Genomic DNA, 67,850 nt, shown 5'->3' on the forward strand with positions numbered 1-67,850 from the left:
CAAAACATAGATCCGGGCCCGTTTACCAAAAATATTGACCGAAGTCAACAAAAATTAACTTTTAAGGCAAAAATTCTTATTTTCATTAGTTTTCAACATAAAAGCTTTCCGGAAACCTGCCCAAACTGCGCACACAAATTGAGGAGGGTAAAAATAAAATTTTTAAGGCTTAAGAGCGCAGATTCGAGTTCTAAAACATAAGATTACATTTTGTGTCATCACACCTAGGATGTCTCGGAGCCGTGACTAGTAGAATCATTCTTATTGGTGTGTTGTCGACCAAATCTATAATGGGGAGGCTACTTGGACATTTAGAAAATTCACACTTCTTTTATACTCCAGATCGCGCGATAGAACTCAAGATAGGAAGCTAATTTCCTCGTCATGTCTCATTTTTCATATGAGTACCTTACGGGTTCGAGGCAGCGAGAAGGAAATGAAAGAACCAGTTGCTAGGGAAATTGTCCATGTTCCTATTAATGTCACCACGCCACTAGATCATGTGGTGAGAGAACGTAAGAAACGAAAGAGGGTTGTTTGTAACAATAAGCCGGAATGTTTGATATGAAAGAATAGCCACTCGGGTTTATGTTAGATGATTCTTGAAACATGTTATGGTTGTGTAAATAGGGGGCACAAGAAGAATAAATGCCTTTAGGTTGGATACACCCATCCAGGCATGCCCGATATGCGGCCGAAAATAATTTGCGTCATGTTGTGAGTATGCTCAGAAGAGTGTTAGGGGTGGTAGATTTGGGGAATTCCAAAAGTCCATACAACGAGCTGTTGTAGAGATTGTTACTCCCACCATGAAGGCTTGGAGGAAGAGTAAGGGGAATGCTTATGATGTATGCAAAAATGGTAAATATCGGGTAAGTGGTGAGAATCAATTTAGCGGACCCCATCCTCGTTGTGTGAAGTGTATGAGATGTCATTTTGGTGTATGTCACTATGGTACTAATGTATGTTTTGGATGTGGAGTAGAGGGGCATTAATTAAGGTACTGCCCTGTCAATCTAAAGTCATCAAGTAAGTCACTCCTTAGTACACGTTGAATCACAAAACATTGCATGTATCTACTCTTTGAACGAGACACATTATTCGAGAATCCACTCTATCACAAATTCTCTTATTTACAACCTCTTGTGGAATTGAGCTCTATAATTATGTCCTTGAATTGAGTTATAACTCTAGGATTAATACTTCCCACTTGCTTTCCTAAATTCTCAACAAGGGACTATACCTGATGAATTTCGTACATAACCTTTTTATTCAAATGGATAATATCTGGTCATTTGTTCCTATGCATGTACCGCCATAATATTTACCTATGTGGTATCAAATCTAATGTAAAATAGCCTATTGTCGAGATCCTTCTTGAGTCACTCTTTTCCTCTCTGGTGTATGTGGCTCCTATGGTTTGAACAATCACTTTGTTCCTTTGTGAATATTATCACGAATCATTTTCACCGTCTAGTAACATGAGAGGATATTGATTTGAAAGACAAGTTGTCGTATCTCTAGTCCTCTCATATAGGATCAACTATTGGCAAAGGTTAAGTTGTGAGAATGATAATAATCTCACAAGTGTTCAACTTCTTTTTCATCCCCATGGGCTTGTGACATAGATTCCTTGTGTTAGTTAATGTTAAGAGCGTAATGCAATTTCATGCATTTTAAAACCCATATCACATTCAAGGTGCTAGAATATTTTCATTTCGAGTTAAACTGATTTTTCCTACACTCCAGGAGACGACTGGTGTCACGTACTTGGCTATTTCTCTTTGAGGCATAATATTGCCAAATAAGGCACATATGGAATGAAACAACGGTTGTTGTCCTTTTCATGAATAATAGCCTTCCAAGAATAACTGGTGCTAATGGCTTTATCCTTCCGATTATGCCTCCCATATGTCACATGTCAAAGAAGAAGAGTCATCACGTGATCAAATATATTGGATAGAAAATTTTATGGTCATATTCAAGCTAGCACATCTTAGACTAATTGTTGGAGGTCACCAAAGGTTTAGTTTGGGTGTTCGGCGTAGAGATTTAGAGTTGAAGAAAGTGAACGGGTTATTCTCAATATTGTTTTCCCATGAGGATGCTATGTGAATTGTTAATAAAGGTAGAGTATGTGTAGTCACATTAGGACTTATGAAATCTTAAAGGAAATAGGCCAAACTATGAGTATGATGCTTCCCTATTATTATTCTTCGTGTACCTGGTGTTTCATGTGTCTATGTCTAAGAAGGAGAAGTTAATGGATAATTGGATTATGAGGAGAAACTATTTGCTATCCTTGTTAGATAAGTCCGAAAGTTAAGATTGCCTCCGTCAAGTGTTATGGCTAAGTCTATGAGTCGAGGAGATCACCTCGTAGGTCGAAAGTGTTGAGAAAAGGAAATATTCTCACTTGTTTGTAGAGCCAAATGGTTGTGGTTCAAAAATGTACCTTCTATGCATTATGGTTTAAATGTGTACATTTCATGTCAAGATACCACTATTGTTAATGTAATGCCCTAATGTTGAGATCGGTTTTGTTGATATGTACTGTGATGCATCATTGAGTAATGGATATATTGTTAGTATTGATTTCTGGGATTCTCTCACAGGTGGATAGGCCCAGCTACAGGGGAAATTCTGTCAAAATTTTTACGAATTTGTAAAGATAGCCAATTTTAAGGGCCATAAGTAAGTTGAGATTTTGGAGGGAAGTATAAGACCCATGTAGGCATAAATGCCTATGTATAATGATTGGAGGTAAAAGGATGGTAACTATATTCTTAGAAGGGACTTTTAAAACATTCGATGACGAAAGTTCTTAAGTGGGGAAGAATGTAACACCCCAGAAAATTTTGAAGTATTTAAGAGCTATTAAGAAAATTGATGTGTGCTAATTATATTATTTTGTATGCAGACAAGGGGTATTATAATAATTATATCAATTTATCATGATAATATATGTATGAGGTACATTAAGAATGGTTTATGATCTAAGAAGAGCCCCAAGGCAAAGTCAAGTTGAAAAGTTTATGATGGGATAAAGTTTCATGTGAGTTTGCACAAGACCTAACTTCAAACTATCTTACATCTCTTGATATGAAGATTTATATGGTGTATTAGCTATCAAATGAAAGGTCTATGTGTCTAGTTTCCCACGCTTTAAACCGTTTGTCATTTGGACACTCCTACAAGAAGTTATGACCAAATTACCAAAGGCTGGATCTGCGATCAATTTCGCGATCGCAAAACGGTTTCGCGGACCGCATAAGCATCGCAAAGTGGAGCAGAGACGGACAAACTATTATGCTACAATTATGCTGTCGCATAATTGATTATGCTGCAATTATGCTGTCGCATAATTATTATGCTGCAATTATGCTGTCGCATAATTGATTATACTGCAAGTCTGCTGCCTACAAAACGATTATGCTATAGCATAATTGCACCACATAATTGACTTCGGGAGTCATTTTTGAAAATTTTCATATCGGATCCAATTTTGATATAAGGCCTTAGGGGGTCATTTTAGAAGGTAAAATATAATTTTGTAGAGAGAGGAGAGAGCTATCTTAGAGAGAGAAAGAGAAGACCTAGCTATTGTTTCATCAATTCTAGCCCTAAATTTTGGGATTTTGATTAAAAGCAGGTCATGAGAAGTATGATTCTTGGGTGTAAGAGTATTATGCATACATATATGTACCAATAAGGTTTGTGAGGAGATTGTTGAGCTTAAATAAGTAAAGATTGAGTTGTGGAATGAAGGAAATCTTGTAGAAGAACCTTGTAGTTAAATTTTCACACCTAGTGTTTGATAAAATGCTCAAATGAGCTGAGATCTTGAATATCTTCCTAATAATGGTTAAATTTTGTTATGTCTCAAAATAGATTAGGATTGCTAGAATTTCCGGAACGTTGTAATAATTTAAGGAAAGCTCAAAGTAAGGTATGTTGGCTAAACTACTTTCTTAGAATTGAATTCAATGATGTTCTCATAAGTTTCAAGTATGGTTGTCTCAAGTTCCTTATTGTATGTTCCGAGTTACTCCCAATAAATTCGATAGTCCCGAATAAACAAAGTGTCGAGAATTAAGTATTCAAAACGTGTTCCGAATGTTCGTAACACATTATGTTATCCTTTGGGAATGTGTTCAATAATGATACGTGTATTAAAATGCTATGTCTTTGAGTTGTGTTTCAAATGAAGGTTATGATTCCAAATTGTGTGAGAAAACTAAATATGCTTAAGACTCTTGATTGCTCATATGTGTACCTAAAGCCTTGATTGGAAATGTCTTACTGTTGATAACCTATAAAGATGTGAAAGAAGTATGAAATGCGATGATTGATATAAGTGAAAGTTATACTTGTGGCCAATGGAGCCAATGAAATGAAATGATGTGAGAAAGGTTATGAAATGAGCCTTGATTCAACTATTCTGAATTGACTTCGAAAACAGAATTTCCTAAAAGCCTATAAACTCAAGTCACGCTCATATGTGACTGTTTTAATAGACGTTATGATTTGTGAGTATTTTCAATGTGTTTTGCGTTCTTACATATTCGTGAGTGGAAATTGTGTATTGACCTTTGTGGGGAAAAATTGTGTCAAGAATAAATGGTGTATTATTTGCTGATAATTTTAACTTACGCGTCAATTGACAATCATTTTACTCCATTTCTCGGAAAGAAATCTATGGTGCTTAAATTGTTCACTTCTAATGAACATAAAGTTGTGATTTCTGAAATATTATATGTATGTTGATATTTATGATGATGATACATGAGACGGAAGAAATAAAAGTGTGGAATAACAAATATGGCCACCGTGCCTTGAATAAAAAATCTTGTGAATGGCCAAAAGAGCCAAGAAAATATTGTCGTTATGAATGACTGAAAATACTAGTGGAGATTATACAATGTGGAAGATGATGAAGTAAATACATTTGCACCTATGTTATTTTTGTGAATTATTTCCCTTATTTTGGATGAGATTGATGTGATAAAATTATTCCTCTTTATTGGGATAAGATTGATTGATATAAAAGGGTTGATGTCTCGAATAAGACAGCCTAGCCAATCGGGTCGTGATCAGACAGCATATCGCACACATGATGGTGATTGTGCTGGAAATTGTAATTGAAATTGAGATTTTTGTTGATGTCTTCAAATAAGACAGCCTAGCCGATCGGGTCATGATCGGACTCCGTGCTAAAATTACGGTGGTATTGGTATTGATAATAATTGTTGTTGATTCTCTAATGAGATAGCCTAGCCGATCGGTCGTGATCGAACTCCGTGCTAAACTTACGGTGGTATTTGTATTGATAATAATTGTGGTTGATTCTCTAATGAGATAGCCTAGCCGATCGGGTCGTGATCAGACTTTGTGCTAAAATTACGGTAGTATTGGTATTGATAGTAATTGTGGTTGATCCTCTAATGAGATAACCTAGTCGATCGGGTCGTTATCGGACTCCGTGCTAAAAGTATGGTGGCATTGGTATTGTGAGCATCGGTGTTGTGAACATTGGTATTGTGAACATCAGTATTGTGAACATTGGTATTGTGACCATCGGTATTGTGAACACTGGTATTGTGAACATTGATATTGTGAATAGTGGTATATCAGTGCTAAAGATCTCCCAACCAAAAATAATATTATCATCATAATTTGATTATCATTTCCCAGTGTTATCTTCATATTTTGGAAATTATTATGTTTTAACTTAGCATTTGAATATCATTGATTGTAACTTGTTGTTTCTATGGATTTCCCCTTCTTACATTGGTTTTCTTATTTTAAAAGAGGACAGTTAGCTTTACATACTAGTACTATTCCATATGTACTAACGTCCCTTTTGCCGGGGGCGTTGCATCTTCAGTGGATGCAGGTGATTCATCAGCGGTGCAACTTTGGTCCTCGTTAGCAGTTACTCCCTATTCAGCAGGTTTTGGTGAGCACTATTCTATTCTGGGCCCGATGTCACTTGATGTTACACTTTATGTCTTGAGGTATAATCGGGGCCTTATTGTCGGCACTTCCATACTGGTCTTATGTCATATTTAGAGGCTCCGTAGATTGGTTGTGGGTAGTGTATGATGTTGGGAATTGAACTAGAAATGTTGCTATTTGGCAAACATGTTTTGCATTATATCTATAAAGTTGTAATACTTTGGAAATTGTGAATGAAGTAGCTAATGGAATGAAATGAGAGTTGTTAATAAAATATTTTCAGTGTTTGATTTATGGAGTGCATCTCCTCTTTATTCATGGATGAGTTTGGGTAGAAGGAAATCTAAAAGGCTTGCTCGGCCGGGTTCACTCGGTTGAGCGTCGGTCGCGCTCCCTGAGTTTGGGGCGTGACACTACCCACCTGCCCTCCGCCTCTGGGCGGCCGGATAGCTGGTGTGGCAATTGGTGCTGTAATCATAGGCTGCAAACACCGCTGCACTGCATTGCCCCGAAGCCTGAGGCAGAACCTCCTCACATGACCAAGATCCCCGCACTCAAAACAACCTCTCGGTACGGTGGACTGTTGACCTGAAGCCTAACCCTGATGGCCTGAAGACCCACTGGAGGAACCTTGAATAGCTGGTGGACGGTAGGAGCTCTCTGGAATGGTGCTGAAATTGGTCCGCACTGTAGCATGCCGAGAAGGCGACGGTGCTGGATATGTGGGCCTGCTAGACTGACCCCTCACCAACTGACCCCTATGCCCCTAGCCGGAGCACCACTAAACCCCTTAAAATATCAAAATTGTTTATCCCTCGTCACCTGCTCTCAGCTGCGCTGACGAACACCCTCAATCCTCCGAGCTATCTCCACAACTAGCTTGTACGAAGTCTCCATCTCAATCTCTTGGGCCATAGTGGCCTGGATACCAGAGTGAAAACCTGCAACAAACCTCTGCACTCTCTCTGCATCGGTAGGAAGTATCGTAAGTGCATGGCGAGACAACTCAGAGAATCTCGCCTCATAGTCGGTCACTGACATCTGGCCCTGCTGGAGCTACTCGAACTAAAATCGCAACTCTTCCCTCTAAGAGGGTGGAATATATCAGTCCAGGAAGAGGCATGTGAACTGGTCCTAAGTCATGGGAGGAGAACCTGCTGGTCTGTCGAGAAGATAGGACTGCCACCATCTACGGGCCCTGCCCTCCAATTGAAGGGTAGTAAAGTCCACCCCGTGCGACTCCAATATTCTCATGTTGTGCAGTTTGTCCCTGCACCAATCAATAAAGTCATGGGGGTCCTCATGTCGCTCACCTCCAAAGATAGGAGGATGAAGCCTGGTCCATCTGTCCAATAGCTTCTGCGGCTCGCTGGCCGCAGCTGGTCTGGGCTCAGGTATAGTTGCTGTAACTGGCCTAGCACCGCCCACGAATAGTGTGTCTGGGGTCTGATATACGGTAGCTACCTGCCCTGGAGCCTGAGCGATAGGGGAATATGCTCCCCCTCCCGCCTGAGATATGGCTGGGTCTGCTGGAAATAAACCAGCATGAGTCATAGAATCCATAAACCGCAGCATACGACCCATGACCTCCTGGAATCTTGATGCGGACATGAAATCGACTGGGGCTGGCTCCGCTATAGGCACCTCACCTTGCTCCTCAATAATAGGATCCTCTACTGGATCCACTGGTGGCATAGCTGGAGCAACTGTAGGACGCCCTCGTCCTCTACCACGAGCTGGAGCCCTCCCTCGGCCTCTAGCAACAGGGGGAGAAGCTCCTCCATGGTCGGGTAAATTTGTCGCTCGCGTTCTCACAATCTGCGAGAGAATAAGAGAAAAATACTTAGCATAACATCAATTGCACGATAGGAGATGAAGAAAGAGTAGTTTCCTAACACCCTATAGCCTCTCGAAGATAAGTACGGATGTCTCTGCACCGATCTACAAGACTTTATTAGGACTGCTCATAACTTGTGAGACCTACGTGAACCTAGTGCTCTGATACCATGTTGTCACGACCCAATTCCTATTATAGGCCGTGATGGCGCCCAACGTCGCCGCTAGGCAAGCCAACGTTGAACTAACCATGTAATTGTTCTTTTTAATAAATTTCCAAGTAATTGAATTTCATTTATTAAGAAAATAAGGAATAGAAAATTTAATAAAGTAAAGCAAAAGCTAATGAGCGAGCAAATGCAGTAAAATAAATGCTCCAAAACCATAAAGTCTACTAACATGTGTTCCAAGACCTGGTGTCACAAGTGTATGAGCAACTAGTAGATTATACAAAACTCTAAACTACTGTCTGAAATAAGTAGACAGAAAATAAATGCAAAAGAGAGACTCTGGGTGCTGAAGAACGGACTCAGAAAGCAGCTCACCACTAGGTCTCGGGGTAACGGGGGTGTGCGCCGGGATGAATGCCAGATGCACCTGCCTCAAATCCTGCACGATTAGTGCAGAAGTGTAGTGTGAGTACATAAATAACATGTACCCAGTAAGTATCAAGTCTAACCTCGAAGAAGTAGTGATGAGGGGTCGATATCGACACTTACTATGGGCTAACAATGAAATACATGAATGCTATATAAGCATAAAAAATGTGAATAATAATACTAACACAATAGCAACAGTGATTAAATGATTCTTAACTGATATTACATTCCAAAAGCCTTCCACTAACATATACTAATTCCAAGTAAAGCTCAGGCAATTAACTAATTATAACCTCTCAATTCATGAAAATAATATCAAGTGTGTTCGGGCTCCAAGCATTAACACGTACGATTTATGCCGAGGTCATACGGTCCGATCCAGAATAATATGTACACTGCCGAGGGTCAAGCGATACGAACCATAGATGCATCTATTATACTGCCGAGGCGTTCGGCCCGCTCCACAAGAAGAGAGTATACTTTATGAACATTCGATTTAAAAGCTATTATAAGGCTAATACACAAAGAAGCACAATTTCTATTAACAGTCAAGTAACCCGCCAAAACTCAAGTAATTGAAATTCGGTCTTTACAAATCCTTTATCAAGTTTCAATATAAATTAGGTACTTTAATTAACAAGTAGGGTGCAAACATTACAAGTATTTCACGATTTGGGTCCTAAACTACCCGAACTTAAGCATGATTAGTAGCTACGCACGGACTCTCATCACCTCGTGCATACATAGCTCCCACAAGTAGAAATAAATAGTATTGTAATTTAAATCACCTATAGGGTAAATTCCCTTTTATAAGGTTAGGCAAGAGGCTTACCTCGTCCCAAAGCTCACTTTCCGACCACAAATTCACTCTAAGGACCCAACGTGGTGCCAAACAATCCGAAGCTAGTCAAATATTATATAAGCTAATCAATATATGCTCAAAAGTTAATAATTTAACTATTGGAGTAATTACCCAACTCAAATTGGAAGATTCCTAAAATTCACTCTCGGGCCCACGTACTCGGATTTTGGAAATTTTCGAAGATAATTGTTACCCATAACCTCACGAACTCAAATATATAATTTTCACCCAATTCCATAACCATTTTCGTGGTTAAATCTCATTTTTATCAAAACCTAGATTTTTCAACTAAACCCGCAATTTCTACACCTTATATGCTAAGAATCTACCCAAAATATATGTATTAAACTCATCTCATATAGAAATTACTTACCTTAAAGTGCTAGGTGAAAACCCCTCTTCAAAGAGATCCAAAATCGCCTAAGAGGTGAAAGAAATGAGCTAAAATTGTCTAATTCCCGACACTAAAGCCCTCACTGCCTCCAGTGATTTCCGCTTCTGCGTACTTTGGGTTGCACCCGCGACGCCGCTTCCGTAGGCAAAGGACCGCTTTTGCGGAACACACATAGCCCAGCACTAGGCGCACCTGTGGAAGGGTACCGCACCTGCGAGCCCGCTTATGCGGCTCTCCCCTCGCACCTACGACCTTGCCCACATTGGCCCCCATCCGCTTCTGCGGATTTCCTCTGCTCCTGCGGGCACATGCCTACAGACCAAGTCCGCTTTTGCGACCCTAGGCTACCTTAGCGATTTTCGCATTGGCGGCCACGCTCCATATCCGCGACCTCGCGGGTGCAGAATTTTCCTCGCACCTGCACTCCTGGGCCATCTCCACCAGCCTCGCACCCGCGATTAACTAGCCGCACATGCGGCCATTCCCTCCGCAGATGCATAAACACTAGGTTCAGGAGCAACAGCACTCCAACTTCAAGGTTCTAATCCGTTTCCGATCCGAATTTCACTCGAGGCTCCTGGAACCCGGTCCGAGCATACCAACAAGTTTGTAAACATACTATGGACCTAATAGACCTCTCGAAATACGAAAAACAACATAAAAACTAAGAATCACAACCCAAAACCAAATAGAATCAACTTATGAATTTCAAGCTCTTCCAACCTACTCCGAACGCGCCGAATCATACTTAAACTACTCGGAATGATACCAAATTTTGCGTGCAAGTCTTAAATCACCATACGAAACTATTCCCATGCTCATAATCCCAATAGAACCTCGGTAATACCAAGTCCTACTTCAAACCAAATTTAAAGAACCTTAAAACCTTTAATGCGCCAACTTTTAACTTTATGCGCCGAAACGCTCCCGGGTCATCCAATACTCGATCCGAACATACGCCTAAGTCCAAAATTATCATACAAACCTAAAGGGACCGTCAAATTTCGATTCCGAGGTCGTTTATTACCAATACTGACTCAAGTCAAATTTAACCCTTTTAAGCCAATATTAAGGAACCAAGTGTTCCGATTTCAACCCGAGCCCTTCCAAACCCGAACTAAACATCCCCGCAAGTCATAAAACAGTAAAAGTATATATGGGGAGTCTTATTTAAGGGAATGGGGTTCTAGAAAGCAAAATAACAAGTTGGGTCGTTATATTCAAGGTGGTCTCATGAGTGCCTACTATCATCTCGCAACCTGGCGTTTGCAAAGCTATTAGCCCAAATAATTCGATTAAGGGCACAATTCCCAGATTATCTTATAAAGGCTATTCGCCTTGATAATGCTGGAGAATTATCATCTTAAGCTTTTGATGATTATTGTCTATCAGTTGGGATAAAAGTTAAACATCTTGTAGCTTATGTTCATACTCAAAATGGCCTTGGAAAGTCATTTATTAAACGCTTGCAATTGATAGCAAGACCACTACTTATGAAAACAAAATTGCTCACTACTGTTTGGGGCCATGCTATTGCAGCATCACTTATTCATCTCAGACCAACATATTATAATAAATATTCTCCGTCACAATTAATTTTTGGTCATGAACCAAATATTGCTCATCTACGAATTTTTGGATGTGCTTTATATGTGCCAGTAGCACCACCACAGTGCAGTAAGATGGGACTCCAGAGAAGGTTAGGAATATATGTTGGGTTTGAATCACCCTCTATTATTCACTATCTTGAACCATTGACGGGAGATTTATTTACTGCTCGATTTGCAGATTGTCGGTTTGATGTAAAGAATTTCCCACAATTAGGGGGGATAAAAAGGAAATCAAAAGATAAATTGTGTGGAAAGTTTCATCACTATCTCATTTTGATCTATGTACCCCTATATATAATCAAGAGGTTCAGAAGATCATCCATTTACAGAATATAGCAAATCAAATACCAGACGCATTTACTAATTTGAAAAGGATAACTAAGTCACATATCCCTGTAGAGAATGTGCCTATCAGAATTGATGTCCCAGCAGGACCATCTACTAGCATGAGAGCTAGTGAATCTAAAGCATGCTTGAAGCGTGGTAGGCCTTTGGATTCTAAGGATCAAAATCCTAGAAAAAGAAAATCGACAAATGATCAAAATGATACTATGAAGGGATCTCCTGAAGAGACCCAAGATCTGATTAGTTCTGATATTCCTTAAGAAATCAATTAACCCGAGACTCAAGTGAGCAAGGAACTTTTAATAAGTTCTACTGGTGATGAGATTAATTTAAATCGATCTAAAATAATGGTGGATAATATTTTTGCATATAATGTTGCACTTAACATTATGCAAGATAGCGAGGATCTTGAACCCCGATCTATTGAAGAATGTCGACAACGATCTGATTGGCCAAAATGGCAAGAGGCAATTCAATCAAAATTGAAGTCACTTTCTAAAAGAGAGGTCTTTAGACCAGTAGTCCAAACACCTGCTGGTATAAAATCAGTTGGTCATAAATGGTTTTTTGTGTGAAAAAGGAATGATAAAAATGAAGTTGAAAGATACACGGCTCGCCTTGTCACACAAGGATTCTCACAACGACCTGGAGTCGATTATAAAGAAATATATTCACCCATTATGGATTCCATAATATTTCGATATCACATTAGTTTAGCCCTACATAATTCTTGAAATACATATTATGGATGTGGTTACAGCTTATTTGTACGGGTCACTTGATAATGAAATTTACATGAAATCCCTGAAGGATTTAAAATGCCTAAATTATATTTATAATCTCGGAAAATGTATTCAATCAGATTTAAAGCAATCTGGGTGCATGTGGTATAATCGCCCTAGTGAATATTTGTTGAAAGAGGTTTACATAAATGATGTTATTTGTCCATGTATTTTTATAAAGAAAATGGCTTCAGAATTTGTTATACTGGTTGTTTATGTTGATGACATAAATCTTGTTGGAACTCCAGAAGAGCTCCAAAAGGCAACTGAATATCTTAAGAAAGAATTTGAGATGAAAGATCTTGGAAAGACAACCTTTTCTTGGTCTGCAAATTGAACATTTAGTAGATGTGATCTTTATCCATCAATCTGCCTATACAGAAAGGGTTAAAATACTTTTACATGGACAAAGTGCACCCATTGAGTACACCAATGGTAGTTCGATCACTTGAAGTGAATAAGGATCTATTCTGACCTCCAGAAGAGGATGAGAAACTCCTTGGTCCTGAAATACCCTATCTCAGTGCAATTGATGCACTTATGTATCTTGATAATGTTATAAGGTTTGACATAGCATTTTCTGTTAATTTACTAATAAGATATAGCTCTTCTCCTACATGGATATATTAGAACGGGATTAAGCATAAATTGCGATATTTAAAGGGAACTCTTGATGTGGGTTTATTTATGCTAACAAAGATAGTGCAGATCTTGTTGGTTATGCAGATGCAGGTTATTTATCTGATCCCCATAATGCTCAATCTCAAACTGGATACGTGTTTACATGTGCAGGTACTGTCATATCATGGAGCTCCACGAAACAATCTATTGTTGCTGCTTCTTCAAATCTTGCTGAGATAATAGCTATTCATGAAGCAAGTAAGGAATGTATATGGTTGAGATCAATATTTCATTTTATTCGAGAAAAATATGATTTGGAATGTGAGAAAAGACCTACAATTTTATACGAAGACAATGATGCATTCATAGCCCAATTGAAGGGAGGATTTATAAAAGGAGATAGGACGAAGAACATTTCACCAAAATTATTCTACACACGTGATCTTCAGAAAAATGGTGACATTGATGTGCAAGAAATCCGTTCAAGTGACTATCCGGCAGATTTATTCACTAAATCTTTGCCAACTTCAACTTTTGAGAAGATGATATACAAGATTGGAATGCGGAGACTCAAATATTTAAAATAAGGTTTTCATCAGGGGGAGTAAATATGCGTTGTACTCTTTTTCCCTTACTAAGGGTTTTCCTTGTAAGGTTTTAATGAGGCAGCTAGCAATGTGTATTACTAAATATGTGTACTCTTTTTCCTTCACTAGAATATTTTTCCCACTGGGTTTTTCCTATTAAGGTTTTAATGAGGCACTATCTTTTAATGAACATCCAAGGGGGAGTGTTATAAATATATTATATTATGGATGTTCATTTAGTAGTTCGTTAAAAATAAGCTTCCTGAAGAAGATTATCCAAATGGGACTCCGCCGTAAATATATTTATCTATTTAGTACTCTATTGGAAATAAGCCTCCTGAAGAAACTTATCATTTCGGTACTCCGTTGTGGATAAATATTACCTCTGGTAGAAGATTATCTATAACTGGTACAATAACAGTTTACAGGAAGTTTACACAGCAGCTTGCAGTAGCAGCTTACGCAGCAGATTTGCAGCAGCTTCCTCTCTTCTATAAATAGAGGAGATTTCAGTTCATTATGTACATCAATTTGAAGTTGAATAATTTATCAATCTCTCTCTATACTTGTCTTTATTTTATAACAAATTGCATTTCAACCCTCAATTTGTTTGGCCTTAGGCCTTAACCACTAAACCAAAAATAATATACCCATTATATATACACCACAGTTCAAGGACGTTTTATAATTTTAGATGCTCTTTGGCTGTCAAAATACTTTAATAAGCTTCTAATATGGATTCTTTGTTGAGTTGTCTCATGTATGCTGTTGAAGTTGGTTTTACTATGTTCCGTTTGTTCTGAGGGCCTTGGATTTTTTTTGTGTATCGTTGATGGCTATTTACAAACAAATTCAAGCTGACAAAGCGGTTTCATGGATGAATGTGTCCTTAACGCCTAAAAATCCTCAGCACATATTGCTCTATTTTTAAACGAGAATTTCATAGGGTATTTTTATCAATCTGATTTATTTAGTATTTTTATCAATCTGATTTCATAAGAAATTGTTACTGTAATATGACATAAATATTTTATTTGAAGATTCCTTTTGGTTAACAAAAAAAAAAGAAGCCCAACTTATAAGCTTAAATCTTTCGAAATAACAAAACCATATACTTTGAACTCGAACTTTTAAAAATTAGGTCAATCTGAACTTATTTGGTTTGAATTTTTTATTGTAATTTCGTAATCTAAAACAAATCCAAATTAAATAAAAAAATCAAATCAAAAATCCAAACTGCCGACGACAACCCCTATCCCTCAATATAATGAGTCGATTACAATAGATACGCCAAGTTGAAAATATGACCACATCGACAACTTACCTAGTTTGACATTGTTGCGGCATCAACTCAAATTAGTAATCCATTTGCTTAGATCTATATGACACTTCTGTTTACCCTAAAATCGGATAACAATTAAATTTATACGTGATTTTAAGGATATGTGGATTGATTCAACACAAATAATCAGGAATACTAGAGAAACGAGTTGAAGATAGAATGAATGATCAAACCAGTCGTAATATCACAGCCCGACCTGAGCCTAGGTTGAACAATAGTCTTACCCTCGATCAGACCCTTGGTTCGATCGTAATTGCGAATGAAGAGCAAACAGTTAAGTAAGAACTTTTTCAATAGCTAGAAAGCAGAAAATGAATTTGTATTGCCTTGATTTGTGTGTTACAATGTGCCTGCAAAGAAAGAAAATCTCCCATTTATATAGTAGGAGAGTTTCATTCCTAGTACAAGTCTAAAAAAAGGTAAAACTATTCCTTACTCTTCCTTACTCGTTAATTACTGATCTGTAACTGACATCGAGCGAGATTCGCGCCGTGATATCCCGTCAGGTACGAATATCATGGCCCCTTATCCGTCGTGTATAACCACTTACCGTGCTTCCCGAGGTTTTAGAACTCGTTCTGGGTCCGGGGAGCGTCACTTTATCATGCCCCATGACGACACATCGTTCTTCTTTCAGGGGTCTCGGTACGAAGGGTTTTCGGACTCGATTTTAGTCTCGTGTGTCCATGCCCTTCTTCCGTTTTCTCCACTGGGAAATCGGGGTATGCTCTATCTCGGATTTTACCCTATACAGATAGTCCCCTCATATTCGGGAGTGTAGCTTTGCCGAAAGAATGGAAAACGATAGATGAACCCCGGTTCCTTCTCTCATACGTTATAACTGAGATGACGGGTAAATTGAAGAGTCCCATCAATCACGTAGTTCTGACTTCCGACACGTGTCAGTCATCGGTTGGCTGCCTTTGAACGCGAAACCTCGCGCAATGATTGTCTTTTCCCCTATAAAAGCTTCAACCCCTTTCGCTTCTTTCATTTTTCGATTTTAGATTCTACCCTCGAGTTCTCTAACGGCTTTTAGCTTCTTAAAACCTTCATACATTATTCTTTGGGACTTCATACCTTCATCTTCAATCCTTATACATTTCCTTCGAACCTTCATCCCATACCTTCATACCTCCATACCATCTTCAAATCTTCATATTTTTCCTCAAGCCTTCATATTTTTCAGATTGTAATGGGGAAAATCTCCAAATCAGTGCCTCAACAGGCTGCTCCTTCATCTTCCCACCCGGCCGCAGATGCTGAGGTGACTGTCCCCGAAGTGGCTCAGGAGCCTCCCATGAAGAGCTTCATACCCGGGGGCTGCTCTAGCAAGGACAACTTCAAGGTCGAGAAGGCCTCTTGTCAACAAGATCAAGGTGAGGGAGCATGGAAATACATATGCTCCGTCACCAAAGAAACTCTATATTTAGTCTGACCGGACTGTAAATGGGAGGACGTAGTCATTCGAGGGCCCAATGACAATACTACCACTCACGTGAAGGGGTATTTGAATGTTTACACTTACCCTTTCACGCTCGCCCCGGTGGACCTCATGATCCTTGCTTTTCGCAAAAGGTACGAGGTGTGCCTTGGGCAAATCCACCCATCCTTCTGGAGGATCGTAATCCTCTTACGCCACTTTGTGAATAATACCGAAGCCCTTCAGTTTACCCTTGACCATCTACTCTACCTATATAGTCCCCGAATCTTCTGAGAAGGGATGATCAAGCTCGTTCGCCGAGCAAGCAAGGCTTCTTTATCGAGCATCGACGAGGATCGAGACCGATGCTGGCAAGAGAGGTTCGTTCAGGTGAGAACCGAAGACCTGATCCCTCCCGAGTTTCTGTCGTTCCCCAAGGAGTGGAACACATCCCCTAAGTATTGTCTTTTTTGAGTATTTATTTCTTTTTACTCTCTCTCTCTCTCTCTCTCTCTCTCTCTCTCTCTCTCTCTCTCATTACATGTGTTTGTGATCGTGCAGCTATTGCCCAAGTTCCTAATGCAATCCCCCGATTCAAGGAGTGGATCAAGGGGATCTTCAAGCAGATGTCATACTCTGAGCGTGCAAGGCGCAAGCTTTCGAAGGGCCAATGGGAGGCCCTTTCCCATGGTGAGATTCTTCCCTGAATAATTATCATCATGTTTCTATCTTACACAGTACTAACTTTTTCCCCTTTTTTACAGTTTTGCCTAAGACCACCAAACTTAGGCCGTTGAGTGAGGATGAGGGTTCGTCCTTGCTTGCCGATCTCTTCGTTTTAGGGAAGCATGGGGCTATCGCGAAGGAGGAGAAGAAGAAGAGTAAGAGGAAGTCCTCGGGCTCCCCCGATGCCGAGGCAAAGAAATAGAAAAAAGTGACCATGCTTGTCTGGAAGCTCAAGAAGAGCACTAAGTCCAGGGGATTGGACACCGATCTTCTCTACCGGATCAGGGATGAGCTCGAAGATGATGACCTTTTAGTCGCTCATCAACCCTTAATGAGGGTGAGCAGGCGACGACCAAGAAAGATGACCTTGGGGTTGATCCCCCTCTAACCTGGGAACCAGAGAGCGACGGAGGCAGTGGCCCCCCAAGAAGTCGCTCCTGTTCCGAAGGAGTCTATCGGTGTCATTGACATTATAGAAAATCCCTCCTATACCGAGTCCATGCTTAAAGAGTCCCAAGCGGGCAAAGAGAAGTTAGGCGAGGTGGCGCATGGCCTAAACGACACCCCCATCTCGTTCTTCGACGGCATGGATATGGCTGCACTGGAGGATTTTTCTGGGCTTGGTCACCTGGAGAGGATGTGCCCTCGAGAACAGGCAAGGCCGAGTTCGATCCAGAAACTAGTAAAGCAATTTCCCGCTACGAGCATGGACCCCGAGTGCAAGAGAACGGTCATTCTTATAATCTCAGAGGATTCCTGGGTCCTTTCCGCTCCTATGGGTATATCTAGCTACCGTCGATTCCTAGTGAACGAGGAGGACCACGCAAAGATGAACGAGGTGGGCACGTTGAGCCTCTTCAACGAGGCAGAATAGGCGCTGAACCGGGTAAGGCGTCAGCCCTTTGTATCCCTTTATGAATCTTACTTTGGTCTTTGATGTCCTATATTAACTTCATTTCTTTTCAGGCTTTAGTGTTTCACCATGCAAGCTTCCTCTGATACCGCTTGGAGATTAGCCAGCTTGAGTTCGAGCTGAAAGAGCAGGTTTGGAAGTAGGACATGTACAAGGCTCTTAGTGAGAAGCAGGACAAAGCCCTCAAAGACCTCCCGACTCTACAGTAGGAGTTGGAACTTGACCCTAAAGTGGGAACCCGCTGACCTGGTTGAGAAGGTAAAGATCTTTGAGGCTAAAAATGAACAGCTAGTCGTGGCGACTAATAACACAACCTCGCTTGTCCAACAGAAAATAGACCAGATCAACCAGCTTCGGGCCGAGATGGACGAGGTCAAGGCCACAACCGAAGTGTGGAAGGGTAAGATGGATCTGTTAGATTTGGAGAAAGAAGCTATGAAAGCGGAGCTGGCATCGGTCGAGAACCAACTTCAGGTAGCAAAAGACAAAGCCAATAAGTGGTCTCGACTGAACAATGATATCTGGGCACAGCTGAGCTTGGTCGTCACAGAACGAGATGCTCTCGGACAAGAATATGTGGTACTGAGGTCCAAATTGGATGCAAACTTTGCTGATGCCGAGGAAATGGTGGCCCAGTACAAGGCTGATGTGGAGGCAGCCGAGACCCGCTTAAAGACAAAGACTGAATACATAAAGCGATTGTCCCGGAGAGAGACCCTATAAGAAATCTATGCTCGAGGTTTTGACCTATCGGCTAAGATTGAAGAAGCTAGGAGGATCGAGGCCCAGGCAAAGGAACTCTACGAGCCTGAGTGTCCCGGGGACTCTAACGGTTCTGGCGACGAGTCAGGCCCTGGTGAAGACCAGGAGTAGATGCCTTAGTATTTTTCCAGTCTTTCATTTTTTCTTATGTATTTGTTTTTGTTTATTTCGAGGCTATTCTATTTCGCCTTTGTAAATATATTTTGGAATATATAAAAAATTCCCTTTCTGGTAATAACGTGTCTTTATTTTTCCAGCATCTTCTTGCAATTTCTATTTATGTATTGTTTTTTATGCTTTAGCATAGAATAAGATTTAGTTCTGGGTCATTCGCTTTATGGAGGTTCGAATGAAGCCCGACTTTGATGCAACTTTGATTGCTTGTGGCTTCGAACCCTCGGTGATACATGAGGTTTTCAAGATGCTTAAGTGTTTTTAGACGATATTTTTGCCGAGGATAACCTTTTAGTAGGTTTCGAATTTTCGTAAGGGCCTTACTTTCTGGTTTCGGACTTTGAACGTCTCCGAACCGTTTTTAAGGTAGCCATAGCCTTTTATATTTAGGCACCGCCTAATAGGTTTGGTGCCTCCGAGATTCGGTAGCCCAGGTCGTCTGACCTTTCATCGGGCGGCAATCCCCGAGTAGGGGTAGCCCGTAGGCTCGATAGTCCCCGAGTAGGGGTAGCCCATGGGCTTTTAGGATCTGGGATCAAAGAAGCAATAACGCGTAGTGACAAAGTGTAAGGGAAGTGGAAATTTCTTTCATTTCGGTGTACACAAGGTACATGATTAAAAGCGCATAAAAACTTGTGCCATGGCTAGAGTGGACTATGTGGGCACGATTCATACAACCATTTGGCCCTTACAATGAATCTTGACTACCAAGCCTTAGCTTTTAGCACATAAAAGTTTCTTTTCCCTTGCTAAAGACCTTAATCCGAGGGTAATGGCCCCCAGTATTCGAGGTCAAACTCGTGAGGGCTCGGATACTGTTGATATGAAGCAAACGATCATTGACATAGATTTCAAACCGGTCTTCTAATCTAAGTTAGCACGTTTTACTGTTGCCTCATTAAAAACCTTTCCGAAAAACCCACTTCGGGACAAAACCGGTTCAAGAAAAAAAGAGTGCAATACGTGTTTTCAGACCTAACAGCCACATCCATCCTTGTTCGATTACCTGCATACGTTAGTCCGATTTATAACATGATTAAAATTTAATTAAGTTCGTACCTTAGTAGTAGTACCACTTTAAGTGTGTCACGTTCCAATTGTTTGGTAGTTGTACGCCGTTTCCCACTTCGAGTTTATACGAGGATTTTCCCGGTTATTTCGACAACTCGATATGGTCCTTCCCAATTAGGTCCCAGATTTCCTTCGTTCGGGTTCCTGATGTGTAATGTTACTTTCCTCAGTACCAAGTCCCCGACTTAAAAGTGTCGGAGGCTAGTTTTTCGGTTGTAATACCTTTCTATTCGCTGCTTCTGGGTGGCCAACAGGACCAGGGCGGCTCCCGCCTTTCATCCAATAGTTCCAAGCTCATGATCATTGCCTCGTCGTTTGGATCTTTGGTCGCATACTGGAACCTGAGGCTCGGCTATCCCACCTTGACTGGTATCAAGACTTCAGCTCCGTAGACCAAGAAAAATGGGGTGGCCCCAGTACTAGATTTCAAAGACGTATGGTATGCCCACAAAACTTCGGGCAGGATCTTCTTCCATTTCCCTTTCGCACCAGTCAACCTCTTTTTTAGGTTTTGAAGTATGGTCTTATTTGTTGACTCTGCCTGCTCGTTCCCACTAGGGTGATAAGGCGTTGATAAAATCTTCTTGATCTTGTGATCATCGAAAAGTTTAATCACCTTGCTACCGACAAATTGCTTCCTATTGTCGCAAACGATCTCGGCGGTATCCCAAATTGACATATTATGTGGTACCAGAAGAAGTCGATGACTTCTTTCTTCCGTACCTTTTTGTATGCTTGAGCCTCGACCCATATGAAAAAATAGTCGGTCATGAAATCATTGAATTGAACTTTATCGGGGACCCATGACAGGGGACCGACGATGTCCATTCCCCACTTCATAAATGGCCACAAGGACAAAACTAAGTGGAGCATTTCTCCCGATTGATGGATCATCAGGGAGTGTCTTTGGCAATCATCGCATTTCCGTATGCAATCCTTTGCATCTTTCTCCATTTTAGTACAGTAATAGTTGGCCCTAATTAGTTTCCGAACCAAAGATTTTGCCCCCAAATGATTCCCACAAGTGCCTTCATGAACATCTCTTATGGCGTATTCGGTCTCTCCCGGTCCCAAGCATCGAGCTAGCAGGTCATCGAAGGTTCTCCTGAACAATGCCCCTTCGACCAAGCTAAATCTGGCAGCCTTGGTGTGCAAGGCTCTCTACTATTTGGGATCCAAAGGCAATTTTCTGGTCTTCAAGTAGTCTATGTATTTGTTCCTCCAATCCCAAGTTAAACTTGTTGAGTTTACTTCGGCGTGGACCTCTTCTCTCACCAACTTCATTAGCTGCACTACTATTCCCGAACTAAATTCATCAGCATCGACCGACGACCCCAAGTTATCCAGTACATCGACCTCGCTATTCTAATCTCGGGGTACATGTTGCAGGGTCTACTCCCTGAATTGATATAGGGTTACCTGCAATTTGTCCAAGTACCTACGCATCTGTTGTTCTTTTACTTTGAATGTCTCATTAACTTGATTTACCACAAGGAGGGAGTCGCACTTAGCTTCGATCACCTCGTCCATAAGGCTTTTATCCAATTTTATACCATATTCCTCCCGAACTAAGACTTCACTTATCGCCACCTCGGAAATCGCCAAGTAGAGGTACATCTGTTTGCCTGCCTTTGGAGTGTGCAACATGGACGGACTCGATAGGTACTGTTTGAGTTCTTCTAAATCTTGCTGATATTCCGGGGTCCAAAAAAAGTTATGCTTCTTCTTTAACAATGAGAAGAATCGATGTCTTTTGTCTGAGGACCTCGAGATCAACCGTCCCAGGGCGGCTATACGCCCGGTCAATCTTTGAATAGCCTTGACTTGTCCACCACGATGATTTCCTCTATGGCTTTGATTTTGTCGGGGTTGATCTCGATCCCTCGATTGGATACCATGAACCCGAGGAATTTTCCCGGTCCGTACCCGAATGCGCACTTCTCCGGGTTCAGCTTCATATTGTATTTCTTCAGTATGTCGAAGGTCTCCTGCAGATGTTTCAAATGGTCCTATGCTCGCAGAGACTTGACTAACATGTCGTCAATATAAAGTTCTATTGATTTTCCTATTTGTTCTTCGAATATCCAGTTTACTAAGCGTCAATAGGTGGCACTGGTGTTCTTTAACCCAACGGCATTACATTATAATAGTAGGTGCCAAATTTAGTGATGAAAGAGGTCTTTTCTTGATCATTCGGGTCCATCCGAATTTGGTTGTACACGAAATAGGCATCGAGAAAGCTGAGCATCTCATGCCCGGCCGTCGCGTCGATCATCCGATCGATGTTAGGCAAAGGGAAAAATCTATATGGCATGCCTTGTTTAGATCTTTGTAATCTACATACATTCTTAGCTTATTCCCTTTTTTAGGTACTACCACTACATTATCTAGCCATTCCAGGTATTTAACTTTCCAGATGGATCTTATTTTAAGGAGTTTGGATACCTCGTCCTTGACGAACGCATGCTTGACCTCGGACTGCGATCTCCTCTTTTGCTTAACCGGATCGAACTTCGGGTCCAAACTTAGCTTATGAGTGGTTACCTCCAATGGTATTCTTGTTATGTCAAGATGGGACCAAACAAAACAATCTATGTTAGCTTTAAGAAAATCAATGAGTTTTTTCCTAAGCTCGGGGGTTAACACAGTGCCTAGGTATACCTTTCGATCTGGTAGGTGTTTGATTAATATGACTTGCTCCAACTCTGACCATCGATTTGGTGGCGTCAGTGTCATCACGAGCTTTGAATGATCTCGGGACTCCATATTCATCCTCCTCATCTATTCCTCGTTCCTCCGGTTCGACCGAGATCGGCATCAGTGATTGCTATTTAGTTTCTCCCTTGGTCGGCTTCGTGTTTCTTGACATCGAAACTGCAGGCACAAGGATTACTTCGTTGACTACAAACATATCTTTTGCAGTCGGTTGCTCTCCTTAGACCGTCTTGACTCCTCCCGGTGTAGAGAATTTCAACGCCTGGTGCAAGGTCGAGGGTACCGCCCTCATGTTGTGAACCCACGGTCTTTCGAATAGAGTATTATACGTCATGTCCCCTTCGATCACGTAGAACTTTGTCTCTTGGATCATCCCGGCGGTGTTCACCGGCAGGGTTATCTCCCCTTTAGTGGTTTTGCATGCCATGTTAAATCCGCTCAACACCCAGACTGCAGGCACTATTTGGTCCTGTAATCCCAATTGCTCTATGACCCTTGATATAATGATGTTGGCCGAGCTACCTGGATCAATCAATGCATATTTAACTCAAGATTTATTGATAAGTACGGATATTACCATTGCGTCATTATGAGGTTGCATGATGCCCTCGGCATCCTCGTCACTGAACAAAAAGGTTCCCTCCAGGACATAATCTCGGGTGCATTTTTCCGTCGTGATAGACACTTTGGTGTGCTTTATCATTGGTCCTTGGGGGACATCGACCCCTCCGATGATCATGTTGATGACGTGCTGAGGCTCCTCTTGTTCGACCTGTTTGTTCCTGTTCCTAAAGTGGTTTTTGGCCCGATCACTTAGAAACTCTCGGAGGTGCCCGTTGTTGAATAATCGGGAGACTTCTTCTCTCAATTGTCAGAAATCCTCTGTCCTGTGACCATAAGCGTCATGATACTTACACATCAAGTTAGGATCTCTTTGAGTAGGGTCAGACTGCAATAGTCGGGGCCACTTGGTCTCTTTGATATGCCAAATGGCTGACACAATGTTGGAAGCATCAACGTTGAAGTTATACTCTAATAACCTCGGTGCTTCCCTACCCCAGCCTGTTGAAACCATTTTTATTCATCAGACCTCGGCTATTGGGTCTTTGATCGCTTCTCTTCCCGTTCCTTGTGGGATGATGCCCGGACCCATTTCCCCCTCTTTTCGTATTGTATGGTTGGTACTAATCCCAGACCGGTCTTGGCTCATGATCAATGTCTCTCTTAGACCTTTCGTCGGCCTTGATGTGATAAATAGACCTCGAAGGGGCTCCGAGTTTGTCATCCTCGACCCTGATCTTCAACTGGTACCCGTTGTGGACGTCGGCCCAAGTTACTGACAGATACTCTACCAAATTTTGTTTTAGCTGCTGTGAAGCCAATGAGCTTCGAGGGTTAAGCCCATGAGTAAATGACTGAACGCCCCATCATCTGCAACCGGATGCAGGTCCATCTGTTCCATCTAGAATCTTGATAAAAACTCCCTAAGCATCTCGTTATCTCTTTGTTTAACCTTGAAAAGGTCCTACTTTCTAGTCTCGACCTTGATGGACCTGGCATGGGCCTTCACGAAAGCATCTGCAAGTATAGCAAACGAGTCAATAGAATTTGGAGGTAAGTTGCGATACCATATCATCGCTCATTTGGACAAAGTCTCCCCAAATTTCTTTAGTTACACTAACTCGATTGCATCATCTTCCAAGTCGTTCCCTTTGATGGCACATGTATAGTGCTCCCAGAATTTGATCAACCCTGGAACTGTATGTGTAACGACCCGGCCAGACTTTTTGAGAGTAATAGCCTCGATCCCCTATTAACTGTTTCCCCCTTATCTTTTCTGCTTATGTGACTTGCCGGGAGGTCTTGTATTTGGTTTCGGAGTGATTTGGGACACTTAGTCCCAAAAATGGAAGATTAAGTCTTAGGATTTTGACCATAGTCGGAACAGTATGAAGATAACTCCGGAATGGAGTTCCGTCGGTTCCGTTAGCTCCGTTGGGTGATTTTGGACTTAGGGGCGTATCCGAATTATGTTTTGGAGGTTTGTAGCTGATTTAGGCTTGAAATGGCGAAAGTCGAATTTTTGGAGATTTTGATCGGTAGTGGACTTTTTGATATCGGGGTCGGAATTTGATTCTGGAAGTTGGAGTAGGTTCGTAATGTTTAATATGACTTGTGTACAAAATTTGAGGTCAATCGGACGTGATTTGATAGGTTTCGTCATCGGTTGTAGAAGTTTGAAGTTTCAAAGTTCATTAAGTTGAATTGGAGGGTGATTCGTGTTTTTAGCGTTGTTTGATGTGATTTGAGGGCTCGACTAAGTCCGTATGGTGATTTAGGACTAGTTGGTATGTTTGGTTGAGGTCCTGGGGGCCTCGAGTGTGTTTCGGATGCTTAACGGATTGAGTATTGGACTTATGCAATAGTTAAAGCTATTTGAGTTCTGGTGTTTTCGCATCTGCGGTGGGGAGACCGCGGGTGCGGGATCGCACGTGCGGAGTGAAGGGCGTAGGTGCGCTTTTGGTCAAGAAGGTCTGTGAGCGTAGGTACGAGTAGCGCAGATGCGAAGTGATGGCCGCAAGGGCGGTATAGGCGGCCTGGGCAAGGGTTGCAAATGCGAAAGTCAAACCGCAGAAGCGGGCTCGCAGGTGCGGCCCAAAGCTCGCAGATGCGATCCCAGTCATTTAAGCTATTTTCGCACCTGCGATGACTTTTCCTCAGGTGCAGTACCGCAAGTGCGGGTGAAGGCTCGCAGAAGCGAGTTTGCTGGGCAGAAAATAGGATTTCGAGGGTCGATTTCCCATTTTGATTTTGGGACTTTTAGAGCTCGGATTGGGCGATTATTTGGCATTTTTAAGAGAAAACTTTTGGGTAACGATTCTTAACTCATTTATGGTTATATTCCACTAACCTATGGTTGATTTCATCATTTAATTTTGGATTTGGGTTGAAATTTTGGGGAATATGGGAAGAAGTTCTTCAACTAAGATTTTGGGTTTTGATTGAGATTTTGACATTGGATTTGGATAATATTGGTACGAGTGAACTCATGGGTGAATGGGTGTTCATATTTTGTGACTTTTACCCGATTCCGAGACGTGAGCCCGGGGAGATGTTTTGGGGAGATTTTCTAATTTCCTGCTTTAGCTTTGATTTTATTTAATTAGATTAATTTCTTATAGTTGTATTTATGGTAAGTAATTGATTTTGGCTAGATTTGGGCCATTCGGAGTCGGATATTCGTGGAAAAGGCATTGTTATCGATTGATTGTGCTTGGTTCGAGGTAAGTGACTTGCCTAACCTTGTGTGGGAGAAATCCCCTTAGGATTTGGTACTGTTGTGATATATGAGCGTTGTGTACGTGAGGTGACGAGTACGTACACGGGCTATTTGTTGTAAAAACCCGATTTATTTTACTGAATAGTAATCTGTTTTTCTTTAATTTGAGTTATAGCGTTTAAATGATTATTAGTCTGTTTTTCCTTTGAACTATGTGAAGCATGCCTAGTTGATTTCCTGCTTTTCCTTGTTCTTTATCACTATAACTGTAGAAATCGTGTCGTTAACTGTTGTATTTATCGGTTTCAGCTGTGTATTTACTTTTGAGACTACGAGGCAGTTCCTCGGGAGTTCTCCCTGCATATTTACTTTTGAGACTACGAGGAGGTACCTCGGGAGTTCTCCCTGCACATTTACTTTTGAGACTACGAGGCGGTACCTCGGGAGATCTTATTTACTTTTGGGACTACGAGACGGTATCTCGGGAGCACCCCTTTTGTTATCACATTGTTTGTGTGTTGTTATTCATCTATGAATTCTTTCTGTTAAATTCTCTATTTTACTTCATTTTATTATATCATCTGTCTTGTTATTATATCCCAGTAGGGCCCGGACCTGACCTCGTCACTACTCTACCGAGGTTAGGCTTGGCACTTACTGGGTACCGTTGTGGTGTACTCATGCTACTCTTCTGCACATGTTTTGTGTGCAGATCCAGGTACTCTTATCAGCCCCGCTACTAGCTGAGAGTGCTTGCTGATGTACGGAGACTTCAAGGTACATCTGCCGCGTCCGCAGACCTCGGACTCCCCCTCTATTCTCTCCTATGTCATTTACCTTCCGTATTTCTTTTATTAGACTCTGGTGTATAGAGATACTAGTTTTCCTTCTGTAGCTTATGACTTACGATGTTTCGGGTTTTTGGGAGAATGTGTATTATAGAGTATTGGTTATTGTACATGCCGAGCAGCATTGTTACTACTTATTCAGTTATCCATTGCTGTTAGTTGCCAAGTTTTACTTTAGTATAGTTATATTCGCAATTTGTTAGGCTTACCTAGTCGTGGAGACTAGGTGCCATCACAACGTTATACGAAGGGAGTTTGGGTCATGACAAGTTGGTATCAGAGCTCTAGGTTCATAGGTGTCGTGAGTCACAAGCCGGTTTAATAAGGTCTCGCGGATCGGTACGGAGATGTCCGTACTTATCTTCGGGAGGCTATGAAACTGTTAGGAAAAATTGTACTTCTTTGATTCCTTGTCATGTGAAATTTGTTGACATCAAAAATTCTAAACTTATGGATTCTATTCTCTCACAGATGGTGAAGACACGTACAGGAGGATCTGATGACCAGGCATCCGCGCCCCATGCTAGAGCCGCGAGAGGTCGGGGCCGGGGTAGAGGCCGAGGACGTCCACACGGTGCAGCTAGAGCACCCGCACGAGCTGCTACAGAGGATCCCCCAGTAGCTCCAGTTAGAGGGCAGTCACCTGAGGTGCCTATTGCTGCACCAGCTCTCCAGGAGATTCTAGCCCAGTTTCTAAGCATGTTCAGCTCCTTAGCTCAGGCCGATTGATTTCACTTGCTCTTGCCACATCTCAAGGCAGGGGAGGAGCACATACTCCCGTCGACAGTACTCCAGAGCAACGGGCTCAGGTCGACCAGGCCCCAGAGTTCATTCCTATATAGCCGGTAGCTCCGGTTCAGCACGAGACTAGGACAGCCGCTTCTGAGGCGGAGCAGCTCAGACTTGAGAGGTACAAGAAGTACCACCCACCTACCTTCAATGGATTGGCTACAGATGATGCTCAGGGTTTTCTAGAGGAGTGTCATCGTATTCTCCGTACTATGGGCGTAGCGGAGATAAGTGGGGTTTCTTTTACCACCTTCCAGCTTAGAGGAGCATCCTATCAGTGGTGGCGTGCTTATGAGTTGAGTAGTCCGGACGAGGTATCCTCACTTACATGGACTCAGTTCTCGGACATGTTTTTGGGATAGTATGTCCTTCAGAGCCTCAGAGACGCATGGCGCGCAGAGTTTGAGCAGCTGCGCCGGGGTGCTACGACTGTGTCAGAGTATGCAGTTCATTTCAGTGATTTGGCCCGACATGCACCGACCTTGGTTGCCATAGTTCGAGAAAGGGTTCGTTAGTTTATTGAGGGACTCCACCCCAGTATCTGAATTAGTATGGCCAGGGAGTTGGAGATGGATATTTCTTATCAGCAGGTTGTGAGTATTGCTAGGAAATTGGAGGGCATGCTTGCCCGAGATAGAGAGGAGAGGGAGGCCAAGAGGTCTCTAGAGTCTGGCACTTACAGCGATACTCGTGCCCCAACTGCAGTTAGCCATGGTAGGGGCTATGAGAGTCACCCCGTCCATTCAGCACTTCCAGCCGCCAGTGGTATTCCGGCCCCATCTTCTCCCCAGAAGCCTTATTATGCACCACCAGTATCTAGTGTGCCTCCTGCCCGGGGTGCTTTTAGCGGCCAGTCCAGCAGCCCTGGCCCGAGTGAGTCACAGCAGCCACGCCCTCCGAGGGGTTGTTTTGAGTGTGGCAATACTCGCCATATGGTGAGTGATTGCCCCAGACTTAGGAGGGGTGCACCTTCGCAGACTTATCAGCCACCACATGTTCCACCAGTCCTCAGGCTATGATTCCAGCACCAGCTACTGCCCCACCTACTCAGCCAGCTCGAGGTGGAGGTTGGGGAGGTCGAGGTCGCCCTAGAGGGGAAGGCTAGGCCAGATATTATGCTCTTTCGGCTTGTACAGAGGCAGTTGCTTCTGACTCTATCATTACAGGTATTGTTCCGGTCTGTCATAGAGATGCGCCAGTATTATTTGACCCATGCTTTACATATTCCTATGTGTCCTCTTATTTTGCCCCGTATTTGGGCGTATCTCGGGATTTTTTGAGTTCCCCTGTTTATATGTCTACTCATGTGGGAGATTCTCTTGTTGTGGACCACGTTTATCAGTCATGTTTGATTGCTCTTAGTAGTTTTGAGACCAGAGCCGATTTATTATTGTTCAGTATGGTAGACTTTGATGTTATATTGGGCATGGATTGGTTGTTGCCCCATTATGTTGTTCTTGATTGTCACGGTAAGACCGTGACGCTGGCTATGCCAGGATTATCGTGATTAGAGTGGAGAGGCACCTTAGAGTATACTCCCAGCAGAGTTATTTCATTTCTTAAAGCTCAATGAATGGTTGAGAAAGGGTGTGATGCGTATCTAGCTTATGTGAGAGATGTCAGTATTAATACCCCTACAGTTGAGTCAGATCCAGTAGTGAGGGACTTTCCAGTTGTGTTTCTAGCTGATCTTCCAAGCATGCCGCCCAATAGAGATATTGATTTTGGCATTGATTTGTTGCCGGGCACTCAGCCCATCTCTATTCCTTCATATCGTATGGATCCTCCTGAATTGAAGGAGTTGAAGGAGCAGTTACAGGAGTTGCTTGATAAGGGCTTCATTCAGCCTAGTGTGTCACCTTGGGGTGCTTCTGTCTTGTTTGTGAAGAAATAGGATGGTTCTATGCGTATGTGCGTTGATTATCGCCGGTTGAACAAAGTTACAGTAAAGAACAAGTATCATTTGCCTCGTATTGATGACCCATTTGATCAGTTACAGGGTGCCAGAGTATTTTCCAAGATTGACTTACGTTCAGGCTATCATCAGTTGAAGATTCGGGAGCCAGATATCCCGAAGACTGCTTTCAGGACTCGGTATGGTCACTACGAGTTTCTTGTGATATCATTTGGGCTGACCAATGCCCCAGCAACATTTATGCACTTGATGTACAGTGTGTTCCGACCCTATCTTGACTCATTCATCATTGTGTTTATTGACGACATTCTGGTGTACTCCCGGACTCGGGAGGATCACGAGCAGCACCTGATGACTGTGCTTTAGACCCTGAGAGAAAAGAAATTATATGCAAAATTTTCAAAGTGTGAGTTCTGGCTAGACTCAGTGGCATTCTTGGGTCATGTAGTATCGAGTGATGGGATCCAGGTGGATCTGAAGAATGTGGAAGCAGTACAGAGTTGGCCTAGACCGTCATCAGCTACGGAGATCCAGAGTTTTCTTGGTTTGGCGGGGTATTACCATCATTTTGTAGAGGGATTCTCATCTATTGCAGCACCTAGGACCGGACTCGGGAGGATCACGAGCAGCACCTGATGACTGTGCTTTAGACCCTGAGAGAAAAGAAATTATATGCAAAATTTTCAAAGTGTGAGTTCTGGCTAGACTCAGTGGCATTCTTGGGTCATGTAGTATCGAGTGATGGGATCCAGGTGGATCCGAAGAATGTGGAAGCAGTACAGAGTTGGCCTAGACTGTCATCAGCTACGGAGATCCGGAGTTTTCTTGGTTTGGCGTGGTATTACCATCATTTTGTAGAGGGATTCTCATCTATTGCAGCACCTATGACCGGGCTGACCCAGAAGGGTGCTCCATTTAGGTGGACAGAGGAGTGTGAGGAGAGCTTTCAGAAGCTCAAGACAGTTTTGACTACAGCCCCAGTATTGGTATTTCCTACAGGTTCGGGGTCTTATACTGTATATTGTGATGCATCGCAGATTGGTCTCGGTGCAGTGTTGATACAGGACGGTAGGGTGATTGCCTACGCGTCTAGAAAGTTGAAGGTGCATGAAAAGAACTATCATGTCCACGACCTTGAGTTAACAGCTATTGTTTATGCCTTGAAGATTTGGCGGCACTAATTGTACGGTGTCCCTTGTGAGATTTACACCGATCACCGGAGTTTGCAGAATCTGTTCAAACAGAAGGATCTTAACTTGCGTCAGTGGAGGTGGTTGGAACTACTTAAGGACTATGATATCATCATTTTATACCATCCTGGGAAAGCCAATGTGCTGGCCGATGCTTTGAGTCGTCACGCAGAGAGTTTGGGGAGTTTAGCATATCTACTAGTAGAAGAGAGGCCATTGGCGTTGGATGTTCAGGCCTTATCCAGCCAGTTTGTGAGATTGGATATTTTTTAGCCGAGTCGAGTATTGTCTTGTGTGGTCTCTCGGTCTTTTTTTTATGATCATATCAGGGAGCATCAGTATGATAACCCTCATCTGCTTGTCCTTAAGGGCATGGTTTAGCACAGTGATGCTAAGGAGGTCATTATTGGAGATGATGGTGCATTGAGGATGCAGGGCAGGCTATATGTGCTCAATGTAGATGGGTTGCGTGAGTTGATTCTCCAGGAGGCTCACAGCTCGCGGTACTCCATTCATTCGGGTGCCGCAAAGATATACCAGGACTTGAGGCAACATTACTGGTGGAGGAGGATGAAGAAGGATATAGTGGAGTTTGTGGCTCGGTGTCTAAATTGCCAGTAGGTTAAGTATGAGCATCAGCGACCAGGTGGATTGCTTCAGAAGATAGAGATTCTGGAGTGGAAATGGGAGCGGATCACTATGGATTTTGTTGTTGGACTCCCACGGACTCAGCGGAAGTTTGACGCAGTTTGGGTGATTGTGGATAGGCTGACCAAGTCAGCTCATTTCATTCTTGTGACGACTACCTATTCTTCCGAGCAGTGGGCTCGAATTTATATCCGTGAGATTTTCAGGCTTCATGGCGTACCGGTATCTATCATCTCTGACCGGGGTACGCAGTTTAAATCACGGTTCTGGAGGGCTGTAAAACAGGAGTTGGGTACTCGGGTTGAGTTGAGCACAGTATTTCATCCTCAGACGGACGGCTAGTCCGAGCGCACTATTCAGATACTGGAGGATATGCTCCGTGCGTGTGTGATAGATTTTGGAGGTTCTTGGGATCCGTTCTTGCCACTTGCGGAGTTTTCCTACAACAACAGTTATCAATCGAGCATCCAGATGGCACCGTATGAGGCTCTGTATGGTAGGCGGTGTCGGTCTCCGGTGGGTTAGTTCGAGCCGGGCGAGGCTAGATTATTGGGTATAGACTTGGTTCAGGATGCTTTGGAAAAGGTTAAGGTGATTCAGGATCGACTTCACACAGCCCAGTCCATACAGAAGAGTTATGTGGATCGGAAGGTTCGCGATGTTGCATTCATGGTTGGAGAGCGGGTCTTGCTCCGGGTTTCGTCTATGAAGGGCGTTATGAGGTTTGGAAAGAAGGGCAAGTTGAGCCTAAGGTTTATCAGCCCATTTGAGGTGTTGCGACGTGTTGGGGAGGTTGTTTATGAGCTTGCCTTGCCTCCCAGTCTTGCAGAGGTTCATCCGGTATTCCATGTTTCTATGCTCCGGAAGTATCACGGTGATCCGTCTCATGTGTTGAATTTCAGCTCAGTCCAGTTGGACAAGGATCTATTTTATGTTGAGGAGCCAGTGGCTATTTTGGACATGCAGGTTCGAAAGCTGAGGTCAAAGAACATTGCTTCCGTGAAGGTTCGGTGGAGGGGTCAATCGGTCGAGGAGGCGACTTGGGAGACCGAGTAGGATATGCGCAACCGTTATCCTCATCTTTTCACCACTTCAGGTATGTCTTTATGCTCGTTCGAAGACGAACGATTGTTTTAAGAGGGGGAGGATGTAACGACCCGGCCGGTCGTTTTGAGAGTAATAGCCCTGATCCCCTATTAACTGCTTTCCCCGTATCTTTTCTACTTATGTGACTTGCCCAAAGCTTGCGTATGCGGTCCCAGCCATTTACGTCATTTTCGCGCATGCGATGAATTTTCCACGGGTGCGGATGAAGGCTCGCAAAGGCGAGTTTGCTAGGCAGAAAATAGGATTTCGAGGGTCGATTTCCCATTTTGATTTTGGGACTTTTAGAGCTCGGATTGGGTGATTGTTTGAGGGATTTTCAGAGAAAACTTTGGGGTAACGATTCTTAACTCATTTATGGTTATATTCCACTAATCTATGGTTGATTTCATCATTTAATTTTGGATTTGGGTTGAAATTTTAGGGAATATGGGAAGAAGTTCTTCAACTAAGATTTTGGGTTTTGATTGAGATTTTGACATCGGATTTGGATAATTTTGGTACGAGTGAACTCATGGGTGAATGCGTGTTCATATTTTGTGATTTTTACCCGATTCCGAGACGTGAGCCCGGGGAGACGTTTTGGGTCGATTTTCTAATTTTCTACTTTAGCTTTGATTTCATTTAATTAGATTAATTTCTTATAGTTGTATTTATGGTAAGTAATTGATTTTGGCTAGATTTGGGCCATTCGGAGTCGGATATTCGTGAAAAAGGCATTGTTATCGATTGATTGTGCTTGGTTCGAGGTAAGTGGCTTGCCTAACCTTGTGTGGGGGAAATCCCCTTAGGATTTGGTACTGTTGTGATATATGAGTGTCGTGTACGTGAGGTGACGAGTACGTACACGGGCTATTTGTTGTAAAAACCCGATTTATTTTACTGAATAGTAATCTGTTTTTCTTTAATTTGAGTTATAGCGTTTAAATGATTATTAGTCTGTTTTTCCTTTGAACTATGTGAAGCATGCCTAGTTGATTTCCTGCTTTTCCTTGTTCTTTATCACTATAACTGTAGAAATCGTGTCGTTAACTGTTGTATTTATCGGTTTGAGCTTTGTGTTTACTTTTGAGACTACGAGGCGGTTCCTCAGGAGTTCCCCCTGCATATTTACTTTTGAGACTACGAGGAGGTACCTCGGGAGTTCTCCCTGCACATTTACTTTTGAGACTACGAGGCGGTACCTCGGGAGATCTTATTTACTTTTGGGACTACGAGACGGTATCTCGGGAGCGCCCCTTTTGTTATCACATTGTTTGTGTGTTGTTATTCCTCTATGAATTCTTTCTGTTAAATTTTCTATTTTACTTCATTTTATTATATCATCTGTCTTGTTATTATATCCCAGTAGGGCCCGGACCTGACCTCGTCACTACTCTACCGAGGTTAGGCTTGGCACTTACTGGGTACCGTTGTGGTGTACTCATGCTACTCTTCTGCACATATTTTGTGTGCAGATCCAGGTACTTCTTATCAGCCCCGCTACTAGCTGAGAGTGCTTGCTGCTGTACGGAGACTTCAAGGTACATCTGTCGCGTCCGCAGATATCGGAGTCCCCCTCTATTCTCTCCAATGTCATTTACCTTCCGTACTTCTTTTATTAGACTCTGGTGTATAGATATACTAGTTTTCCTTCTTTAGCTTGTGACTTACGATGTTCCGAGTTTTGGGGAGATTGTGTATTATAGAGTATTTGTTATTGTACATGTCGAACGGCATTGTTACTAGTTATCCAGTTATCCACTGTAGTTAGTTGCCAAGTTTTACTTTAGTATTGTTATTTCCGCAATTTGTTAGGCTTACCTAGTCGTAGAGACTAGGTGCCGTCACGATGTTATACGGAGAGAGTTTGGGTCGTGACAGTGTGTTTCCACCTTCTTGTCATTGGCCTAAATTCTCTTCTCACCTGATTCCACCCGCTTCATTAGTGCTTCTAGCATTTTCATTATCTCGGGATTGACCCCGGGATCGGCTTCTCCCGATCTCTTGGTGATTTGCTCGTTTCTTCAGGTGCTTTCCCGGGATTGTTCGGGCTTGACCCTGTTGGGGGCGTGGCTTTGATTCTGCAACTGCGCTATTGTTGCCTATTGAGCCTGCAATATTTTAAAGATTAGCCGTAGGCTTACCCCATCACCTTCGCCTTTGGACGCTTCATGAGCTACCGGTCGGTGTCCCCCCGCGAACACTATTTTTAGGATCGATTGGCAAATTGGCGTCGATGGCTATTTGTAAGTTAGCATTGACCGGATCGGCAACTGGGACACCGTTGGGATCAGCGGGAGGCATTTCGTTGCTAGGCACCAAATTATTATTCCCATCATGATGGCCAGACTCAGCGTCAATGTTCAAGTGAACAGAATGAGAGTTCGACATTTCTGAACTAACCTGAAATTAAAACTTTAAAAAACAAGCGTAAAATATGGTGTGTTATGGAGATTCGTATCAAATCACCACTATTATCCTTTCGCCAAATTGTTTACCCTAAAATAGGATAACAATTAAATTTATACGCGGTTTTAAGGATATGTGGATTGATTCAACACAAATAATCAGGAATACTAGAGAAACGAGTTAAGATAAAATGAATGATCAAACCAGTCGTAATGTCACAGCCCGGCCCGAGCCTACGTTGAACAATAGTTTTGCCCTCGATCGGACCCTAGGTGCGATCGCAATTGCGAATGAAGAGCAAACAGTTAAGTAAGAACTGTCTCAATAGCTAGAAAGTAGAAAATGAATTTGTATTGCCTTGATTTATGTGTTACAATGTGCCTGCAAAAAAAGAAAATCTCCTCTCTATGTAGTAGGAGAGTTTCATTCCTTGTACAAGTCTAAAAAGGGTAAAAATCTTCCTTGCTCGTTAATTACTGATTCGTAACCGACATCGAGCGAGATCCGCGCCGTGATATCCGATCAGTTACGAATATCACAGCCCCTTATCCATCGTGCATAACCGTTTACCGTGTTTTCCGAGGTTTTAGAACTTGTTTAGGGTCCGGGGAGTGTCGCTTTATCATGCCCAATGACGACACATCGTTCTTCTTTCAGGGGTCTCGGTACGAAGTGTTTCCGGACTCGATTTTAGTCTCATGTGTCCATGCCGTTCTTCCATTTTCTCTAGCGGAAAATCGGAGTATGCTCTATCCCTGATTTTACCCGTATACAACTTCCCTTATATTTTTTGTTTTGAATCCTTCAGAATGTTTGACAATAATACATTTTTGTACAACTTTTACAATAATAGAGAACCTAAATATATTAAACAATTCAAATTTTAAATAATAATTAGACATTTGTGGTGTTAACTAAGCTAACTTTTCAGCTGCATTATGGTGTTTCTGTACTTACTACCAATAAAATATAATAGAATAAAATTTAACATACTAAACTTCCATCAAATACGTTAATGTAAATGGATAGCGAGACACTAGTTTTGTTCTTTTTACGAGAAATATGCAAAGTACCAACCATGTGAACTCTTGTTGCTTCTATATTTGTCCTCTAGAAACCAAACTATGAAATTATAGAAAAGGAGAAATACACTGGGACTACACGATAATAATATACGCGAGATACTTCCCAATTCTCTGAACAAGAACAGAACCTCAGAAAATGTTATGTAGGTTCTAGCTGAAGTTCTGTGATGACAATTTTTTAGTGTTTCAGTAGTTCAGTTAAACCTTCTGTTCTTTCTCTACGCTGTATTTTTGAAAAAGTATCGAGAAACGGAGGACATTGTGGCGTGGACTGCTCCTCCTCCTTCTTCTTGTTTTTTTTTGTGGGTAGAAAAGATTATTTTGTTAATATACTATAGAAACTTAAGTACTACGTGGCTTGTTCCTTCTAGGATATACAATTCCAATAGAGTCACTTACAAAAGATACTGGTATATACGTAAGGTGGAGAATCAAAATACACTGTTAAGCTATCAAAGAAATTCAGTATTACTATGTTTCCATAATTTTTGCTCAATTTGCTTAGTAAAAAGTTCTGTGGTAGCCACTTTCGTATTCATTCAAATAACAAAATGGGAGGAAAAAGGTATAGTTCCGGGTAATTTGCCAATAGCGCAAGGGGTTAGTGACAATCATATCCCTCTAAATTCAATTTTATTGTTTTAATTTGATTGCCGAAAATATAAGGAGAAAAGCTTTGATACAAGTTGGAGAACATCTCCCTAACGGCCCAAACAGCAAAAACAAATTGACCATTGGAGACCAGTTGGAAATCCTCTATAAAGATAAAGATGGCAAGTGAAACGTAAAACGTGATCCAAACCTTTTCCCAGTTCCATTTATTGCTCGGCACTATATTCAGTTTCCTCGCCTTATGCACAGTAGCAGCGGAGGAAATAAATGGCGTGTTATATTTCAAATTAAACAGATACATTATATATTCAGTTTCAGATTTTAAACAGCCTCTTGGTAAGGAAAAGAACTGAGTAAGGACCCAATTCAATTTATTCGCCTCTAGGAAAAACTAGAAAACACAGTGGAACACAACACCAATAGGTACAGGAAACCACATGTCCATTTGCCCGCTTGTCCATGAGTTTCACAGTTCAGTGGATTACTTACAAAACAACAGAACCCCAAACTAGCTGGAGTGAAGCACAACAGATATACTACAACTAAATATGTGTGATTACAAAACACAGAATAGGCAAAATACAACTTTCCTAGAAATAAGCTTAGGTTTGAAGACACCACAACAAAAAGAAAATTAAGCGAAAATGCAAAGCAGAAGAAGTCAAGGAATCATGGTTGTACAACTTCAATTTTGCAAACATCCTGATCATGTACCCCTTCCAACTACAGCACCTCCATCCACAGCAGAATTTGTTCCTAAATCCCAAAATGAAAAATCAACTCAATAAGCACTAAATTAAATATTGTTAATAGATGTGGGAAAACTACAACAAACATCTGATACATTTTGCTTACCATTTGTGGACGTCTGTGTTTCACCACCTTTCCCAAGCCACGTAGTTACAACATCTTTAAGCCTATCCACTGCACCCTGTCCAAAGCCTTCGCCAACTTGTGTTTCTCCAGAAGCACCATCTTCTTCTTTCTTTGCGTCTTCAATAGGACCTAATCGCCTCTCCACTTCCTCCGATTCCGTTACCTTCCCAATTAGCTTTTCCTCCCCTGTTTCCTCTGTTTTCTCCTTCTGTCTTGAAAGTGAACCTGAAATCACCTCAGACAGCGCCTTGTCCTCCTCTCCAGGCTTAAATTTCTCGGCCAAATACTCCTTCATTGAAACTCCTTTATCGGTAGCTTTAGTCTTGTCTTCATGCTCTGCATCAACTCCTCCCCTGCTTTCATGTCCTGTTACTCCAGTTGCTGTGCCCTGAACTTTTGCCATGACTGTGGTGCCAGCACCCGCCACTTTTTCATAAACAGGAGCAAGTTTTTCTGCCACTGTGCTCACAGCTTTTTGTGCTAATTCAGCTGCTGAGTTTGTTTTTGCTTTATCTTCATCACTTCCGGTTGCATGTGACTTGCTAGATTCCTCCTCTGTGCCACCATAGCCAAGCTTGGAGGCAACAACATTCTTAGCTGCAACTGCCTTATCAGCAATTGCTGATGTGGCGGATGAAATTTTCTCTGTATAGCTACCTGGTTTTCCAGTTAGTGTGTCCTGAGGTGAATCTTCTGGCTTGCTAGGATTCATGCTTTTAGGAAGTGATTCAGTCTGTTTAGGAACTGAGAGAAAATCAGTAGGTGCTTCCTGTGGTGCAAATTGATCATGTGATCCTGTATATAGGCTGTGTTCTGTTCCTCGATCAAATTTCGTTTCCCCTGCTCCTAGCTCTGGCCTTATTTGTTCAGTCCGTTGGTTTAGTGTTGTTTCTGGAGCATCGTGCACACCCATGTTCTCGAATGATCGAACAAGTGGACTAACTCCTGCCTCCTCATTATCTGTTACAAATGCATCATATAACGTCTTTTCAATTTTCAATCAAAACATGTTCCATCTATTTTACTATAGCAATTTAAGAGACGTGACACTTACTGGCACCTGTTGGATCAGCGACTTTACTCTGATAGTTGGTTGGATTCGGGCTCAACTCGGGACGGCCTTTAGGGGCGTGAGGATCCTCCTCTATGCCTGTTGGTACTCCAATTTTGTGCCCCAGAAGTCCTTGATCTTCTAATTTCCCATGGGCAGTAACATAATCAATGTCCATAGTCGCATGTGTATCAGCAGCAGCATGTGGCCTATGCATAGGATTCTCTAGACCTGTTGGTGCTCCAACATTTTCATGCTTCTCACAAGTCTCAGAAAAAGGTGGTGTGTATCTCTCTTCTCGGAAGTGGGGGGTGTAACGATCTTCTAAGCCTGTTTGTGCTCCAATTTTATGCCCCTGCAGTCCTTGGTGTTCTTGTTTTCCATGGGCAGTAACATGATCAGTGCCCTTAGTCTGATAAGTCTCAGCAAAAGGTGGTCTATGCCTCTCTTCAGGGAAGTGAGCTTCCTCCATAGATGGTGGCCTTGCAAATTCGTCTTGCCTCTGCAAAACTGGCCTATGCACCTCTTCTTTTTTCATTGTCGCATCGTAACGATCCTCCTTTGGGCTAGTTGGATTCTCTAAATTGACCATTGGCCCAACATCCTCTTTTCGAATATCTTTACTCCTAATAGCGTCTGACCAATGAATTGCAAGAAACTCAGTGTCATTAAGTCAGGAAGCAAATAATTTTATGTGCTAAAAAATTTTTTTTTTTTTTGGGAGGGGGGTGAAACGTACAGGGTCCACCATGAACTTCTGCACCTTCCTCCATTTCTTCATCGTCAGTTCCATCTTCTTCTTCTTCCTCGTGTTCACCTTGCAGTGGATGATGCTCGTGCTCGTGCTCATGTTCGTGATCGTGTCCAAGACCATGCTTAAGAGTATCCTTGATCTTTTTTGCTTTTGCCTTAACCTTCTTAAGTACTGATTTCTTATGATGATGTTGTTCACCTTCATCATGAACTTGACCCTGGCCTTCCCCTTCAATCATAAAAACAATTTCAAGTCAGACAATCAAGAAACAGGGCATATAAACATACACTTCCTCTAATTTTTCGTTGAGAATTTCTCACCTAAGTGCAACCCGGTATCCTGGGGATGGTGCAGTTGCGCCTCCATAATCAAAGCTGAAAAAACAGTGAAGTTTGATCAGATAATTTACGATTTTCCCTTGTTCTTTTTTTTTTTTTTTTTTTTGTTGGGGATTTCTGACACAAGTGCCGTACAAATAGTTTTAGTTTTAACAAAAGAAAGAAAGAAAGCAGATAGCTGTTTTGAGAGAAGACAAAAGACGAGAATGGTTTATAGAGGGAAAAATTGAACCAATTGGCCACCTTTGCATGGCAGTGGCGTTCTGTGAGAGACACACGTTGTTACTCGACGCAGCACGTCTCTGTTGTAGGACGCGTGGTACGGCCTTTATGGGAAACTACTGTGGACGTGGCCTTCTTAACTGACGTGATTGGCCCTCAGAATATAAACTGCAATATATGAATGTCGGCACTTCTTATCTTTCCAACATCTTTCTATTTCCTTATCTTTCAAGATCTTATGACCGTAAAATTGTCTAACTTGCTAAAACCGATCCATTACTCGTGTTAGAGCAATTTCAATCCTTAATAATTGAACTGCCTTAAAATAACTGGATTCTTTCCCAACTGATAGCGTAGTAGTAGTTTTTTTCTTCAAAGTTTTAGACGATTGTTCAATAATCAAACACTATTACAAATTCAAACAATAGTGTCGTCCAGGGGAGAAGAAAACAATACTGTCGCGATTTTTAAAAGTCTAATGATCTTATGTATGGTATTATAAGATGACAACTTATACTTCTAAACATCGAAGTAGTAATATGGTTGACATATGTAACACACGGTCTTATAAGGCTATATAATGTACTACTTGCTTGAAAAAAGAACGTCATTGATAGCCTGTTTGCTTTTCACCATGCCAAAAGTATTTATTTTTTAAAAAAAATATTTCTTTCCTCAATTTGAGGTATTTGGCCAAATTTTTTTTGAGGAAAAAAATACTTTTGGCTAGAAGCAGAAGCAGTTTTGAAAAAGTAGAAAAAGTAGCTTCTTTCCAGAATCACAAGGAGAAGCAGTTTTGACTTTTCTTCCTTCCAAAAATACCCTTTGCAAAATATTATATATACCAAAATAACCTTACTTAGTTTAAACTATTAAGTAGAGTTGTGCGTAATTTGATAAATATCGAATTACCGTACCGAAATTGAAAATTTTGGTATTCGGTACGGTATTTGGTTTAAGTTTTAAACAAAAATTAGTATTAGGTGTGGTATTTGATATTTTAAAATAAAATACCGAAATACCGATATCGTACCGAAATATATATTATATTGCACAATACACATTTTATTAATTATAACTTAAATATATGAAATTTAAAATTTTACTTTCCTTTATTCTCTAAGTTCGTCAATTAACTCTAAGCAAGTAAAAAGATATTTCTCTAAATTTTCTCTCTCTAGGTTGGTATTTGCTGGTTTTGGATAAAATTTTTGTCAACAGACGTTTTTAGTTTTGTACTTTTGAGTACTTTAATTAAGAATATTACCCTCTATGACTCTATTCACTAGTTAGTATTCAAACCGAATAAACCGAACCGAATAAACCGTAATCGAAGGGAGAAAAACCGAACTATACCGAATTTAATTAGGTACGGTATTGTTATAGCATTTTACGAAACTGAATACCGAAAATATCAAACCGAAATATCTAACTACCGTACCGACCGACGAACACCCCTACTATTAAGTAATATAAAATGACTTTTGGGATGAACTTTCATATTTATTGAATAATTTTTTGATATATTTAAATTATCTTGAAAGAATAAAGTACTTTTTAATTTTATTTTTATATTTTAAATAAAATAAAAAATTTAGTTATTAACTTTAATAATAAATATTTGTAATTATTTATCTACTTATATAATATTAACTATTAAGCAAATCTCTTCATGTCCTTATTTGTAATTTGACACTTAAAAGCACTTTTTGAAAAGCTTGGCCAAACACAAATTATTGTTCAAAAGTGTTTTTCAAATGGTGGATTAGCCAAACACAAACTGCTTTTCACCAAAAGTATTTTTTCGAAAAGTACTTTTGAAAAAAATAATTCTCAAAATAAGCTGATTTTTCGAGCTTGGCCAAAAGGTTATAAATTATAGTTTAAGAAGAAAACTTTTGAACAAATCAGCGCACTTAAATTTTTTGCATTGAACATTTATGCATGATGATGTAGAAAATATCTATAAAATTATTTGAAAATTAATTACATGTAAATATTCACACTAAATAATATAATAGATAATGTGTCACAGCCAGCTAAATTACATTAATTAATAATAGAATCCAAGTATGATAAAAAAATTCAAATTAAAAAATACAAAAATCAAAAATCAAAATCATTATGGGTGGGTCGTAAACCTTAATAGATACCACTGACTAGTATCTAATAAGTTTTACCTACTATTTTATATTGTCCATATCTATAAATCTATAAATTAAAATTCAAACTTAATGCTAGTCATCTTGCTTATTTTCCAACTCTCATAAGCTAGCTAGAGCATCGGCTCACCTATACCCTATAGGTCTTATAAATTCGATAGGAGCATGTAATGTCTAGTTGTTTACCTTTAAAACGGATAACAATTAAATTTGTACGCGATTTTAAGAATATTTGGATTGATTCAACACAAATAATCAAGAATATTACATAAACGAGTTATAGATAAAATGAATAATCAAACCAATTGTAATGTTACGGCCCAACTCGAACTTAGGTTGAACAATAGTTTTGCCCTTGATCGGATCCTCGGTTCAAAGCCAATTGTGAATGAAGAACAAACAGTAAAGTAAGAATATTGCAATAGCTAGAGAGTAGAAAAAATAAATTTGTATTACCTTGATTTTCGTGTTACAATGTGTGTTATCAAAGAAAAACTTTCCCTTTATATAATAGGAGAGTTTCATCCCTAGTACAAGTCTAAAAAGGTAAAAATCTTCCTTTCTCATTAATTACTGATCTGTAACTGTCATCGAGCAAGGTCCGCACCATGATATCTGGTTGGTTGCGAATATAACGGTCCTCTATCCATCCTGTATAACCGTTCATTGTGCTCTCCGAAGTCTTAGAACTCATCCCGAGTCCGGGGTGCGTCGTTTTATCAGGTCCGATGGCGAACACTTCATTCACTTTTCACGAGCCTCGATATAAAGAGTTCCCAGCTTCGATTTTCGATCTCGTATGTTCGTGACCTTACTTCGTTTTATTCACCGGGAAATTGGGGTGTGCGTTATCCCCGATTTTACCCGTATACAGATAGTTCCCTCGCTTTTCGGATAGTAGATTTGCCAAAATTATGGAAAACAATAGATGAACCCCGGTTCCTTCCTTCGAATGTTACAACCGAGGTGACAGATAAGCCAAAACGTCATGTCAGTCGCGTCGTTCTGACTTTGGACACGTGTCAGTCACCGGCTGGCTGCGTTGGAATGTGAAACGTAGCACATTGACTGTTTCCCCCTATAAAAGCTTCGACCTTTTGCATTTCTTTCACTTTCCGATCCTAGCTTTTTTCGAATTTTCTAATGGCTTTTAACTTTTTCAAATCTCCATATCCCGCTTCTTAAACCTTCATATCTTCATCTTTGACCTTCAAACCTTCATATTTTTTCTTGGATATCTTCATCTCTGACCTTCAAACCTTCATACTCTTTCTTCAAATCTTCATATTTTTTCCTCCGAATCTTTATATTCTCCTTCAAGTCTTAATATTTCCCTTCAAATCTTTATATTTTCCTAGATCACGATGGCTAAAACTTCCGAGTTTATAATGCAACAAGTAGCTCCCTTGTCTTCCCATCCGGCCACGGGCGTCGAGGTGGCTCAGGAGCCTCCTATGAAGAGCTTCATACCTGAAGGTTGCTCTATCGAGGATGCTTTCAAAGTCAAGAAGGCCTCTAGCTAACAAGATCGGGGCGAGGGAGCATGGAGATACATATGCTTTGTCAATGGATATACCTTTCCCATAGTCCGAGAAGACTGTAAATGGGAAGGTAAAGATGTGGTCGTCCCCGGGCCAAACGATGATATTACTACCCACGTGGAGGATTACTTAAGTGTCTATACTTACCCATTTATGCTGGGCTCAGTAGATCCCGTAATCCTGGCTTTTTGCAAGAGGTACGAAGTGTGCCTCGGGCAAATTCACCCATCGTTTTGGAGGATCGTGATCCTCCTACATCATTTTATGAACAATACTGACAACCCACGGTTCACCCTCGACCATCTACTTCGCCTATGTAACCCCCAAATTTTCCGAGGGGGGCTGATCAAGCTTGTCCGTCGAGTAAGTAAGGCCCCTTTCTTGAGCATTGACGGGGATAGAGACCGAGGCTGGCAGGGGAGATTTGTTCGGGTGAAACCCGGTTTCTGCCGTTCCCCGAGAGGTGGAAAGCATCTCGTAAGTGCCGTCTTCCTTAAGTATTAACTTCTTTTTATTCCTTCTCCCATTGCATATATTTGCGGCCATGCAGCTGTTGCCCAAGTTCCTAATGCAATCTCCCGGTTCAAGGAGTGGATCGAGGGGATCTGTAAGCAGATGTCATACTTTGAGCGCGCATGGCAAAAACTTTCGAAAGGCAAATGGGAGGCCCGTTCTCACGGTGAGGTTCTTCCCTGAATAGTTACCACTATGTCCCAACTTACACAATGCTAACCTTTTCTCTTCTCTTATAGGTCTGCCTAAGACCACCGAACTTAGGCCGCTGGATGAGGATGAGGATACGTCATTACCCGTCGAGCCCTCCATTTCGGGACAGCTCTGGCTACTGCATAGGAGGAAAAGAAAGTCCTCGGTTTCCTGGATCCCGAGGCGAAGAGGAAGAAGAGAGCAGCCACCCGAGTTCGGAAGCCCAAGAAGAATACCAAGTCCAGGGTACCGGACCCTGACTTTTTATACCGGCTCAGGGGCGATCCCGAAGAAGATGACATTTTCGTCGCTCATAGGTCGACCCCTACTAGGGAGCAGGTGACGACCGAGAAAGAGGACCTCGAGTTCAATCCCCTTCTAACTCGAGAACCTGAAGGGAAGATGGAGGCTGCAGCCTCCCAAGAAGCTGCTCTTGTCCCGAAGGAGATGACCGGTGTTATTGACATCGTGGAGACGCCCTCCTACACTGAGTCTATGTTCGAAGAGGCCCAAGCGGGCAAAGAAAAGTCAGGTGAGGGAGCGCAGGGCCCAGATGATCCCCTCAACTCATTTTTCGACGGCATGGACATGGACGCATTGGAGGATATTTCCGGGCTTGGTCACCTGGAGATCCTGAGGAAGGATGTGCCCTCGGGAGTTGGCAGGCCGAGTTTGAGCCCAAGATTAGTGAAGCAATTTCCCGCACCGAACGTGGACCTCGAGCGCAAGAAAACGGTCGTTCTCACAGTCCTGGAGGATGCCCGGGTCTTGTCTGCTCCGGTGGGCGTAGCCAGCTACCTCTGATGCCTAGTTACCGAAGAGGACCAGGCCAAGATTAACGAGGTTGGCTCGTCGAGCCTTTTCAACGAGGCATAAAAGGCTCTGAACCGGGTGAGGCATTGGCCCCTTGTATCCCTTTGTGAATCTTTCATTAGACTTTAATGTCCCTTACTAACTTCATTGTTTTTCAGGCTTCAGTGCTTCATCATGAAAGCTTCCTATAGTACCGCTTGGAGGTTACCCAACTTGAGTTCGAGCTCAAAGAGTAGGTCCTGAAGAAGGAGATGTACAGGGCTCTTAGTGAGAAACAGGACGAGGCCCTTAAAGACCTCTCGATTCTCCGTGCCGAGATGGAAAAAGCTCAGAAAGAGGCCTCGACCCTAAAGTGGTAACATGCCGACCTAGTTGAGAAGGTAAAGATTTTTTAGGCTAAAAATGAGCAGCTAGTCATGGTGACTAATGAAACAACTTCGCAGGTCCAACAGAAGATAGACCTAATCGACCAGCTCCGGGACGAAAAGGACGAGGTCAAGGCCATGGCCAAAGGGCGGAAGGTCAAGATGGACATGTTGGCTTAGGAGAAGGAAGCTGTGAAGGCAGAGCTGGCATCAATCGAGAACCAACTCCGGGTGGCGAAGGACAAAGTCGATAAGTGGTCTCAGCTGAATGATAATCTCCGGGCACAGCTGAGCTCGGCCGTCTCGGAACGGGATACCTTTGGGCAAGAATATGATGCACTGAAGTCCAAACTGGATGCGGCCTCTATTGATGCAGAGGAAATGGTGGCACAGTACAAGGCCAATATGGAGGCAGCCACGACCCGTTTAAAGACGAAGACTGAATATATAAAGCGGCTATCCCGGAGAGAGATCCTCGAAGAGATCCACGCCCGAGGTTTTGACTTATCGGCCGAGATCGAAGAAGCTAGGAGGCTCGAGGCCAAAGCAAAGGAGCTCTATGAGCCTAGGGGTCCCGAAGGCTCCGAGGGTTCTGAGGGTTCTAAGGGCTCCAACGGTTCTGGCGATGAGTCGGGTTCCGATAAAGACCATGCGTAGATGCCTTAGTACTTTTCTAGTTTCTTATTTTAATTTTTTCTTATGTATTTTTTTTGTTTTATTTGAGGTCATTCTATCGGGACTTTGTAAATATATTTTGGAATATATATGAAATTTTTCCCTTTCTGGCAATATCGTGTCTTTACTTTTTTAGCATCTTTTTGAAATTTCTACTTGCGTATCGTTTTTGATGCCTTAGCATAAGTTTGCTTATGGCTTCGAACCCTCGATGAGACCAAAGGTTTTTAAGATGCTAAAGTATTTTTAGATGATGTTTTTGTCGAGGGTAACCTTTTAGTCGGTTTTGAATTTTTGTAAAGGCCTTACTTTCTTGTTACGGACTTCGGACGTCTCCGAACCATTTTTAGGGTGGCCGTAGCCTTTTATATTTGGGCACCGCCAAATAGGTTTGGTGCTTCTAGGATTAGGTAGCTCGGGATGTCTAAATTGTCTTCGAGCGACAGTCCCCAGGTAGGGGTAGCCTGTGGGCTCGATAGTCCCCGAGTAGGGGTTGCTCGTGGGCTCTAGGATCCGGGATTGAAGAAGAAAAAATGCGTAGTAGCAAAGTGGAAATTTCTTTCATTTCTTAGTATGCAAGGTACATGATCGAAATCATTTAAAAACTTGTGACATGACTAGAGTGAACTATGTGGGCACGGTTCATACGACTGTTTGGCCCTTACAATAAATCCTACTCACCAAGCCTTAGATTTTAACACATAAAGTTTTCTTTTTCTCTTGCTAAAGACCTTAATCCGAGGGTAATGGCCATTAGTATTCGAGGTCGAACTAGTGAGGGCTCAGATATTGTTGACGGGTGGACGGAGGCCAACAATGCAGGGGCAATTATGTAATTTTTAAGGCGACTAACCTAAACCTATATGAAGCCTAATCCGCCCAGAAGAAAGGAGGAGCTGTTTTTAGGAGATTTTGGAGGCAAGGACAAGAGAGAGAAGACAGAGAATTTCCTAAGAGTTTTTATCTTCTTCTTCTTACTTCCATTGTTGATTATGAATTGTTATAGTGAATTTGTATCTATTAGTATGAGTAGCTAAACCCATCATCTAGGGTTGATGGAACCAATTGTTGGATGAAGTTTTGACTATGTTTAGATATAATTGAGCCGTTCTTATTCTATGATTGTTCAACTATGTGTTGTGTTGTGATTAATTGAAAGGGCCCTTGATTAACCGTGTCTAGTTACCTTGTGTTGCTTGAGAAAGAACACTTGGTTAGACTGTTGTTGAACAACACCACTTTCGGGTAAGTTAAGAGATTAATTACTTGAATTTAAAAGCGGGGTTAGAGATAACGAAGCTTTGGTGGGATAATTCTGAGTTGCATAAAATGTTAACTAGAGTAGTTCGAGAGAATGCTTCTAGTAAATTATCGTAATTGATCGAGAGATAATTACGGTAGCCCGGAACTCATAATCCTCATAGAGTATTACGGCGAGATTATAGCTAACGTGTCAGGAATTAGTCCGGCAATTGGGAAATTCAATAGCCCTAGATCCGTTTACCTTTGAATTCAACTTTATTCTTGATTATTGCTAATTTTGTTGTCATTTTTCATTAGATAAATAAATTCCACTTATGCTCTATTAAAAATCTTGCATCCGAAAATTGTCTGAGCTTATCATTAGCATTGTTAAAAGTTGTAGTAAATAGGTTAGTTCCCTGTGGGATTCGACTTCGGACTTGAACAGGATTATATTTGCAGCGACCGCTTAGTCCTTTTTACAAGGCATAGTTGGGCGTGATCAAATTTTGGCGTCGTTGCCGGGGATCTAACGGTGTTATTTATTACAACTTAGAAGAATTGCTAAGATTCTTAATTTAGATCAACTTCCTACGGTGTTAAAACTTTTCCATTGAAATTCTCATGTTTGAACTCTTCTGTGACTCAGGTGTATGCCTAGAAGCTCTTTGAGGACTGGTGAACTTTTTGAAGGACTCTCAGACCCGAGAAAGCATTCAGGGCATTGAATCGGGCCAACAAGAAGAACAAACAGTTAAAACAAAAAGACCAACTCGAAAGTGAAATGGACAATGTGGACGACGTCAACGTAAACAATCGGAATGATCGTGTTGACCCAAACAATGGAGTGGTGGCACCTCTTGTGCCGTAAGCTGCTCTTTATGATTGGGCACAACCAACTACTGATAACCTGGCCACCGCCATTGTTGTTCCTCAGATACAAGCGAAGACATTCCAGATTACTAACAACATGCTGCACCTGTTGCAGAATAAGGGACTGTTCTCAGGGTCATACATCGAAGACCCACAACAACATCTGAAGAACTTTCTATCAATTTGTGTGACTCAAAGACAGTTGAATGTGACTCCTGAAGCAATTAAGTTATTATTGTTCCCATTCTCAGTGACTGGAGAGGCTCAAACTTGGCTGAATTCGCTCCCAATAAACTCCATTGCTACTTGGGAAGAATTAGTCAAGCAGTTCTTAAACAAGTTTTATCCTCCCAACAAGACTGCAAGGCAAATTGATGAGATATTGCAGTTCAGGCAGAAACCGACTGAGACCTTGCAAGAAACCTGGGAGAGGTTTAAGGGTATGCTAGTGAAGTGTCCACACCATGGCATTACAGATCAGATGCTGGGACAGAGATTCTACATGGGTTTTGCAGACAGTTTGAAGGCTAATGTAGATGCTTCAGCTGGGGGTGCATTTTTTAGCAAAACGTTCACAGAGTGCAAGATTCTTCTCGACAAGATGGCTCAAAATTCAGGCTGGATGACTAGAGGTACGACACTTATACCAATAGTGCATTTTGTTGCTCTTGACCCAAACAATTCCAATGCAGAGAACATAGCCACTCTAATGACCCAGATGAGCTTACTGACAAAGAAAATTGATGAGATGGGTACAAAGCAAGTGCACATTGTTGATACAACAAATGGAGGCTTATGCACTCATTGCATAAACCAGTCATATGTGTGCTTGTGGAGTGGAGAGAATGACAACCAGGGCTTCAGAGAGGAGATGAATTATGTCAACAATTTCAGAGGTCAGAGGCAAGGTGGGCAGCAATGGGGACCAGCACCAAAACAGCAGTACAGATCAAATCAGCCACAACACAACCCCAATCCAGGAAGCGCACGACCACCAGGCCAAGTCGTGCCTTATCAAAGGCAACATGGCTATAATCAGCAGCACCAGCAACAGTTGGCCTACCAACCACCTCATCAACAACAGGACAGCAACATGACAGAAATCAGGGGCATGCTACAATAATTTATTGGGACAAATGGTAAGATGCAAGAAAAGTTAGCAGCACATGATTCGATAATCAAAGGCATTGAAACTCAATTGGGACAACTGTCTATGGCCTTGAACATTCACCCACAAGGAACATTGCCTGCAGATACAAATATTAACCCAAAGGAACAAAATCCAAATCAGCTAATGGCAGTGAGTTTCAGGAATGGAAGAGATTTAAATAGAGGGTAAGAAGTTGCTCAATCTAGGAGAGAGACTACGCTAACTACTCCAGCTACATTAGAGGCAGATAAATCAGCAGAGCTCACCGAGGTTGTAATTGAACAAGCACATGTTGACAAGGGTAAGGAGAAGGAAGGTGAACAACTCTCAGAACAGGTGGTAGAAAAAGCTTCCAACAAAGAAAAGACACCAAGTAGTGGGCAGAGGTTGACTCCTGCACCTTTCCCTCAGAGATTGGCAAAGCAAAAAAAAGATGATCAATACAGGAAATTCATGGAAATGCTTCGACAAATTCAATTGAATATTCCATTGATGGATGCTTTGAGGGAAATGCCAGGGTATGCAAAAATGATGAAGGATCTGATGTCGCGAAAATTTGACTTCCAGGACCTGCCCACTATAAATCCGACGCAGACGTGCAGCGCGGTAGTGACAAGACCTATGGCTCAAAAAGTGTCTGATCCAGGTAGTTTCACTATCCCATGCAACATTAGGAGTTATGCTTTTGCTAAAGCATTGTGTGACTTGGGGGCCAGTATAAACTTGATGCCCTTGGCAATCTATACAAAATTGGGCATTGGCAGAGCTAGACCGACCTCAATGTTATTGCAACTGGCTGATCGCACAGTCAAAAGACCGACAGGAATTCTTGATGATTTGCTTGTTCAAGTGGGGAAGTTTGTATTCCTTGTAGACTTCGTTATTCTTGACAGTCAAGTGGATGAAGAGATACCCATCATTTTGGGAAGGCCGTTCTTAGACACTAGGAGAGCATTGATTAATTGTGAGACTGGAGAGTTGAAAATGAGGTTGAACAATGAAGAAATAATATTCAACGTTCAACAATCCATGAGGATACCCAACGAATTTTCAAGTTGCTTGCTAGTGGAGGCCGTGGATGTGATACTGCAAGAGGAGGATGGGACCCTTAATGTCAGGGATCTGCTAGAAGCATGTTTGATAAATTTGGAAGAGATGGATGGTGAAGGGCTGGCGGAGTGGGTCATGGCTCTCGAGGGTCAAGGGTTATGGAAAAGGGAACCTCAGTTCGAGCCCCTGCACTTAGAAGAAAGAGTAACACCACCTGCAAAACTATCAATAGAGGAGCCACCACAGTTGGACCTGAAACAGCTTCCAGCTCACCTCAGGTACGTTTTCTTAGAGCCTAATTCTACTTTGTCTGTTATTATATCATCTAGTTTGCTAGCTGTGCAGGCAGAGCAACTCTTGTAGGTGTTACAAGAATGTAAGAATGCCATTGGTTAGACCATGGAAGACATAAAGGGTATCAGCCCAGCCTTTTGTATGCATAATATTCTCTTGGAAGAGGGGCACAATCCTTCCAGAGAGCATCAATGACGACTGAACCCGAATATGAAAGAGGTGGTGAAGAAGGAAGTGATCAAGTGGCTGGATGCGGGTATCATCTTCCCCATCTCTGACAGCAACTGGGCCAGCCCTATTCAATGTGTGCCGAAAAGGAGAGGAATGACGATCGTACAAAATGAGAATAACAATTTGATCTCAACTCGTACAGTCACAGGGTGGCGGATTTTCATGGACTATCAAAAATTGAACACAGCCACCCGGAAGGACCATTTCCCATTGCCTTTCATTGACCAAATGTTGGACAGGTTAGCTAGGCGGTCTCACTTTTGTTCCTTGGATGGATATTCGGGGTACAACCAGATCTCAATAGCCCCTGAAGACAGAGAGAAAACATCCTTCACTTGTCCGTATGGCATCTTTTCCTTTCGGAGAATGCCTTTTGGACTTTGCAATGCGCCGGCTACATTCCAGCGATGCATGTTAGCCATTTTCACTGATATGGTTGAAGACATTATGGAGGTGTTTATGGATGATTTCTTCGTGGTGGGGGATTCATTCGAAGATTGTCTTCACAATTTAAAAAGAGTGCTCAAAAGATGTGTGGAGACAAATTTGGTGCTGAATTGGGAAAAGTGCCATTTTATGGTACAAGAAGGAATAGTTTTGGGGCATCAAGTGTCCAGTAGGGAATTGAGGTCGACCATGCTAAGGTTGATGTGATTGAGAAATTGCCACCGCCCACTTCGGTCAAGGCAGTGAGAAGTTTCCTTGGGCACGCCGGGTTCTACATGAGATTCATAAAAGATTTTTCCAAGATTGCTAACCCTTTATGTAAACTTCTTCAAAAAGATCAGCCCTTTGTGTTTTCTAATGATTGCAGGTTGGCATTTGAGGAGCTGAAGAAGAGACTGGTAACTGCACCCATCATTGTTGCACCCAACTGGGAGCAACCGTTCGAGCTGATGTGCGATGCCAGTGATTATGCTATAGGAGCAGTCTTGGGGCAGAGAAAATACAAGATGATGCACTCAATTTACTATGCAAGTAGGACGCTTAGTGTTGCACAGCTCAATTACAACGTAACGAAAAAGGAAATGTTGGCTGTAGTGTTTGCCTTCGACAAATTCAGGTCGTACTTAATTGGTTCAAAAGTTATTATTTATATTGACCATGCAGCAATTAGGTACTTGATAGCAAAGAAGGAGTCAAAGCCACGCTTAATCCGCTGGGTTCTTTTGCTACAAGAATTTGATCTGAAAATCCGTGACAGAAAAGGGACGGACAATCAAGTGGCAGACCACCTCTCAAGGTTGGAATGAGCTAAAAAGAAGATGGAGGTTGAAGATATAACAGAGACATTCCTGGATGAATATTTACTCGCTGTGACAATGGAGGAGACGCCATGGTATGCTGATATTGCTAACTATTTAGCAAGCGGTATTGTACCTTATGAACTCTCTTCAATTCAAAAGAAAACGTTCTTTCGTGATTGTCGATCTTATTATTGGGATGAAACTCTACTTTTTAGAATATGTGTAGATAAAATGATCCAGAGGTGTATCCCCGAGAAAGATCAACCTTCTGTTTTGCAGACTTGCCATGCTTCACCATATGGCGGACACTTTGGAGGAATCCGAACAGTAGCAAAAGTGTTGGAATCGGGGTTGTATTGGATAACTCTGTTCAAGGATGCACGTGCTTGGGTAAAAAGTTGCGATGAGTGCCAAAGGACATGCAACATATCTCGACGTCACGAGATGCCGATGACCACAATTCAAGAGGTGGAGGTTTTTTGACATGTGGGGATTGACTTTATGGGGCCTTTCGTCAGCTCGTATGGTAACAAATACATATTGGTAGCAGTTGACTATATCTCCAAATGGGTCGAAGCGGTGGCTCTCCCAACCAATGATGCAAAAGGGGTGACATGCTTCCTAAAGAAAAACATCTTCACATGTTTTGGCACCCCGAGAGCTATAATCAGTGATGGTGGAACCCATTTTTGCAATAGAGTGTTCGCACGGATGTTGGAAAAGTATGGAGTTCACCATAAGGTAGCCACACCTTACCACCCACAGACGAGCGTGCAAGTTGAAGTGTCCAACAGGGAAATCAAAAGTGTCCTGACCAAGACAGTGAATGCGACAAGGATTGATTGGGCAAAGAAGGTGGATGATGCATTATGGGTGTACCGTACAATATTTAAAACTCCAATTGTTATGTCACCATACAAGTTGGTGTTTGGAAAAGCATGCCATCTTCCGGTAGAGCTCGAACATAAAGCCTTTTCGGCACTGCGGCAGCTGAATTTAGATATGGAGATCGCAGGCACCAGCAGAGTCACTGAGTTATATGAATTCGAGGAATTTGGGTTCCATGCATTTGAGAATGCAAGATTGTACAAAGAAAGGATGAAAATGATGCATGATAAGAACATTCTAGATCAGAACTTCAAACCCGGAGATCTAGTATTGTTATACAACTTGAGATTGAGATTGTTTCCGGGTAAGTTGAAGTCCCGATGGTCAGGACCCTTCAGAGTGGTGCAAGTGTTCTCAAGTGGAGCTGTAGAAATTAAATCCGAAGATGGGACAAATAAGTTCACGGTGAATGGGCAAAGGCTGAAACATTACCTTGGAATGGTCAAAGAAAAGGGGGATAGAGTGGTGATATCTTTGGAAGATCCCCAATACGCGAGCGAAGAGTAATAATGAAAGCATGCGTCATGCCGCGACGTTAAATCAGGTGCTTCCTGGGAGGCAACCCATGATTTGTAGTAAATCGTCGTGTTGTGACGTTAACTCAGGCGCTTTTTGGGAGGCAACCCATTATTTTTCTTTACTCTTATTTTTATAATTGATTTTGAATAGCATTGACCGATCTACTAATGTGCAGGGATAAAATTATGCGCATCGGAAGGATTCGGGGGATGAAATTAACCCGGAGATAGGTAAAAGTGCGAAAAAGACAAATATTTGCTGGAGATCGATATCTGCAGCCGAGGATTGGACCGTGGAGTAGGCCGCGGATTTTGCACAGATCACTACCTCCCCGTTCGTGCCCGCAGATTGGACCGCAGATTTTACTGCCTTCACTGTCGCAAGTCCGCCCCCGCGGACTTGACCGCGGATTGGGGCACGAATTTTGTCCCCCTCACTGTTCCTCATCTGCGGCCGCAGATTGGACCGCGGAGTAGGCCGCGGATTAGGCGGTACTAGGTTCAAAATTGGGTTTTTTTTTTTGTTTGTTTTTCTTTCTTTTCTCTTCTTTTCTTTTCTTTCCTATTAAGTAGTTTTTTTCGCCCACTCCACCACTTCTTCTTTCCCTCCCCCTTAACAAAATCTAAAACCCTTCCCCCTTCCCTTAAAACACACGCCCCGTCTCCCTCTCCCTAAAAGTTTCTCTCATCAACATAGCTTCTTCTCCTTCCTTCTCTTCTCCACTCAACCAATCCCCAATCTCCGTTCCTCCCAAAGATCTCCAAGTAAGTAGTATGATTCTATTCCTCTTTCTTAGTTTTTTTTTTTGTTTTCAATTTTTTATTTTTCCCATTCTTATTGTATGTGTAGGATAGTAGAATCATGGGTACTCTTGTCTTGGTTTAGGATTGTAGTATATATGTGGCATGTGAGGCTAATAGATTTGGTTGAATTGGGGGAAGACATTGTTGAGTTTGTGAGGAATGGAAGTTTAATTGGGGCATTAGGTAACTTGGGGGGTATATGCACCTTAAGTGTTTGTTGAATTGCCACAATGAGTTTGAATGTAAATTGTGTGAGTGAAGTCTGAGTAACCTCCATTGGTTCCCATATTCCGCCGATTACTGATAGTAGTGTTTGCTGTGTAGGTACCATGACACCTTCAAAAAAGAGATGCACCACCGGAGCCTCGTCAAGTGGTCATGAAGGTTCATCCCGAGCACGGGCACCGGCCAGTGCAGCTCAGTTTGATCGTACCAGGTTTGTCTCCAGAGCTGCCCAAAACCGTTTCAGGTTGAAGGCCACTAAAAACCCTATACCGGAAAGGGGTATTGACAGGGTGTCCCTCCAAGATGAGTGCCCTAATATGTATCGGGAGTTGATCAGGCGCAGGTTGAACAACTTTTTCGAAGAGCCGGAGGAGGGTAACTTGATGCTTATCTGGGAGTTCTATACCAATTGTCCTGAACATGAGGATAGAATATGCACTGTGCAACACACGAGGGTGGATGCCTCGATAGAAGCCATCAGGAGAGTGTATCGATTGCCTATATTCAATGGGGAGGAGGATTTCTATGATACTTACAAGCGAGAACCCATCACATGGAACAGGTTTTTCAGAACTATTTGTGCACCAGACAAAGAGGTAGTGTGGGTTGTGCCGGGATCGAAGCTACACTCTTCCTCACTCACTTTTGAAGGAAAGTGCTGGTTGTATATCATCAACAGTCGCTTGCTGCCATCCCACAAAACCACGGAGGTAAATGGTCCGAGAGTTGCCTTGATCTGGTGCTTCGTGAATGGCCATGATTTTGATGTGGCCCAGGTTATTCAGTCTGAGATGTTCGTCCGTTCACCACATAAGAGGTATGGGTTATTTTTCCCCTCTTTGGTCACTAGATTGTGCCGAGCAGCAAGGGTGCCTGAGAACCCAAATACGGATGGCATGGTGAAGAAAGAAGAAAAGTTCCGGGAAGACAAAGTGACCATCGGGAAAGACCCGGTGGCACATGGGGCAACTCATAGTGACGATTCTGATGCTCCGGAGGAGGGCGATGAAGGGAAGGGGGAGGTTGGACCTGCCTTACCCCACAGGAACAAGTTACAGCGGCTGAAGGACCATCCCAGGTCAAACGGAGTACACAGATGACAGCCTTAGAACAGGATATGGCAGGGTTGCGCACTTCCGTCACGGAATTGGGGGCTAGAGTTGATGCTTTGGCCACCCAAAATGCGAAGTCAGAGAAAAAAATCATGGGTTGGCTGCTTGCGCTGGGGAGGGCGTGCCATCTCGACCCTGGCACTGTCTCCGATCAAGACTGATCCACCAGGGAAGTTCCTTTACCTCGAATTACTTTATTTTGTATGACATGGGGACATGCCATCTTTTTAAGTGTGGGGTGGGGGATACTTTATTGTATGTTGTATGTAGAATAGTTTCGTAATTTATTTACATAAATTATTTTCGACTTGTCCCGGCGATGGATATCATTCGACGGGTTTCTTGAGGGACTAATGTCGAAAGAAAAAAAATGTTAAAAGTAAAAAAAAAGAAGGTGCGGTGAGCGTGGATTTTATTTTGTAGTAGTGTATCAATTCACCTTTGGTTTTTCTTTAAACCACGGTTCTTTTCCAAGGGTTTCATTTGAACCGGTGTAGTTAGTTTTTATTTTTTTATTAAGAACTTAAGGCTATGGGCAGGATTAGAATAGGATCTCTTAACTTCGTAATGCCTTGAATATAGCGGGTACTTAGTATGACGTTTAGGCTCATTTGTTGACTCTTGTAAGAATGCCTTAAACTGTATGTTTTTAATTTGGCTTAAGTACTCTGATCTAAGTGTTTTATGATCCGATCTGGAGTGAGTTATGTGCCATGTGTGTGTGAGGCTTGTGGTATTCTGTGCACGACATTTGATGCCTAGAACTTACCATGTGTGTCTGCAAAGCGAAATAGTAGTCTTGTTTAGTCTGGGAAGTAATATAGGCATTTCTTTATTGAACCATATATATACATATTCCACCCACCTATTTGTTATGTCTCGTAGTTAACCCCGTTGAGCCTGTAATCCTGTTTCCTTGCAAACCACATTACAAGCCTTATCCCTTGTTTGAATTGACCATCTTTTTGAACCCTTTACCTCTCGTAAGCACTTGAATTACTATGAATCTATAAAGGATAAAGTGTGGGGTAGTTGGTGGGGCTTTTGAGTGGAACTAGGGAAATAAGGAGAAAGGTGCACCTTGTTGAAAAAAAAATATATCATGTGTTAATAGTGTATCATGTTGATTAGTAATATTCTGTGATGGCTTTTAAGGTGATTGTGCTCAAAGAAGTGTGGGGTAATTTACGTAGTGTTGAAGGTAAAAATATTAGTTTAACTTAAGTGTGGGCTTGATTATAAAATATATGTATTAAAGTGTTTGGGGGGGGGATGTAGTCACTATTATATCCAAATATATCCTACCCGACCTGCAGCCTACATTACAGCCAAATAAAGTCCTACTTGATCTTATACTGAACAAGCTCAATTAGTAGAGTAGTACACTGCGGGCAAGCCTATGGAGCATTTTCTGTGGCACAAGAATATCATTTCTGAGGGTGAGTGAATTCTGTTTATTTTGAAGTTCCTCAGTGTGCGTGAATTTTATTGATTATGGAATGAGTGTCTTTTGTAGTGAGCAGGCACTTGATTCACGAAGGAGAGGTAAGTCTGGACCTCTGAATAGAGTAAGTAAGCCGGTTAGGAATATTGCGTAGCCCGCGGGAGTCTACTCTTGAGGTGTAGATGATACACTAATGTATACTCAAACTATGTGAAATATTCTTGGTGTGACAAGTTAGGGAAGTCGCTCAGTGAAGTTAGGCCTCTGTAGAGTGTGGTTTGATTGCTCGGGGACGAGCAATGGTTTAAGTGTGGGGTGTTGATAGTAGGCTATATTTATGCAATTTAGACACTATTTATACTCTAATTTAGCCGCACTTTATTGATTTTTGAATGCTAAAAGATAACAAAATGCTATAATTAAGAATTTTATGCTTTGCAGGAGCCACTCCGAGCTAAGAGGAAGCTAAAGAGTGTTTTGGAGTCAATATGGAGTGTGGAAGGCCAATCGAAGGTTAGCCCGGTCGAAAAGGAGCGAGAAAATCAAGCGGGGAGGTCCCCTCCAGGTGCGCGGCCGCGGAGTTGACCGCAAATTGGACCGCGCACTGGAGGCAGAACACTGGCTGAAATCCGCAGTCGCAGATGGGCAGACGGAGGCCAACAACTCAGGGGAAATTATGTAATTTTTAAGGCGACTAACCTAAACCTATATGAAGCCTAATTGTCTGAGAGATAATTACGGTAGCCCGGAACTCATAATCCTCATAGAGTATTACAGCGAGATTATAGCTAACGTGTCAGGAATTAGTCCGGTAATTGGGAAAATCAATAGCCCTAGATCCTTTTACCTTTGAATTCAACCTTATTCTTGATTATTGCTAATTTTGTTGTCATTTTTCATTAGATAAATAAATTCTACTTATGCTCTATTAAAAATCTTGCATCTGGAAATTGTCTGAGCTTATCATTAGCATTGTTAAAAGTTGTAGTAAATATGTTAGTTCCCTGTGGGATTCGACTCCGGACGTGAACTGGATTATATTTGCAGCGACCGCTTAGTTCTTCTTACAAGGCATAGTTGGGCGTGATCAACCACTTTAAGTGTGTCACGTTACAGTTGTTCGGTAGTTGTACGTCGTTTCCTGCTTCGAGTTTATACGAGCCTTTGCCGGTTATTCCGAAAACTCAATACGGTCCTTCCTAGTTTTGTCCTAGCTTCCCTTCGTTCGAGTTCCTGTTGTGTAATGTTACTTTCCTCAACACAAAGTCTCCGACTTGAAAGTGTCGGAGTCTTCCATTGTAATACATTTCTATTCGATGTTTCTAGGCGGCCAACCGGACCAGGGCGGCCTCCCGCCTTTCATCCAATAGCTCCAGGTTCATGATCATGGCCTCGCCGTTTGGCTCTTTTGTCGCATATTGGAACTTGAGGCTCAGTTCTCCCACCTCGACTGGTATTAAGTCTTCGGCTCCATAGACTAATGAAAACGAGGTAGCCCCGGTGCTAGATTTTAAAGTCGTACAGCATGCCCATAGGACTTCGGGAAGGATCTCCTTCCATTTCCCTTTCGCACCGGTCAATCTCTTTTTCAGGTTTTGAAGTATGGTCTTGTTTGTTAATTCTGCCTACCCGTTTCCACTAGGGTGATAAGGTGTTGATAATATCTTCTTGATCTTGTGATCTTCAAAAAATTTATTTACCTTGCTGCTGAAAAATTATTTTCCATTATCGCAAATGATCTCGGACGGTATCCCAAATCGACATATTATGTGATCCCAAATGAAGTCAATGACTTCTTTCTCCCAGACCTTTTCGAATGATTGAGCCTCAACCCATTTGGAAAAATAATCGGTCATGAATATCATGAATTAAGCTTTATCGGGTACCCATGGTAGGGGACCGACGATGTCCATTCCCCACTTCATAAATGTCCACGGGGACAAAACCGAGTGGAGCATTTCTCCCGGTTGATGGATCATTGGGGCGTGTCTCTGGCAGTCGTCGCATTTTTGTACGAAGTCCTTCGCATCTTTCTCCATTTCGGTCCAGTAATAGCCTGCCCTAATTGGATTCCGAACCAAAGATTCTGCCCCTGAATGATTCCCTCAAGTGCCTTCATGAACTTCTCTCAAGGCATATTCGGTCTTTCCCGGTCCCAAGCATCTGGCTAGCGGTTCGTCGAAGATTCTCCTGAACAATGCCCTTTCGATCAAGCTAAATCTGACAGCCTTGGTACGCAAGGCTCTCAATTCTTTGGGATCCAAAGGCAATTCTCTGATCTTTAAGTAGTCAATGTACTTGTTCCTCCAATCCCAAGTTAAACTCGATGAGTTTACTTCGGTGTGGCCTTCTTATATCACCAACTTCATGAGCTGCACTATTGTCCCCAAACTGAGCTGTTCTGATCTCGAGATACATGATGCAGGGTCCATTCCCTGAATTCATGCAGCGTTACTTGTAATTTGTCCAAGTACCTTCTCATCCGTTCTTCTTTTACTTCGAACATCCCGTTAACCTGATTTACCACGAGGAGGGAGTCGCACTTAGCTTCGATTGCCTCGGCCCCAAGGCTTTTAGCCAATTCTAAACCTGCAATCTTGGCCTCTTACTCGACCTCATTGTTAGTCAATTTCACAGTTCTAATAGATTGCCTAATTACATTTCTCGTGGGTGGTTTTAATACGATGTCGAGCCTGGACCCCTTTGCGTTCGAGGCACCATCCGTAAAAAGGGTCTAGATTCCCGAAGTGGTCCTCGAGGTTAACATTAATTTCCTTTCGACTTCGTGTATTAAGGCCGGCGTAAAGTCGACTACGAAGTCTACCAAAATCTGAGATTTTATGGCGGTTCGGGGTCGATACTCGATACCATACCCGCTAATTTCAACAACCCATTTGGCCCATTGACCTGAGAGCTCGGGTTTGTGCATGGTGTTCCTTAGCGGGTAAGAGGTCACGACACATATGGGATGGCATTGATGGTACGATTTTAGCTTTCTGCAAGTGCTTAGCAAAGCGAGCGCCAATTTTTCTAGGTGAGGATACCTTGTTTCGGCCTCGCCTAGAGTTCTACTGACATAGTAAATAAGAAATTGCGTACCTTCTTCCTCCCGGACCAAGACTCCACTTATTGCCACTTTGGAAACTGCCAAGTAAAGGTAAAGTTGTTCGTCCGCCTTCGGATTATGCATCAGGGGCGGGCTTGATATGTACCGTTTGAGTTCTTCCAAAGCTTGCTGGCATTTTCGGGTCCAAGAAAAGTTATTCTTCTTTTGTAATAGTGAGAAGAATTGTAATGACCCGACCGGCCGTTTTGAGTATTAAACCCCATTTTTCCATTTACTGCTCAAATTGGGCTTTACAATTGTTGTGTGACTTGCCGGGGCAATTGGTTCGGATCCGGTGAGGTTTTGGAATGAATTGAAACACTTAGTTCCAAGGTTTAAAGCTTAAGTTAAACAACCTCGGAATTTAATTCTGATGATTCCAATAGCTCCGTATGGTAATTTTGGACTTAGGAGCGTGTCCGGAAAATTATTTGGAGGTCCGTAATGGAATTAGGCTTGAAATGCCGAAAGTTAAATTTTTGAGAAGTTTGACCGGGAGGTTGACTTTTTGATATCGAGGTCGGAATCCAATTCTAGAAATTGGAATAGCTTCATTATGTCATTTATGACTTGTGTGCAAAATTTAAAGTCATTCCGGATTAATTTCATGTATTTCAACACAAGATATAGAATTTGAAAGTTCAAAGTTCATTAAGCTTGAATTGAAGTGCGATTCGTAGTTTTAGCGTTGTTTGATGTGATTCGAGGCTTCAACTAAGTTCGTATGATGTTTTAGGACTTGTTGGTATATTTGGTTGAGGTCCCGAGGGGCTCGGGTGAATTTCGGGGTGATTTCGGACCATTTCTAGGCCATTTTTAGTTGTTGGTTTCTGCCTACAGAGGTGTGCATCGCGATCGCGAATATTTGATCGCGTTCGCGAAGAGCAAACAATAGTTTGGAACCTTGTGAATCGCGAAAGCTCTTTCGCGATCGCGTAGAACAAAATCTCTGCTGCACTGACCCGATTTTGGAAGCTTATATCTCGCAATCTATAAGAAATTTGGAGATGATCCAAAAATGAAAGTTGTATCCCCTGATGTCTAGCTTTCAGAAATGCAAACCAATTTGTCATTTGGAGTTGTGTACAAAAAGTTATGGTGGATACACTATAGGCTATCTGGGAAGAGTTTGGAAATTCTCTGTTGCATATGGCTGCTTTTGGAAGCTTATATCTCGGAATGTATAAGGAACTGGGAGTTGAGCAACAGATGAAAGTTATAGCCCTTGGTGTCTAGTTTTCATAAAGCTAAACCAATTGCAATTTGGAGTTTTGTACAAAACGTTATGACCATTATACTAGAGGCTGTCTGGAAGAGCTGGGCATTTGTCCTTCGCGATCGCGGAAGGCAAATTTTGGGCTGGAAATTTTTGTTCTTCGCAATCGCGAAGCATTTTCTGCGATCGCGAAGAGTAAATGACTGGACAGAAGATAAAATCGTGGGTTTTGGTTTCTTTCTTCATTTTCGGATTTTGGAGCTCGGATTAGGCGACTTTGGAGAGGAATTTTTTCACAAAACTTGGGGTAAGTGTTCTTGACTCCCTTGTGATTATATTCCATGAATTAATATTCGTTTTCGGCGTTAGATTATTGATTTTTTAAGAGAAATCGAAGGAATTTCTATAATTTCATAAAAATAAATTTTCGAGATTTGAACACCGATTCGGAGTCAGATTTGATTGAATTAGTATGGTTGAACTTGTAATTGGATGGGTTGTCGGATTTAGTGAGTTTCGTTAGATTACAATGTGTGATCCCCACGGGCGATTTTTGAGCTAAATTTCGAATTTTGATGGAAAATTAGCATTTTCTTATGGAATTAATTCTAATAAATTTTATTGGCTAAATCAAATTAATTGTGACTAGATTCGAGCCATTTGGAAGTTGATACGCGCAAAATGAAATTTCTGGAGCATTTCTTAGCTTGCTCGACATTGGATTTGACTTGTTCGAGGTAAGTAACTCTTCTAATCTTGGAGTTGCGGGTATGAACCCTGAATATATGTATTTCATAAATTGTTGGGAGGTAACGCACATGCTAGGTGACGGGCGTGTGGGCGTGCACTATAGAAATTGTGAAATAATTGTTTATGTGGAATTTTGTAGTTAAATGATCTTGGCATTTTCCATGCGATTTTATGAGTTAAAGAAATTGAGTTGAAAAGCATATTAAAAATCATGTTAAGACTATGTGTCAGTATTATTGGGACCTACAAAGGTCATATTGTTGTGAAATATTTATTTTAAATTGAAAATTCATACTCAGTCATATTCATTTCATTGCATATCATATCTCAGTCTCTGTTGTTATTTATTGATACATCATATCATCATTTAGGGCTATTCTCGTGACATTGTGAGCCCATGAAAGAGAGACTGGAGAGATTGATGACTAAGGGAGGCCGAGGGCCTGATTGTGAGGATATTTTGGGATCGGGTTGCACGCCGTAATAGGCCATATTGGCTATATGTATATTATTATTATTGCACGTGAGTTGATCGTGCAGCACGTGAGTTGGCCGTGCGGATCCTTATATAATTATTGCACGTGAGTTGGCTGTGCAGCACGTGAGTTGGTCGTGCGGATCCTTATATTATTATTGTACGTGAGTTGGTCGTGCAGCACGTGAGTTGGCCGTGCAGATCCAGATATTTATATTATGGCAGGTGAGTTATCCGTGCAATATGTGAGTTGTCCGTGCTTATAGCGCTTGGGTTGTAGGATCCCCTCATGAGTCCGTACACCCCCAGCGAGCGCAGTTGACTATAAACAGGGATCGGGCTACACATTGCAGCAGGTATTGTATAGCGCTGAGTGATTGAGTGTGCTGAGCACAGTGAGAGAGAATGCGAGACAATGAGATTGAGTACTCTGAAAGTGTGAGTACATGAGTGCAATCTCTGAGATACATTGCATTGACATGCACACATGACATATATGCATAGAGATGTGTTTTCCTCATGATGTACGGTATCACATTATTCATAATTTCTCACACATTTTGACAGATGGGCATAGTGATGCATTTGTTTTACACGGGTTATCCGGAAGGAAAATGAAACATATTGTTTATTATTGAAAAGATGTTTGGATAAAATTATTGTTTTCAAACTATTCATATTATTGGCAACTTCGGCAAAAGATTTGAGTTTTTACTAATGGATTTGAAAGGAAGAACTATTATTTTTGAAATCATGATTTGGCTGAGCATTTTATCTCTGAGTTACTTCTGGTATTATTTGCTTATTATTGTTATGGACTGTTGTGGACTATTGGTTTTGGACCCGACCTTGGTGGAAGCTCGTCACTACTTTCAACCTACGGCTAGGTTTGTTACTTACTCAGTACATGGGGTCGGTTGTACTGATACTATACTTCTGCACATTTCGTGCAGATGTTGGCTGTTGTTGTTGCTGTGCTCGATGGTTACAGGATTTGAAGATGTACATGCATTCCTGTTGTAGCTGCCTCTTGTTCATGGTAGCCTTAGATTTATAAAAGCTCTGTTTATGTATTATTCAAACAGACTATGTATTTATTTCATTTTCGCTTTGTATACTCTATTCTTAGAAGCTCGTGATTTGTACTACCAGTTCTTGGGGAAATGTATTGGTTTTAGATATTTTCTTTTAAATAATTGTCATTGTAATTGAATAGTTGGTAATTGGCTTACCTAACGGGTTGGGTTAGGTGCCATCACGACTAGTTGGATTTTTGGGTCGTGACAAGAATCGATGGCTTTTGTCTGAGGACCTCGATATGAACCATCCCGGGGCGGCTATACACCCGGTCAACCTTTGAACGACCTTGACGTTGTCCACCACGGAGATGTCCTCTATGGCTTTGATCTTGTCGGGGACATGAACCCAAGGAATTTTCTCGATCCGACCCCGAAAGCGCACTTCTCTTGGTTCAGCTTCATATTGTATTTCTTCAGTATGTCAAAGGTCTCATGCAAATGTTTAAAATGGTCATCTGCTCGCAGGGACTTTACTAACATGTCATAAATATAAACTTCCATTGATTTTCCTATCTGTTCTTCGAACATCCGATTTACTAGGCGTTGATAGGTAGCACTGGAGTTCTTTAATCCGAATGACATTACATTACAACAATAAGTACCAAATTTAGTGATGAAAGAAGTTTTTTCTTGATCGTTTGGGTCTATCCCAATTTGGTTGTACCCGGAATAGGCATCGAGAAAGCTGAGTATCTTTGTAAAGGGAAAGAATCCTTGGGGCATGCCTTGTTTAAATCTTTGTAATCTATACATATTCTTAGCTTATTCCCTTTTTTTACGTACTACCACTACGTTAGCTAACCAGTCTGGGTATTTAACTTTCCTAATGGACCCTATTTTAAGGAGTTTGGATACCTCGTCCTTGATTAATGCATGCTTGACCTCGGACTACGGTCTCCTCTTCTGCTTAACCAGATGGAACTTCAGGTCCATACTCAGCTTATGAGTGGTTACCTCCGGTGGGATCCCTGTCATGTTAAGATTGGACCAAGTGAAATAGTCTATGTTAGATTTAAGAAAATTAATGAGTTTTTTCCTGAGCTCGGGGGTTAACCCCATGCACAGGTATACCTTTCGATCTAGCAGGTACTCGATCAATATGAATTGCTCTAACTCTTTGACCGTCGATTTGGTGGTGTCAGTATCATCAGGAGCTATGAACAATCTCGGAACTTCGTAATCATCCCCCTCGTCTACTCCTCGTTCCTCTGGTTCGGTCGAGACCGGCATCAGTGATTGCTATTTAATTTCTTCCTTTCTGGTTGGCTCCATGTTTCTTGATGTCGAAACTGCGGGTACCGGGATTACCTCATCAACTGTGAATATCTCTTTTTCGGTTGGCTGCTCTCCGTAGACTGTCTTGACTCCTCGCGGCGTAGGGAACTTCAATGCATGGTGAAAATTTGAGGGTACCGCCCTCATGTTGTGAACCCACGGCTTTCCAAATAGGGCGTTGTACCTCATGCCCTTTCGATCACATAGAACTTTATCTCTTGGATCATCGCGGTAGTGTTCACTAGTAGGGTTATCTCCCCTATAGTGGTTTCGCATGCCATGTTAAATTCGTTCAACACCCGGACTGCCGGTGTTATTTGGTCCTGTAACCCCAATTGTTCTACGACCCTTGATCTAATGATGTTGGCTGAGTTACCTGGATCAATCAACACATATTTAACTCTAGATTTATTGATAAGTATGGTTATTACCAGCACATTATTGTGAGTTTGTACGATGCCCTCGGCATCCTCATCGCTGAACAAAATGGTTCCCCCGGGACATAATTTCGGGTGCGGTTTTCCCTTGTGATAGATACTTTAGTGTGCTTGGACCTTGGGGGACATCAACCTCTCCAATGATCATATTGATGAAGTGTTGAGGCTCCTTTTGTTCGGCATGTTTGTTGGCGTCCCTGTTCTTGAAGTGGTTTTTGACTCGATCACTCAGAAATTCTCGGATGTGCCCTTTATTGAATAACTGGACAACTTCTTCTCTCAATTGTCGACAATCCTCTGTCCTGTGGCCATGAGTGCCATGATACTTACACATCAAGTTAGGATCTCTTTGGGTAGGGTCGAACTGCAATGGTCATGGCCACTTGGTTTTCTTGTTGCGCCCAATGGCTGATACAATGTTGGAAACGTCAACGTTGAAGTTATACTCTGATAATCTTGGTGCTTCCCTACCCCCGAGCGGCATGTCGAAACCATTTTTTCTCATCAGACCTCAGATATTGGGCCTTCTATCGCCTCTCTTTTCGTTCCTTATGGGGTGATGCCGGGACCCATTTCCCCTTCGGTCCGTGTTGTATGGTTGGTACTGATCCCGAACCGGCCTTGGCTCATTATTGAAGTCTCTCTTAGACCTGTTGTCGGCACTGATGAGATAAACAAACCCAGAAGAGGCTCCGAGTTGTCCTTCCTCGACTCTGATTTTTGACTGGTACCTGTTGTGAATGTCGGCCCAAGTTTGAGAGGCCTAGGAACTTCGGGGGGTTAAGCCCTGAGTGAATGCCTGAACTGTCATGCCCCGAACTCGAGGAGCACGACCGGTGCTCAACCAAGTGAACCCGGTCAAGCAAGCCTGTTAGATACTTTCTACCCAAACTCACTTATGAATAAAGAGAATACATATTTTCGTTAATTAGACAGTAAGGAGATCATGTATACAATACCAATTCATTACCATTAGTTACTTCATTTTAAAGTCTCAAATTACACACATTTTCATGGTCTTAAGTGGAACAAGTAATTCAAACACAACATAACTTGTGTTACTTCCCCAACACTAATATACAACCCACACTATGTCTACGAAGCCTCTAATAGATACAAAAGAGTACTATGATAGTGCTGGCAACAAGGCCCCGGATATACCTCAAACACAATACATAAGGAACAAAATATACATGACCCCGAAATGAAGTGGGGCTCACCAAGTCAGCTGGGAAGAGGGTGTACCGCTATCACTGATCAATGTCTCCTGCTGTGGAACCACCTGCTACCTATTGAAGATACAGCGCCCCCGACAAAAGGGACGTTAGTACATATGGAATAGTACTAGTATGAATGAAAAAACACCCTCTCAATAGAACGATTAATAATACAAGCAAGAACAATCATAATATCAGTGGAAGCCTCAAACAACATCAAACCTCAAGTTAGGACCAAGACAATGTTCAAATAAATTTCCATATTTTCATTGTTCACAATACCAATCTTCATAATACCAATACCAACGCACTTTTAGAACTGAGTCCGATCACGACCCGATCGGCTAGGCCGTCTCATCTGAGACATCAACCACAATCACAGTTTCAATTATAATTTCCGGCACAATCATCTCCATGTGTGCGACATGGTATCCGATCATGACCCGATCGACTAGGCCACATCATACTTTTATACTAATCAACTTATTTCATACTTCTTTCACATCTTTTCATTTCATTGGCACTAGTGGCCACAATTATAAAATCATTATTGGCACGTCGGCCGTATTCAATATTTCATGCTCAGCTTATTCACTTTCAAACATCATCATCATCCACAACAATAACAAGGCATTTCAAATCAATATTTTTAGTATACATGTGAGCAATTAAGAGTCTTAGGCACATAGAGTGTTTTCACAAAATTTGGCATAATAGCTTTCGTTTTAACTTAACTTGAAGTCGAAATATTTTTAATGCACAGCCCATACTTTGAACACATTCTCAAATGGTAACATAATATGATAAAAGAATTTGGGATACATATTGAACATATATGTTTCAACACAAGCTTATTCGGAATAGCCAATTTTATAATGAACAACTCGGGACTTACATAAATTACATGAATACCGTTGGATTCAATTCTAAGAGAGGAGTTTAGCCAACATACCTTGCTTTGATCTTTCCTTAAATTACTACAATGTTCTGAAAATCCTATCAGTCCAATCTATTTAGAAACATAACAAAATTGAATCATAATTAGGAAGATTTTCGTGGGTTCACCTCATTTAGGCATTTCATCAAATACTAGGTATGCAAATTTGACTACAAAGTTCTTATATAAGATTTTC

At 41.9% G+C, this 67,850-nt stretch overlaps 1 protein-coding gene and 1 non-coding gene across 3 annotated transcripts; both read right to left on the reverse strand.

The window, feature by feature from the left end:
- Positions 1-37,008: 37,008 nt before the first annotated feature.
- LOC107782725 (low-temperature-induced 65 kDa protein) lies at positions 37,009-39,786 on the reverse strand. Of its 2 annotated transcripts, none has more exons than XM_016603655.2 (5): positions 39,584-39,786; positions 39,249-39,491; positions 38,513-39,145; positions 37,438-38,418; positions 37,009-37,338 (listed from the first exon to the last, which is right to left on the reverse strand). In XM_016603655.2, exons 1-5 carry the CDS (start codon positions 39,627-39,629, stop codon positions 37,289-37,291), a joined length of 1,953 nt encoding a protein of 650 aa, XP_016459141.1. In that variant the 5' UTR covers positions 39,630-39,786; the 3' UTR covers positions 37,009-37,288. The 2 variants fall into 2 exon arrangements, with proteins under 2 accessions (XP_016459141.1, XP_016459142.1); XM_016603656.2 differs by having other exon boundaries at positions 37,046-37,338; positions 38,519-39,145; positions 39,584-39,783.
- An 8,777-nt stretch (positions 39,787-48,563) lies between these two features.
- Positions 48,564-48,670, reverse strand: LOC142180488 (small nucleolar RNA R71). The gene has a single exon (XR_012709111.1). It is a non-coding gene; the product is annotated as a small nucleolar RNA R71 (small nucleolar RNA).
- Between the last annotated feature and the right edge of the window lie 19,180 nt (positions 48,671-67,850).

Source organism: Nicotiana tabacum, chromosome 4 (genome assembly GCF_000715075.1).
Source record: "Nicotiana tabacum cultivar K326 chromosome 4, ASM71507v2, whole genome shotgun sequence".
NCBI classification, from domain to species: domain Eukaryota; kingdom Viridiplantae; phylum Streptophyta; class Magnoliopsida; order Solanales; family Solanaceae; genus Nicotiana; species Nicotiana tabacum.

Excerpts from the sequence above, each read along its gene's own strand:
- LOC107782725 (XM_016603655.2), bottom strand. The coding sequence starts at position 39,629 with ATGGAGGCGCAACTGCACCATCCCCAGGATACCGGGTTGCACTTAG. Across the intron at positions 38,419-38,512 it reads CGCTGATCCAACAGGTGCCA|ATAATGAGGAGGCAGGAGTT; the intron begins GTAAGTGTCACG and ends CATTTGTAACAG. Across the intron at positions 37,339-37,437 it reads AACACAGACGTCCACAAATG|GAACAAATTCTGCTGTGGAT; the intron begins GTAAGCAAAATG and ends TTTGGGATTTAG.